Source organism: Diprion similis, chromosome 8 (assembly GCF_021155765.1).
Source record: "Diprion similis isolate iyDipSimi1 chromosome 8, iyDipSimi1.1, whole genome shotgun sequence".
In the NCBI taxonomy this organism is placed as follows: Eukaryota; Metazoa; Arthropoda; class Insecta; order Hymenoptera; family Diprionidae; genus Diprion; species Diprion similis.
This window is the reverse complement of record NC_060112.1, coordinates 5,014,131-5,067,905: the sequence shown is the minus strand read 5'-3', so window position 1 is coordinate 5,067,905 and position 53,775 is coordinate 5,014,131. Positions and strand designations below refer to the sequence as shown.

Sequence of the window (53,775 nt, the reverse complement as noted above, 5' to 3'; positions counted from 1 at the left end):
CCGTACTTATATGTATGTATCCAGGCATACGTAAACGCACACACGCCTACTCGCAGAAATAATTAATTATTACATCATAGATCGTGTCTGATTACATGTGTAATGCATACGCGGCAGTGATTCGTCAGATAGATAGATAGACATTACACGCCTGCGTAGGATACATACACGTACATGCGGTGGAGTGCTGCCAGCTGAAAATAATCAATTTTTATAATTCAAATGGCGACGGGGAAGCCCCCGAAATATCTTTAATGCGCCACTGGTAAGGAATCTCACAATACCTGCTCGTCTCTACAGCAGGAAGGCGTACAATGGCGTTTCAGCGGGGATTCTTCCTTCATTGTATTGTTTCTCCCCCCTATTTTCCAGTAAATCATGAATTCTTTTCATTTGAATTAGCTTTTATTTATCTCTCTGATAAACGTGATTAATTTTTCAAATTACTTTTTAACCCTTTTCCAAAAATTTTTACGTTTTGATCAACATCGTTATCACGATTTGAGGATATTTATACTGATATTATATATTTATATAACACGCACGCATTGAATTCGGTAGGTAAGAAATATATCTCGTTCGCGTGAAAGCGGCAGAGTCGAGGTACGAGAGCGCGTATGAAATCCGTCCCTTATTCTCGCTAAAAATTACGCCAATGGAGAGGAGAGAACGTAAATGAGACGGAGCGTGAGTTGGAGCGAAAAGTGTGAAAGAAAGAGAGGGAAAGAGAGAGAGAGAGAGAAAAAGAGATAGTGGAGGAAGGTCTCGGCGCACAAGGAAGAGACACACAAGGGGCCGCGGGTTCAGAACTGCTAATTATGTAAATTGCCGGTGTTGCAAATTACCCCCCCAGTTTGTGTTCGCTCTACACACAATCCACACACAGTCTCGCGACCCGAAGTCGAATAGCCCATATAACACGATACGTTAACTGTTCGCCATATCCGATCCTCCGCCGCACCTCCATTGAGAGTGAGAGAGTAAGAAGAATGAGAACGGTCAGGATATAAAGCAAATTTTCAGTGTACTTTACACCCATTGTCGGATTATTAATTGATAGACTAGTTCTAACTATGCTAGATACATAATTGTTTTAGGTATGAAATAAAACGTTCAGTTCAAAAACACTAAATACTCTCGTGTTGGAATTGTTGAATCCTGTAAAGGACAATTAAGTCCAGCATCGGTATGAGCCTTCGTGTAACTTCTCGAATCTCACTCTTTCCCAGCATCTAAGAATACTGAAGTTAATCGCCATTGGCTCGACAATATGTGTTGCATAACAAACCGATCGGAATTTGTTTGTTTACTGGGATTGCAAGACATGCTTTGATCGAAAGCCCTAGACAAAGCAGTACTTTAAACATGTGACAGGTGAAGAAGCGCAAGTCCTTCGTGTTTATCAGATTTCGAGATTCCTGAGAAGAGAATTCCAGTCAAGGGATAATCGGGTGGTCAGGAATAGTGTAAAATTTGAGAGGACCGTTTAATCCGTCGCGGTAATGACGGCCATAAACTGTGGAGAACGACACCGGGGTGCGTTGTGTTCGTTCAGGAGGGCAGGAAACAAATTGGGCCTGACAGACGGAATGGGGCCTTATGGCAGCCGGGCCAAACTCCGGGCACACAACCTGCGGGGATGTCGAGATGCCCTCCTGGCAGAACCAGCCTCTTCGTTCCAGGAACAAGGCGTGTAAAACAGCGGTTAAATCGGGCGGTTACTATTCAAATGAAAAGCACCAGCTCCTCGGCCGGTAAAGTGTCTGACAAATGTTCGGGGTGTTCGATTGGTTCGACTGGATGAGGATGAGGACCGCAGATAACGGGGCATTAGGAATAGGCGGCTGCATCGGGTGAAATTTCGTCCAGGCTTTGATCCTAATTACCGATGAGAGGTTCGATCTGCTCAGGCACAGTGCCAACTCTCCACTCTTGATAGCTATACACGATGAATTTAGTTTTTACGACTATCGCCAAGTGCTCGGTTATGGTGGTCCCGACTCTCCTTTGGTCAGGGCACAGATTTATACGGGGGGAAAACACTCGCCTGGTATAAAGGTCCTGTCCTCACCGTGTTATTTAAATCGGACAACGACTAACTTCGCCTCGATCAACCCGCCTGACTTATGTTAACTCAACACCCTCTTCCACCCAATCCGAATTACATATCCAATTTTGCCACGGGGAATCGTAGGAAATACAATTGCCATTGCTGGTAAGAATGCGGTACTAACACCGTTAACGATGTTGCTAATCATTCCATACTCAGCGCACGAGAAAATGAAATGAAACCATCGAGTCGCTGCGGTATTATACAAACATTTATTTTCTGCAATGATTCTTTAGTCATTGGTATTCATGATATAGACATAATAAACACGATTGTACAAATAACTATGTAGCTTGAACTGATCAGACTTAGTAGAATACAGAACTTACCAAAGACGTTCGGTAATTTGTGCGCCAAGTTATCGTGAATTTTGTCCGCACTATTGGTTAGGATACGTTTACTTTTCCCTGGAATCTTTTTCAGTGTATGAAATGCACTGTTCGAAATTGCTGAACAATAAACTATGCGGAACTGCACTGAGAATGATTTGCTGAGTGCAGCGCAACTCGGGTTTACGGTGCTCGATAAAAGGTGATTGTATGGAATCGTAGGAAGGATTGCATTCAGACCCTGACTGCCGAGGGTGAAATTACCTGGCAAAAGACGGAATTCTTGTTTTCACAGTTCGAGAAAAAGAAATCATGACATTTGTAAAAGAGTTTCTATCACTGCAGTGAAATATGCGTGATACTGTAGAGTGAAGCAGGCCTCACTGGAGGAGATGACGTGGTCAGGAAACAACTTTGATCGGTATTAGAACCGATAAATGCGGCGTGTATTGTAACGGGGACAATAATTGTACGAATGCGTTTACAGTACGTGAAAGAAATAATGGTGTAACCACGCTCCGGGTTTTATGCCGAGGTGACGCGGCCACGGTCTGTGTGGGTTATACACGACGGTATCGGGTTACCAATGAAATAGTGGTACCATTTTGTTTACAATAATGTCCCCGTTCGCCGTGTCCGCACTCAACGATCCTCGCTCTACCCTCACCACCGAGGAGTCTGACCGCCTGGTCAGGGTGTGAGAGAAACCACGGCGACGTTGCCGCAGAACGAATCACAGATTAATGCCTTGGTCGATTCGGAAGATGGAAATTTTTTTTATTATTTATCTACTTTTTCTACTTGTTGGGGGAAATTTGAATAGTATCCTTTGGCACACTGTTGTCAGCATTGTGGATAGTGTCATGATTGACAATATCACGTGGTATACCTAGTGCGCGGTAATGAAATATCTTTCTTTCACATTCCGAGACGATGTGTTATATATTATTCCAGACAAAAAGATGCATCCTGCCATGCATCCACACCTTTAATTTGAAATTGTAGAAATGCAAATTCAAACAAACCGTTTGCAGTCCAAGACGCGGCTGCGGCGATGATTCTCTGTGCAAACATGTAGTTAGAGCTGTTAACCAGAGCCAAGGATGGCCCAGGTTATGACGGTATCATGATAGGTTCGCATGCCAGGAGGGCATTAAACGCGAAGAGATCCATTCCGGAATCGCAGAAATCCTCAACTTCCAGAATATGATTCCTAGTTATTAGACCTCGCCGCATCCGACCGTGGAAACTAACCATCAATCCAACCTGTATCTACTGGAATAGGATGTCAATAGTTAGACGGGAAAAAAGCTATCCGGCATCATCATCCCAAGCTCCGACCGAGCAGCAGAACCCCCCTAGAGGCTAAACCACGAATACCTTTGGTCATGGGGTGCGCCATTCTTGCGTCTGAATGAGCCACTCCACCATTCGCGACATTTATACCTACGTGCCAACTGCACCAGGTAGACCGTATGCAATAAAATTCTCCGATGGATCGATCGCCCGAAAGGAACCAGCCGCACCGTAGAAACGCGCTCTCCTCTTGACCCGTGAAATTCACCGTGTTATTGGGCATCTCAATGGAACTCGTGCAAACCCAATCAGTAAACCGAATCCATCAATGATGTATAAAACTTCAACCATTCATGAGCTGAATGCACATTCGATTAGACTGTCACTTGTTTCTTTACACTAAAGAAAAACGAAGAATAATAACAAAAAATCAGCAGATACGAAATAATTTGTCATTGTTGAGTAACATTGCTCACAACTATACATCTTCAGCTAATTTTTGAAGATGGAGTCTCTACTGTTTTGACAACTTTTGTAAGTATTCGAACGTCAGAACAGGATTAGATATTATCCGCAGCATCTGGAAATTCATGGTTGATACTTTGGCCTTTAGCCGACACGGACACTTTTCCTTATGCATATCTGGCCGGTTAGTGCGCACTTGATGGTGTACCGAGGTGTACTTCATGGTAGAAGGTATCCCATAATTACGGTCAGTGAGCATTCATTAAACTGATTACACCTCACCCTTCTTTCTCCCTCAATTTGCTCACTCTCCGGTAGTCTTGGTCAGTCTGCTATCCTTCCACGTCTCATCACCGGTGATCTGTACCTACTAGACTCGACGCCAAATGTGTATAGTTAGACAACGAGTACATACACGCGATAATACACACCTCAAACCCATAAAAATCAATATCTGCCGCATGAATGTAGGGATAAAACTAGTTGATAACATCGTGGAGGATGGTTTGAACTAAGTGAATACAGATGCCGTTACTATTTATATCAACACTTCAAACACCTCACTATTAGGTACCAGGAATATTATGCATTGCTTGAGAAAATCTCTATGCGGTCTATTCATAGACGAAGACTGTTCCTCGTTATGGAATGCTCAACTAGAACAGACTATTGTCAGCGTTTTGCTTAAGAACAGAAATAACCGTTCTCTAACCAGATCTTTATTAGAGGTTACTGAGAGAGAAATACTAAGTGATACACGGTCAATTAACTAACCTAGGCCAGCAGCAGCAAGGAATAATGCAGCCAGGCTGCGTTCTCGGCTGACTCGACACCGGAGCGAGCCTAAGGAGAACAAAGTTGTAGAAGTCGCGGGCAGCTCCTCGCCTTATTCCTGTCATAGACGAGAATCGAGTGGGCACCCTAGGTGTGCGCCTTAGGCCGCGAGTGTTCCATCCTCCTCCAGGAGTCTGAACGGAACGGAACAGCGTAGCAATTATCAGCCATTTCTCGCAAATAGCTGATGGTTAGTGATAATTATCTTCGGCCAGGGACTCTCTGAATTGCTGTGCCAACCACAGCACCGCCTCCCATTGGTATTCCATCCAACGGGTGTCGGAATCGTTATTCATAACCCTTGTCATTGTCGATCCGGCGATCTCAGTTCTGTGGTTTCATAAATCGATTCCTTCCTCACTAGCCCATGATTTTTGGCGGACGATTTATTATCCAACGTTACTTGTAGCTGGAAAATACTCTTGGAAGTTCTTGCCCTTATCGTCGTCACACCGAGTACATAGATAATTGAATAAAACCTGTGAATATACAGCCTGAAGCTCAACTATAAGTCTTGAGCTACACCGCGAACGACAATCGTTATAGGATACCGCGTTGCTTCGACTGATATTTGTCTACGTAATTAAGTAATACTCAGTTGAAGCGGATCTATAACCACGCAACGTTTCACTTCACGTAAGAAATTTTTCTACTCCTTTCAAAGATCCCCGCAGGCAGTTTACTATTCTCTTGAAGTCAGATGACTTGATATACTGGCTTGGAAGTCTGTGTAAACAAGTTGAAGTCGTGTGAACTGACTGGAAATCGTTCAATCACTTGCCGTCACGAGAGTTGGATTGTGGTTGGATTCGCACCTTTTTTTTTCCAAGTTTAGAAATTTTTCTTTAGTTGTTTGTGTCACGCTGAATCGCAAGATACGGGTTAGCCTGAGATGCGAGTTTCAAAGGGATCACACGTAAGAGAACATTTCCAATTATGTTTCCATTGGCGCGAGCGGTTCCCCGGTATAACACCGATCTTGATGGCAAGTCGCAGGGTAAAGTTGAATGTAACAATTTAATGAAACTCCCCAACGCGTTAAATGTATTCATCCTTTCTGCAAATTGATTGGCTCGAGCCGGTGATAATTCAAGATAAACCTTAACGATAGGATTTATTTTATGGCCGATCACGTGGCGAGTGCCAGAGAGAAGAGATCGGTAAGAGTAAGAGAGGGACGGCCTTTGCCGAATCCCGCACATACACCCACGACACCGGCGCAGCAGACAGCGATGCAGGAAACGTTTGACAGGAATGGAAAAACGTCGGTGCAGTTTTATCTTTCTTCTTTCGTCCCGCTTGGAAATATGCCCGAGAAGAAATACGTAAGAATGTCGATTCGCCAACGAGATAAAAGGCGGAGTTCGTTTTGAGTGCTGCACTTTGAAGAAACGCTTTCCTCGTGGCTCCTGCTGCTGCAGATGCACTAATGCATCGAATTATCGTCGCGGGACTCGAGAATTACGGGTTGAAAATTATACGTAGTAATTTTCCATATCTCACGACTGTGGGTACACATGTATAGATAGAAGGAGATACCGAGTTACGAGAGGGGAACCGAATGCTAATAACCCAGGTTCTAATTACAGCTGCTTACCATCGCTGACTAATTGTTTCATCGGGTAAAAATAATAGCTCCCTGTCACGCGCAACGACTGTGCACGCATACTGACCGCCGTGTACTCAATCAGCCTTAGCCTTTGCCAGGCATTGTTGCCTAGGTATTGGTGAGGATGTGAAAATGGGCTATGAATTCTGGTTACAAGTAATCATTGTGAAATCTATCAGCGACCAAACGCTGGTAGGTTAAACCGAAATCACGATGGTCGTGCAGAAGCGATGCAGCGAGTCAATGCCTTCCAAGTTCAAGGTGTAAAAGCGCTGGATGAACGACGACCGTAACTCTGATCCCAGCTCAGCGAAATAAGTGTCGTTAAACGTAGAATCGAAGGCTGGAAGCTGGTGGCGGTGGAAGAAAATAGTAGGAATCAATGGGAGGAGGAAAAACTATAAACTAAGAAATGAGAACCCTTGTACTCTTCAAGAGAATACGGAGTATCGGGTGATGGGAAAGGGAAAACAACACCCACCTACGATAATACTGATGAATTAGCTTCATGCTTCTGCCGCAGCACAAACACGCGAGTTCATTGGTGGTGCATTGGACTGGCTCACACACGCGAAGAAGGCAGGCTTCATCCAGGTTTATTGTTGGCGGCCGCGTAGTTACCTCGTTGAGAATCTCGAGAGGAAAAGCACCTTCTTTGCACTATATATCAAGCCAACTACCCCTGCAGGTCGTCCATGGTGTCTCGGTGGGCAGCCGCAACGTCCGTACGCGCAAGCTGGTCAGCCGGTGAATGATCATTCTTGTCTCCACCCACTAACCCTGACAGCATAATCATCGGGTTACCCTCCACTTAGACTATAGTTAACCGGCCATTGTGGTTCCTCGATCTAAATGTGTACTTAAGACTCACTGGTTTGTTTTGTTCAAGGCGAGGTAACTCCGCTCTATCAGGTGACCGATCTGAGTCCACGGCTCTGATACGCGTCCGCCTTTGCACTCGTTGTAAGGAACTCACAACAATTACCTCATCAACCAGACGACTATGTTTCTAAATACTCGGTGTTATACGATTCCATAGATTATCGTAAATGCAGCTGTTCTATTTCATGTCATCCGTCTCGACGATTGGAATTCTGTAGTAGTAGAGTGAATCCTTTTTATGGATCATTGGATAACACTTTCGAAAATCCACAAGCCATCGTCATCCTAGAATCAACAAATTGAGGTTACAGACTACAGTGTTCCGTACGTCTGGCTGAGAAGAGGGAATAAAGGCTACTGAATATTTATGCGACGATTAGATTAATAAAACAATATTCGTTGCCCGTTAACTTGAGGCTGCAGCGGACGATTCAGCTGTGTTCATAAATAAAACATCGGTTGTTTTACCTCCCGACGCATAAACGCCAATCGAGCGATTATCAGAACTGAATCCAGCCTCATCCCATCGCTTCGGAGTTCCCCGGGTTCTTCAAGTCGTGTCTCCTTGTGCCGCGGGTTCAACGTCAACCCGAAATGTCTGTGCTAAAAACTGCAGCAGGGCGAGGCAGAGGCAACGTATTAACAGGTCCAACTGCTGGAATATCTCAGCTTAGCAATTTTATAACGAAGCACTTTGCGTATGGCGAACGAGATGTACACGAATTGATATTTCGGCAAGAATTTATCCCGGCATCCCGCGTTCCGCGCGCATACCTGCGGATGTGTCGAATGGACCGAAGGCTTGCGCGGTTAATAAGTTTAGGATTTTACTTTGGCGGTGTTTCGGGGCTAATTGGGTCCCGCTCTGCGTGCTCCTCTGATCGCACCTGACAGCCCGAGTAACGATCGATTCGACCCGGATCGCCGGCTAATCGTTAAATCGAATAATTCGATCTAATCGACAATTAGACAGAGATCGAGGAAAGTGGACTTTTCTCAATCAGGCATTAGGCTTTTACGTTAGGTATATATTTCGAAAAATACAATATGCCGAAGAAAAGGACTATTAATTGCAAAGTTTCTGTTTCAATGGGGTAAATGGTAACCAAACTACTCTTGCGATCGTTCACTCTAACGTGATCCTTGACCGATACCTGACGAACCCTGAAAACGATCTTACAATCAAAATAAAATCGCAAGCACATCAACGGCGGCCATGTTAGTACTGTAACGCCATTTGAATCCGTTCCTCAATTATCATATTATGACCACATTTCACATCACTTACAGCCAAAAAGACGATAAACATGAACATGAGATACCTCACCTCTACGTCTTTTCGGAAACTCGGTGATCGCTGGTTTCTGAGTGCAAAATGAAAAGGTCTCGAACTCCGGAAGCGTGAAGACCGCGAAGGGAAGCTGCGAAGTGCGAGCCGAGTATAAAGGAGTAAAAAGCAAAAACGGACGTCTCACTCCGGGCTGAGAGGAACTTGGGAGGGGAAGCACGAGAGGTGAGAGGCCTCCACGGTCCTCCAGAGACTGGGTTCGGTGCAGGTATGATCGTGATAAGCAGGTGATAGATGCCACACCAGGTACCACCGGGTCCCACCAAACCCTCGATGCCGGTCCGCCAGGCACAAGGCACAATGCTATTTGTTTCTGACCAGCGGAGGACGCGTAGACTTTCCCCGGCAAGAGCGACTTCTTGCGCATGGCAGAGTCCCGTGCGGACGATTTTTCTCTGCGTTTAGTTTCTTTTTTTCATCCGGCTTCCCGTCAGCCTCTCCGCTCCTCCGTGTCGGTTAAATCACATCGACAGATAATCACAACTTAATTTGCCCCCCGCTGCGAAGTCATAGTAGCCGGTGCGTTATACCGTCGAGTCACTCCACTCCACTCTCTCACTCGTTCTCTCTCTGTCTCTCCTTCTACCCGCGACGTCGAGAGAGCGGTTAGGCGACTTTAGTTCAAACATGACACGGGAGTCGTTGCCCATTCATTGTATGCAGATGGATTCATCGTTCCCCGTTACCGTGTCAAGGAATTTAATTTTTAAAAGCTTACGAAAGCTGCTTCTGCTCCCCCTTAGTCCGTTTATTCTGCTCCTATCCACTTCCACATATCATAATAACAAAACTATTCACTTTTCCTTACACCATCTTCTATTTTCTCTCTTCTCAGGATTTTTTCTCTTCCGACCAGTTTACTAATTACGATGAATGGATATTATGAAGATCAATCACGACGAGAACTGAATCAATGCACTCCAAATAAAATCACAAATTTTTATCTAATTGTCCACATGCTTAATATGTTTAGTTGATTCAGTACATCCTATTGAGTTATTTCAACCAATGATTCCAGTAACTATTTAGTGATCAGTAGAACAATCTCGAAAAGTCTGTTCGAATCGATTGAAGTGCTTTGGTAGTAGCGGTAGCAGCTTTACGGTTTTGGTCAAAACGAAGGGACAAGCTGTAAAATGAACAGTACCATGAGTACAATTAGTCTTCTCGAGGAGTTTAAAAATCAACAAAATTATGAAGCAGCAACGTGGCTGGTTTGGGAATCGTTGTAATTGCATATTGCATGTAAAATCTTTCCGGTGGTTGTTATTATCGGTTATGCATACACCGAATATAGGTATTATAGGGGATGTAAGGCAAAGTTGAATCGAAACGGGAGCTGCGATACGAGAAGCGCGGGTTATTTTGAATCAGGTATAGCGCGGGTCGTTTTGTGAATCGTGATGTTGTAAGAGGCCATCTATCAAAATTAAGTGATCAAAACTTACGAAACGTTTGCTTTCATCAACTCAGAGCAGAGCCGTAAATGGTCTATACCCGAGCGCCGGACATCAGCGGGTAATATAAAATGATTTACGCGAAGGAATCATCCCATCACGTTACCGATTCTCCTCCAGGGTGATTCGAACGATGCATCAACGTCGATCGATCCCAGCATGCACCAGTCGTTAACTACCTATTACTTGCTCTCAATATTCTCGCATAGTAAGCATGCCAAGAACAAATACATCGGGTGAGGGAAAAGAAGGTGAAGAAGAAGAAGAAGAAGAAGAAATATAAAAAAGACTTTTCGTCGATCGATCATTGGCATAAATGCATACTTGACTCGAGAAATGACTAATACTTTGAGACTTTGTTGCAGATACGAGGCGCTAAGTGGATATTGATGAGAATTTTGAAGGGTGAATATTTCTCAAGCGGAAAAGTTAGTTCGTAAGGGATATCGGCTAGATGCTCGGATAGTCAGGAAGAGATTCAATAACTTTTCACCCGGTATCTTCGGGATCTTGATCAAGACGTTTACACTTGAGCTTCGACGATAAGCCCCACAGTTCAGATATATTTTACAACCCAACCCGGCCCCTAATTTTTCTCCGTTTCGGGTCCAGTACCTTCGTCTCCGTCTTTCCACTCCTCCTTTTCTCCGGTATAACGGTGATGGCGATTGTTGGGCTGTTGTCGTGGATACAGAGATATCGGGTTACTCGCACTGGCGATAAAATAATTGTCTCCTTAAACCCATCACCGTACGGGGCAAGAGCCGGACGATTAATTCGAGAGATTTCCGAGGAAGAAATCTTAAGGACTTTATTAAACGTTGATTGGTGCCCCGAGATATCAGATTCCTTAAGCCGCTTGAGTCAAATAATAAAGAATAAGATTACAGATATGACGCGGTCATAGAATTACGTTATTAATTAAACGGGTTTTGACTATCTTCAGCCTAGTCGCTGCAGTTTTCTCTGATTATCATTTATCGTCATTTAAATTCTCACATTTGTCAATTAAGCAGCGGAGCAATTAAGCCGCGTGGTAACAAGTTTCGTTGTTCCGTAGGATTCACGGAAATGAGATAGGTACGAACGTTGCCTGCATCGGTTCTCGGTCCTCTTTTTCTACTTCTACAAACCCTATGAGGCTCGTTCACATTCTCAACAGTTAATAAAGCCGTATCAGTCAATTAACAATTGGTCACAGTCTTCTGCCGTTTTAATGAGGTTATTAATCTTAATCATCAAATTAACTTTCAATCAGAATCTAGACGTTTTCACGCTGGGCTTACCGCATTCAAATGTATCAATCATCGCGGGGCATTGTGTGGAGAACGGGGAGGTTCTCGGCCGAGCATTCGACGTCATTAAAATTCATTTGCACCCAATATCCTCCTCCTCCTCACCGCGGCCTCTCTCGTATATATATATATATATATATATATATAAACGGCTCAGCAACAACTTGCTAATCATTACACCGGTTTAAGCCTCGTTTAATTTCATCACTTTCAATGAATCCATTCGCACACAGCTGTGTGTGCGTGTTCGGTTCATAGTTCGGTTCCGGGCCTGCGTGTATCCACGTCGCCAACACGCCACAATATTACTCGACCCTGCACGTCCACATGCGCATATATTCCGATGATTAATGATCTACTTTGCCCACCATTAGTCGAGTCCGTTAATGAAGCGGTGACTTGACACGTTCGCTAACTAGCTCTTTCAGCCCAAGGTACTTGCGCCCCTGCAGCAGATCATGATCAGGTCGCAGGAGAGACGCGCACGATTCAATCCTGAGAAAACGCTGGCTTTGCATCAGAATCTCAACAAATTAGATGACGCAAATGGAAAGTGGGGAAAGAATGCAAGCGTAACGTGATCCTGTATAAAGTACGAAGGATATCCTGACCCTGAAAACCAGCAGGATTATTGGGATGGAAGGATGCGGAGCCAGCAGGTTGGCGTTTACAGGTACGAGTGCATATACACGTGGTTACACAGCCTAAGCCTAAGCAAGGTATGCATAAATATACCACTCCCAAGATAAAGATCTCTACAGGCTGCAGGACCGGCCTCCAGACGTAGGACCATTTGTTCCATGCGTCAAACCGCGGCGACCCCATCCGAGGACCGCAGCTCCTTCGTCAATCTTGTGCAATTAAACCATTGGTTAGCGCACCGTGGCTGCGTTACGTACAACGTAACTTGATTTTGGATTCGAAATTATTCGTGCAGTAGTAACCAATTCGTACAATGTCACATATATTTTTAAGAAATTTACATTCTCCACGTCACAACACTAAATGTTTAATTCGAAACGTATTCTCATCGATGACGAACTCAGAAATGAATCTGTCCTTTTCAGTGACAAGAGTTCAAACAACCGAGGATTTTATTGGCTGATGTTTATACACAGAGAAAATGGGTTTCTGTGACTCCACCTGACCAACATCATTTGAGAAATAATTTATTTCTTCGATATCGAAATCCGTAAAACCAGTTCAACTTCCAAGGTGAATTCGATCCAATACCCGTAAAGCCCGCATCAGCAGGATAAACCGGCGTGATGTTGATTTGAATGAAATGAATATTTATCAGGCGTATAAGGAGACAAATTGTTTTCCCACAATCAGTGTAGAATAATTTACCAAAACGTCGAGTAGTATATGTTAAACGAAATTTTTACAGCACACGGTCCTTAACTGTCTAACATATTACGCGCCGCGTAGTCGTTTAACCCGCGTTATATACGACCGTCCTAAAGTCAATTAGACTTTTCAGTTAAAACATTCTGCAGATATTTCGAGAAACTATACCTACACTCAGTCCGGCGCAGCCTAGAGCAGGAATCCAGCTCTCGACGATCGCTTTTGGATGATACGTGGAACGGTGGAAAGAGAGTTACGAGAGAGACTTATGCCATTGCTATCCAGGTGTTTGTGGTCAATCAGATACGCGTTTCCTTGAAAAACCGAGCCGAGTATGCCTGCGGCGAACGGCCACCTCCACACACCCGAGCATTACACGCATTGTACACATTACCGAAAAGTCGCACGCGGGGGTTAACCGAGTTAAAAAATCCAGCTTCGAGGTCGGTTCGTCTGTCTGTCCGTCCCTTGGCTATCCGAGATAGATCTCTGGCCCTGCCTGCGCGCAGCGGTCCCGTTGCGTTGCAACGGAGGCTGAAAACTGAGTCGAGTTTCAGGGTTGCCTTGGTTGTTAGCTACGTGCTCAGGGAACAAATTACCTTTTGTTTCTCAAACTCAGCTGTTATTTAGGGCTAATTTATCGCCACCCTGACCGCAGTTCCGACCATTGACGATATACTACGAACCGAGTTTTACGTGAAACGATCGAGAAGACGATTCCTCTTCGGTCTCTTCGCGAATGCAGGCGTGGGCCTCGGGATCGACGGAGTATAAATTTCACACCTTTTCGATTTCGGCGCAAGGATCGGTGCGAGAGACTATTCGCTTACAGATTAGGTGACAAGTCATTACAAGATCGATGTTCGCAATAATTTCACTCGATGTGTAACGATTTCAAGCGATTCCAGATTATTTCATTTTCTAACATTGGAGTTTTGGCCGATTTCGAACATCTGCTTCAAGTGATTTTAAGTGCTTAAAACTTAAGTTTATGTCGAATTCTGACAGAGACTTTTGCTCGGTCTTAGAACGATTCCAGAAGGTTTTTCAATAGATTTTGTGATTTCAATAATTGAACAGCCCCACGCATCGATGGGCCCAAATTTCATTGCCACGGAGCTTTTGCGACACTCGTTGACGGTTTCGGAGACTTCGAGGCACGGTTAGTGGGCCCGGGCCGCTCCGCAGGGCCCCTTAATTTCGTATTAACATAATGTATAACGCTCGTATACAAGCGATAATTGCGTTTTAATGCCGGTGTGCTTTACGTGTGGATGGCGCTTAATAAGCTCCCTAAGCTGCGGGATAAAATAAATAATGATATTCATTGTGCACAGGCGAGAGCCCGGGCTAACCAGAAAAGCATTTATCTTCACTGACACTCTGTTTATTAAAAATAATGACTGGTGAGCTACACACGCTCTCGAGGTTTCCCCCGGGCCTGGCAGCTAGCAGGGATACGTACACGACGCCTTCGTGGGGCCCGTCCAACAGGTTGCTGGTCTCCGGACGCCGCTCGACGTGTGACAATCTTGTGAAAAAATCTGACGTTCAGCGGCGGGCCCTTCTGCAACGGGGCCTGGAATTATTTGCCGGTACGAATTCCTCTCGCAATTGAGAAAAGCGTCCCGCATTATCGACGGAGGAAGTTTCTGGGAGGGGTCGAGGTATAATCGGAGTTTCCGATAAATCATGACGTTCAGGTGTAAATAGGCCACTCAGCCCTCGAAAACACTTCATCAACCCGAACCGGCGCGCAGAGCGGAGAACGCCCGGCAAATATTCCCCTCGGCGATATTTTAATTTACACCGGCTCCGGCTATCCGGCGCACGCAACTCGCCGGCCCCTGCGCACTGCGCACAAAAGCCCTAACCTCGAAGGGCAGGATGGGTGGTGCACAGGTTCCGAAGCATGTGCAGGCGGCTGCTGCTCGCGCTCCCGCCGGCCAGCAAATCAAACTCGATAAAATACACAACCATATATATATATATACAATATACATACGTATATCTATAGAGTGCCGTTGAAGTCCAACAGACGGCGGACTCACCGTCGACGTACGTATTAAAATTGTCGGGGGCTGGGTGTTCGGGGGATTGTAATTATATTATAAATTCAGAGATTAAATATGCGGCCGTATATATACCGAGCAGTTAAATATATACATGTATACAACCTACCTTTGGGTGATCATAGGTTTATCCACCGGTGCACCGCCTAGTTCGATATCAAATCCGAGTCTCATCTATTCTTTGCATCTAGTGAGACTCCATACCAGGGATGTTTCAATAATTCGTAACAGTCAATAATTGATTTCAAAGCATTTTTTCATACCTTTCAATCTTATTTAGAAGCAACGTGCAGAATTAGCTCCAATTCTACGGGGTAGAAGAAATTTTGTTTCCATGAAGAAACATTTTTCGGAGTCACGTTTTTCAACTAGCTTCTGCTTGTTGTGCAAGAAATTCATGCTTCTTTTTTTTAATCTGCAAAAACGAAACAACATGTCAATTAAAGTTAGAACCCAAAAGTAAAGCCCGATTGATTAGAAATTTGGTTATAGGTATAACGAGTTATTTTCGTGACGAAAAATAATTTTTCTGCTAGCTAATCGATGAAAATGAAGTTTTATGTTCTTTACTTAGACGAGTTATAGCTATTTTATGTTCCTACTGAATAAAAAGAGAATCAAGATGCTCAAACAATCACATTTTTGAAAGTGTCGCGTCACTAAAGCAATAAAATATTTCATTCAATAACTATCAGCACACTTTTATGCAGTACCCTAAGTAGTCACCTGAGTAAGCGAGTCGAGACTATTGTTTCTACTATAATTTTCATCGAAAAATATTAATTTCCCCATTTAGCGTTGACAATGTTGTATGATTAAGACCTGATTTGGCACTATCTACATTCGAATCAAACACAATTGCAAGTTTTGAAATTACAACTGAATTTTCGGAGGTCAAGTGGCACGGAAACGATGTCCGATAACCTTGCCGTTCCAAAACAAATCTTTGTCCCTGCTACTGACATGACTGTTCATAAGCGATCGAGAGTTTGGGTGGGAGCAAACAGTAAAGCGTTGAATTCTCAGCGCGCCTTTGTTGGGCGAAGATATCAGCGATTGAACTGGTCGGAGTGAAACTTTCAGGATGGTGTGGAATGAGCGCGAAAGGTGTAAGGTAGAAAACAAAGGAACATAGCTGGATGATGCACGAGGTGTGTTTAGTCGCACGATAGTGACGCGGAGGTTCGAGTTCAGCGCGACGGGAGCCGATTCGGTACATCGTCCTCTCCTTCTCGGCCCCAAGCCGAGGGCTTGTGGAGGCGTCTTTCTCGGCCCCTAACAAGACTCGAATAGAGCCGTCAAAACCGCGGGGGGTGCGAGACTCCGGAGTCAGGCTGGCCCCCCGCTGGCGACCATTTTGGTTTTTATTAACGAGAGAGGAGCGTCCCATCCACGGGAGGACGACACCGGTCGGCAGGCCTGCCGCAGAGGGAATCTCGCGCTAGTGCGAAGGAATTCATTAGGCATCTCGCGTTAATGACGCTAAGCCTCCATCCACCTTCGGCTACCTACCGAAGACATTTCACTCCGTCTTCTCGGACGGTAGAAGAGAGGCTTAAGTGCTGGGAACACTCGTCTGCTCTCCCCCTCTGACACATCCTCGCGACACTCGTTCCATCGCCTCGAACAACCGTTGGTATTTTATATTCACTTATAGTTTTTTATTCTTTTCTTAGTTTCACATCATTGTTCGGCGGACTCGCTTCGTTACAGAATTAAAACCTTCCGACTCTGAGTTGAGACGGAGGTCCGTTGAATGTTTCTTCGTGTCGATGTCAATGTTAAGTCGTCAGGCATGATCCCGGCTACTGTGGGCTTCTTGGAAGGCGGTAGTCTATGCTGATCTATCGAACGACAACGCCTGTTACACTCCTCGAAACGATAGTGGACAATTTGTTCTTCTCCTCGATACTTCTATAACTTACTGTAAACGCCAGTTACCGTAATTTCGGAAAATGAGTGGTCATTGGTAGTATGTTTTCTATTCTTAAACTAGAAACACTGCAACGTTTCCATCAACAGAATTGACGTTTTTGAAGTAAATCTGACCTCGCTTTACCACACACTAATAAGGCAACGAATTTCTTCAAGTAGACTCAGAGTGTTCACTAAAGTGACCAAAAGAAAAACTAACCAAACGTATCAACACATCTAGTGCGAAGAGCGGAAAAGCACTTCGAGTTGAGATTGCGGCAGCGGTTAGTGAGAGCGGAGTTTGAACGTGAAGAACGTTAAACAAAAAGGATCGTTCCGAGATCAGGGGGACTGCAGGAGACGTCGTTCGTGGAGGTAATTCTTTCGAGGTATGGAGCTTCTACCAACCTAGATGGCAGGCCTCGCGAGGAGCAGGCAGGTCTCCGGTCGCTATCAGAGATGAGATCAGATCTCGGGGCGGGCAGGCGATGTTGGTATAACAAAACACTGTCCGGTGATGAGCGTCATTACCCCTACCCAAGACGGCGAAGCCCCGTCACGACGGCCATCTTGGAGAGCTCTGACTGGTTGTCTACTGGAAAGGTTTTGTCCATCGGGGCCTCGGGGATGCGAAAGGTTATTGCATCGCGCTCCGGCGGGCTCAGCCGTTAATTAATTATCGATTATCGCCCCGTCATATCACGTCTCACCTCGGCCAGTCACGTCGTGGCGACGAGTGCCCTCGGGAGCGTTTCGCGACCACGGTGAAATTCAGCGAGTGTAGGTGTTAAACGCGCCGCCATATTTACTCCGGCGACCTACACATTCCACGTCGTTGGATACACGAATCGCGGGTAATTCAGAAGCCGATACGTGTTTCCGGTCGCAAAATGACGACAAAACTTTCAAGGTCGTGAAACGAGTCGACTCGCACACGATATCCATGGCAACCGGAACATCCTCGCTGCACACACGCTACGTGGTCCCTGATCTCGCTCACACGTGTCCCACCTTTGTGCACACTGCAGTGCCCTGTGTACATTCAGCTTCGCATCAAGCTACTCGCGGTGTCTGCTTTACACCCTGCCTCGTCTCGCCTCTCTCTCTCTCTCCCTCTAGCCCCCACCTTCTCGAGTGCCTCGGCACTCCTCCTCCTCGACCGGCTCGAGAGGCTCCTCCGCCTCTCGGTCTACTCGCGATGCTCCTTTTCTGCATCCTCCGTTTATTATCAGCAATTTGGCGCGCACTCGCGTGAGCGTAATTTCATATTGGTTTTCTCCCACCCGAGAAGAGGCCTTTTCCCCCTTCTCCCGAACCTTTTTTATGTCTCATATTCGCTTTTTACTCCTTCGTGCAGCCGGGGTGAAAGGCTTCGTGCGGCGAAACCTTAACGCGCGAATATAACCAGCACGAGAACGAGCGAGGATTTCATGAGGGGCACTCACAAATTAGAAGATGATACTTTTGAGGGACTAGTTAGGGACTAGACTGACTGACTGGCTGCCGGCTCGACCTGCTCTCACTTATCGCTTCAGGGATCGATGAAATTCTGCAGTAACACTGCATCCTGAAAGTTCAGATCTTACAGTACTCGAAAGAATATTCTATTCGGCATAATCGCAAACTTGTACTTTGAGATGCATCTGAATAAATCGTCTCGTAGATCATAGACCACCTTATAGATTCCCGTTGGGAAGATCTGGGTCATAGAACACGAACAGGTTCTTGCTTCCACTGAGAAACGTTCGTCTAAAAACCAACGCAGAAGAATCGGCATCACGGAAGGCAAAGCTTACATTCTAAGTAACAACTATTGAAATATAACTTATAGAATTTGTGCTAAGTAGCAAGAAGTTCATCCTATTCCTGACATCCGGCAACTTTTTCCCATGGATGTTCAGTGACGAGAAAATCTAGGCGGCAAGAAGTGACAAAGTAAGGAATTCGGTATTTCAGAGAAAACCTCAGCGGTGAGTTGCCAGTACGGATTTAGCTGTATTTGAACTTTGTCCCGGGTTAGAACCTGGGATTAAAATTAACTACCGGTTAGCTGACTTTAGTTACTGACCGAGTACGTAAGCGAGTATTTATCTTTAAGAACAGGGCCGATCCTACAGCGGCTTGGACAACGCCTAAAGGCCCCACAATTTGCATGGTGCATTGCTGCTGCAGTTACGGTGTGGAAAAGTTACCCGATCACTTTTCCATCAACTCACTGGTAGCAGCTCAGCGGCGTGGTACGACCCCCGGTTTTAACCAGCGGCGTTAAGCTGTTTACTAAGTTTCTTCGTCCGGTACATTCCTAAACAGTCTTTTCTCTGCGGTTACGAACAGATTATCACTTCCCCGCCCACGTTTAAGCCCCGTTTAAAGTCTGTTCTTCAGTCCGGGTTCTCTATCCCATTACCTCCGTCACAACTGTTCGCAGAGCCTATCAGGGATGCGATATTCACCTTCCCTCACCATGGCGTGCTGCACCCTGTGAACAAACAATCCCGACAATTGTCGTTCAGGTAGATGAGGGTTTTCGTGTCGCGACTGTTGCGAGCATTCTGCGTTACAATATCACTGCCTTCACCTATGGCGTGCCTACACCATCATCTCACGCTAATTCTGATACTTGAAAATATGAAGAGAGTTTCATTAAGGCTACAATCTTGTGGAGACTGTTTAGTCGAACCTTACGTGAATTGCCATCGTTCCAGGAAATTTTATAATAATGGATACATCATAGTGAATTAATTGGTCGCTTCACCCGACATTTAGTTACAAGCATGAGAAGGTAGAGGAGCCTCCAGGCCGTATAAAGGAGCGCGAACGAAGCACCAGCGCGTCAGGAATTACAAGGAATTAAATGCGGCAGGTGCAAGCAAGTTCGATTGGTGATATAATTTCGTCGGCCAGCACGCTATTTGGTGGTTTAGAGAGCGAGAGATTGATTTCGGTGGATAAGAGAGAGAAAGAGAGAGAGAGAGAGAGAGAGAGAGAGGAGCTACTCAAAAGGGAGAAATGCGCCGGGAGGCTCTCATGAATCAAGGGATCACACCCTTGTTAGCGAAGTGCGCGTGTGCATGGGGCTTCCCTCGCCGGTCATGGTTGCGATCCATCGCCGAGTCGGCGTTAATTCCTGCATCCTCCGAGGAGTAAATATGGTGCCTGAGGATAGAGTGAGAAAAGCGGTTCTTATAGTCACACGAGTCTTTCGCGATCGCTGCACTTGCATAGCTGCAGTGGAACATCGAGCCAGCGTAAAACTTTTCCCGTCTGCAGATATTATGTTTTCTACCTTTTCTGCAACCACGTACCGCGCCTTTTATCATCCAATTAAAGCGTGATTTAGAGTTGTCGCTTAGATGCACGTTTAGCGATCGTAAAAGTCATTACTGTAGGGTAATCAGCTCAACATCAAAATCATCGTACTAACGATAGACCGAAATTCGCCAATCAATCAATTATACCCAGGGTCGTTAAATTAATCCTGATCTCATTCCCCGTTCACCTTTTTAACCGTTCCTCGAGACTCTCGACCACACCACGCCTTAACTCTGCGTCTCAAAAGGAACATTGGGTGATTGTATAAACATATTCCGATTTTTTTGCTAACAAGAAATATATGTGTGCGTGTAATAGTCGGTCTTCAGAAAAACAAATTCATTTGGCAGGGATCGTGATTGAAAAATCACGGCTATACAAACCTGACAAATGGAGACCGGCTAATTATCACCAAAAGTAAATCAATCTTTCAGAGATAGTTGAGCTGTTAATGGGAAGAGCGTTAAACGATGGTTGGGAGTTGTGACAGGCTTAGGGTGTAGGAGAGGATTGATCCCAGCAAAGCCGAGGTCATAAAGCTTTTCTCTCCGTAGACGAAGAGAATACAAGCACAAGGAGACTAACATGGCCGAAGAAGAGTTAAGAGGAAGTCTAGGGGAACACATAGAGCTGCGGGTAGGTAGACGTAGGAAGAAGAAGAGGAGGAAAGATGAGTAATAAGAATAAGAAGAGGGAGATGAGGAATTCTCCTCCTACTTTTTGCTGCTCTCTAATTAGAGGCCAATTATAGTGAGCAGGCGCTTGGCTCCACACAATACCTGCGAGCGTGCAGCGGCAGCAGCAGGAACGGCAGCAGAGGAGTACCTACTCGAGTAGGTTACGGCCGGTATGTGTTGAGGTATCGATGCACCGGGGTGATTAACTCTGATTTTTTTGGTCTTGCAGCCTAGCCAGGCAGGCTAAATACAACGATTAAGGTGTTCGCGCACCGGTACCGCACTTCTTCTCATACACCGGCTCACCTCACGCTGAAAACTGTCTAGTTTGCTGGGTGCAAAGAGCTGTTCCGGGACTCTATGCAGCGGTATGGCATTCCTGAAACCGTCGTACCCTGCCTTGTGCCTACAGTCAACGCGACGATTTCAGGGAACATCTGTTTATTCAGCCAATTATAAAAACGCGGACAATAATTTCGACCCGGCTAATCAGCTTACCTTGGTATATCATAATGCAGGATAGCTGCAGGGGGTAGTCCTCTCGTACCGCATACGTATACTATACTCACGGAGATCTGATAAACCTGATCTTATTTATTACCTTACCTCGATGCCCAAGCATCTGTGTAACACGGCTTATGTATACCCACCAACTTCTTCTCTCCAACACACTCGCATCACTCGACATAATACAGATTTCATATGCTAATTCGTTGATTAACAATACTGAGATGGCGTTTCGTCATCGCGGCTCGAGATCAGCAACACGGTTATACCCTGCCCACCTTAATACACTTTGGATTTACATGTTAATTTTTTGTTAACCCCCAAACCAGCTCTTCCGCTTCGTATTATTATTCTCCCTCTACCTTTTGGTGATAACACTCGGAGCTTCTCGTTATTACTTCCTTTTTTAATTCATCAAGTTATTTCATCTTTTCTCTCTTTCAGTTTACTTCAAATTTTTAAACGGAGTGCAGATTGGGAACGCAATAAATGTAAGAAAGGAACGCGATCTTCGGTCGGATGCTGCATCCACCACATCGCCATACAAGCACGAAAAGCGAACTCAGAGACAACTATATTAAGACGAAGAAAGAGATACGATCTCTGGTGATCCGTGGCCAGAGAGAGAGCGTCATGCTGGGAGAACCTGGTCACACCTCGGAGCCACGGGGAGTCGAAGCCTTGATTCAATTATACCTCGTAGCTTACGTGAAGTTGGGTTTGGTTTAGCTCCGTTACGTTCCATTTCGTTTCGTTCCAGCAAAATTGAGAGGGTGCAGGACGCGTCTTCACATTTCCAAGCTCTCGTCTACCTCGGATCAAACTGATGTCCGGAAAATTGCAATATCCGTGTGTTCGGTAGCTCTCGGGTTTTAATGCGCGGTCAATTCAACCCAGAGAACGAACTACAGGTGTAAGGTAAAAAAAAGTGGTCGAAAGTTGGATTTCCAATGCACGATGGGGTTCAAGATGAATTTCTGGCAGGCGAGAGGCGGTAGTTTATGCCGTGCACATGGTGCGTCGTCTCGCACAGTAAGACGCCGATGGTATCTAAGGCAGCTAATATAGTTGTCGTGAATATCTTAAGCCGTCGAGGCATTCCTCGGGGTCCTCTTCGTGCCCCGCGTTATGAGGCTCGACGGGACGCCCATTCATTCGGGCGAAGCATCTGCTAATTTGAAATCATGGCAGTTTGATTGCACGACCCGACATACTTTCATCCACTTCTGGGATCCCCCGTTCCCCGTTTATATTCCGGAATTCACTTCTTTCTCGGGCAACGTGCGACGCGTTATTAATCGATTGGCAAGTGGTCACCACAATTGCGCACTAATTGGTCTAGGTGTAAGGGATGGTTCAGAGGAGAAAATGTTCGAATACAGGAATTAGAGGCCAATTCTCGTTGCTCTCGACGTTCGGTTTTTCCTCTCGCTTTATCCCGACTGCAGGTGTAATCTCGGTTCGAATCTAGTAGAAGATCACTCAGGCTCAGCGGCAGCGCTCGAATAATCATCTCAATTAATTGTCGGTGCTAATTAAAGCTAAACTATTCGAGTAATTAACAGCTGACCCTATCGCTCAACAAGATCCCACCGATCGATCGACCAGCTTTTCGTATAACAAGGAAACCTCGTGCTGCACACGAACCTGGACACCTCAACTCACTCTCAAACTGCAAGATGCTGTTCCCGAGGGGTAAAACAACGGTTCACACGTAATGGGAAAATTATTTGACAATTTCAATCGCGAACAATTTAATTTACAGGCAGAGAGCCTGTAATTCTGTTCTCACCTTTTTCAAATTTCGTGGATCAAGTCAGAGGTTACGTGTGTCTGAGTAACACCCAGAGTTCTCCGTGTATCCTTCGTTCACGAGAACGCGGAGGACGGGCATCGAGCATCTGATCGGACACCGAGATTCGAAGAAGGAACGAACATTTTTCAGATTTTACAGAACCCGGCCCGACACATGTAGACACGCCTAGCCAGTTTTATTGGAATTTGTAAGATATTCTCGAAAGGGAAAAGAGGGATTAACACACCTCCATCTCATCCGAGTAAAGACATCAGTTAGAAACTTATCTCGAGTCGAAGACAAAGTAATTATGGACCTGCTTAAATCTTATTCATTCAATCAATTATCCATACAGCGGCAATGGCGCGTTTATGCCGAAAACGAAACCTTACAGGATTCGAAATCTGTTTCGTTCTAGTCTCCATAATCCATGTTTTGAAAACAATTTAGGAATACGAATAAGATAGGCAAAAAAAAAAAAAATGTGCTAACATTCGCAGACCATCCTGTGACACGATCAGACTCATGACTAGAGACGTACCACGTCTGGGTATTTTTTTGTTAAAGAGAAAGAAAAAGGACAGTTGAATACATGAAATTATTCAAAGCCATTATCGACTTTCCGTTCCAACAAGCGATACATGCATACGCATGAATACATACACACCCACAGACAATTATGTTTGTTAACGAAGAAGTTGGCGGTGCCGGTAGGTACGGAAAATCAGAAATGCACCAAAGCAGAGGAGTCATAATCGTTTACTGGCGGGAGCATTGCCTGCATTGTTTAAGGGGAGGCCACACAAGCAATGCGTTATGCATACAGAATGTCAACGCCACACAACGCGAACCCTGCGAGTATACGCGGAATATCACCGTGATTGTCGAAGAATTTCTCATACCTATATCCACGGCTTTAGATTCGGCAGACTGTCCAATAGCACGTCTCGAAAACCTTGACCTCCGGATCAGTAAGCGCTTTTATATATATAAAAAAAAAAAAAAAAAAAAAAAAACTAGAAGTCACTTGAACTTTGAAATGAAAGAGTGAAACGAAAACTATGGAAATCTCCGTGAGCGCAGCTATAACTTTGGGATTGAATAAACGGAGTCGCCAGGTGCCTGGAGCCCGATTGGGATGGAGGTGGACTCTGTTAATCGTCGATTCAAGGGGTAATCGTTCCGTGCTCGTACTTCTGAAACGGTGCTTTCGTCGGATGGAGAGACTCAATTATCCTCTAATTGATAGTCAAATGGCATAATATATCGTTGCGGACACGGTACTACGGTGTCACTCAGTGTGTATAAGCCTGTTTGACAGGAAACGATCGAGTCGATAGAATAACTTAGGCCAACAGGCACTCGTCATGCAGGCTATATAAGTTCTCTGTGAAACGAAAGAAAAAAAAGGGAGACTGAAGAGGAAACGAAACAATATCGCAAACCCCATCGCCAGGTGAAGAGATCATTTTAACTGACCGTACTGTCGAAAGTACCAATGCAAAAGAATATTGTAACCTCGACGCCGTTTCTATTTATACTCATGCTAGGAGGAGAGTCAAAAGGTGCGAAAGAATCCGAGCATATCTCACGTTCATCAAATTTAGTTCCATGAAATAGGCGTAGGGGTCTAAGGCTGACGGAAACGTTATGCGTTAGTCCGGCTTCTATGAGCGATTAACAACCCTCTAGGCGACGCCGTATATCGGCGCAAAAATAAGAGCTCCAAGCCGTGATCAGCGGCTGTGAAGAGCACTTCCGGGAAATGGGCGGAAAAAGACTACGTCTTCCAAAGTGGGTCGTGGAATGATCCATATCACATCATTGAAGTTATTTTATAGCACAACATACAGGGTGCACGTGATGCAAATGTTTACAGCGAAGGGTGCTACGTTCGGTGCAAAGCGATGCTACGTCTAGGCGCAGAGCATAAAACATCATCGTTCATCAGTCATTGCATCGGGATATTTTACAACCATCTTACGCGCAGGGCGTGGGGATGGATGGATAATGTATTAACTGCATTGTTTATGACGACCCTAACCTGAGCTGACAATGAGTTACTATGCATATATTTGTTTGATTAATAGACAGGTTCTAGGTAGGCGATGGGTGGCTTCAGGCTTTGGTTCCTCCTTCGACTCCTTCTAGTTAGTTACCTACTATGGATATAGTGTTAACGGTCCGTCCGTAACAGAACGCACGAGATGAACGCTCTCCTACTCCATGATTGATTCTCCACCACTATGCGGGGACGTACACCACGCGACCTGACCACCACGTTTTTACCACCTGAACAGCACAGTGTTTGACATAGTTCTCCGTCCATTACTACTTTCAATGTGTTAGCACTCCTTCAGGCACTTTGCTGTACGGTAAAAGTGTCAATTTTGATGGACAGAACTATTGTTCACCGTGAAATCATCACTGATTAGCCAGTGAGTAAAGAGCAGATGATTTTCCAAGCCTACACTGACTTGGAGTGAATGTTTCCTTACGTGTGAATCGAACGCGGTGCAGGAGAGTCGTCAAGGAAACAGGAGTCATCGGATAACACGCTGTGTGTCTAACACGTATTGCGGTGATGGTAATTGTACCGCGGCAACTGATTACTGCCAGTAATACGAGAACTTATTATGGAACTCAATCCAGATACGTAGTATATTCCCGTGTAGCTAACGAAGCGGAGGAATCTGTGGATCATTTTTTGTCGGCAACGTTATATAGCACGGGAACACGGAGCTTGACAAAGTATTGACTTTCTCCACCTGTTTATACATATCTGTCTAATCCAGGCCATTCTGCAACGCGACGCCACCGTCTGCATCCAAAGGCTCCTGATTGCCGATACAAATCGAAAAACTATGTAGTTTGTTTCTCAGTTTTGCAATCACTTTGATCGACATTGATCTATTGCTCGTTCTGGTTATGAAATAACGCTCAACAAAGTTAGATTATTCTTTAGATCCTGACTTAAACTGTGTTGAAGAAAATTTATAGAATATGATAGAAATTCGTATTGTGAATGTCCAGGTGGTGTTAAATTATTTTTTTTAATTTAATCTCCGAGGTGGAAGTTAATTCTACCGAAGATCAAACTGCTCCACAGAAACCGATTTCACGTTTACACAGACACAATACCGTTTCTGGGTCCGTGTGGCATGGGTAAATCTTGTGATAACGGTCCGATCGGTTGGTCTCTTTCGGTTCTTTCGAGGCATTTGAATGCGTGCAGATGGGTCAGGTTAGGTTCGTGGATTCCGCGTATCTGTAGGGGCGATTCAGCTCTGATTTGAGCAGTGAAAGTTTGCCTGTATGCGTTTTATGTAATTTTGCTTTCCGATCGCGTGTGGGATGGTAATATCCGACAAACGTTGACTGCTAATGAAGCCAGCGCCTCGCTGTCACCCGCTCAGAAATGTTTATAGACTTTACGTGAGTTCTGATCGCGACTCGACGAGCCACGTACATAAACGATTCGGAATACTAGAAAAAAAAAAATAATAAACGAGGTAATATGTAGAAAAAATTACGACCATGATCACACTTATTTTTCTTCCCTCCGAATGAATCACCACAAACCGTGACGGTAACGTCTCGTCGACGTATCAACCATCTCCGAAGTAGGTACAAAAATCACTCTTGTCAGCATCGAGGAGAATGGGCACCGGTACACTTTTCGGTGGTTAAAAATAATTTGGTGAATATAAGAACATTAACTCGTGTCCATAAACCTTCCCGCGGATGAGCGTAGGCCATGGTAAAACCAGAGAGGTCCGAATGATCCATAAATAATGCATGCTCACCGTTGCAGCGTCTGTGTGTCTTTGACCTGTAATTTCATTGCGAAGGCGTTGGTTTAGACTTTGGCGCCTCCGCCCACAGGTTCGAACATCGAACGAATGAGCAGGCTGCACCAGGATCGACTCCGCTCGTCCGGCCAGATGATAGCTGGTGTCGAGCGTGAGCTAGAGGCTTGTTGCACGCACCAACACGCACTCCAGGCACTTTAGGAGGACGAGAGGTGTGTGGGTCTCGAAACGATCGGGCACGGTGCACGGAACATCGTGTCGGGTATATTGTCAGTACTATCACGGAAAACAATCACGCCATTGTTGCCGGCCACGTATAATTAACGATATTATCTCTTGGAATTATTAATTTACAACCGATCGGCGCACGGTGCCGTGCCATGCCATAGGATGGATGCACCCTGGGCACTCCGCTGCATCAGCATCTCCCTCTTTCTTTCTTTCACTCACTCACACTGGCATACTTTATGTGAAAGAGGATGCATCCTCGTCGTTTTTTTTACATCTTCCTTTTGTCGTTAAAAGGAGTTTATGCTACAGGAGTGACAAGCCGCTTCGTCTGCTCTGGACACGCTATTGTTTCCTCGACTCATACTGGAGTGAAACATATTACAGTAATAATCCAATGGCATTATCTGTCGTAAAAGTACACCTTCGCATAACAGCTCGGTGGAAAAATGGAAGTCCCAGCGTGAGCCTAAAATCAATGCTCTGTTCCGAGCTCGGAGTAAAAGATTCGCTGATGAGTATAACCAATCGACACATCATCATCGAGAATCTACGGAACCAGCTGAGGGGTCAAGATAGGATAACGGCTGTACGGGTGGCTTCTGCAACATTCCCATCAGGCATCATCGGTGGTAATAAAACTTAAACATGCCTAAGTGTCTGGACGTGTGTGTTTCAATTCTGCCCAGATTGTTTGTATGCGCATAACGATTCAATGGTGAATAGTCAACGGTTTTGTGATGGGGGTATGATGTAAGACCTCTATCTACAAGTTTATGGAGTCATGTCGTATACCTATATCGTACGAAATATTATCGCTAGCCACCTGAAATGGATATTTGTAATGCGGTCGGATGTGTCGCACTGTTGTTAATGGACCTCACACCGCCACGCTACGCTTTTGGGACGGTAATCAACCGTTTGTGCCACTTCGGTGTCCGAGGCCAAGTACCTGCGCCTCCTCTTCAAACGAGGAAGAATCCACGCAGAATGGCACTTAAATTCTTGTTATTACCAAGTCGTCTCGTTTCTGCTTCCCTGTACCCAAATTACACGTGGTTATCTATAAACATACGAGAAACAATTGAAGGGCACGTGCCAACTACCACGATCAATTGTTCACTCCGGCACATCAGCGAGCACGACGAATACTAAACGTTTTTTTTTAAATTCAGGGGTTTCTAGTCTTTTCACAAGAAAAAATAATAGGGAAAAGAAACATCATATGCGCTACGTAGAAAACGACTAGTTTATTCACTTCAGGCACGTATTCGTAATTCACGTCAAGATTTCTCTATTTTTTGCTCCCACTCTCTAGTGAGGTTTACTCTATAGTTTTGAGAAATGAGTATTATAATAGCAAGAAACAGAAAACAGCGATGTGTTTTGAAACTCTATTTCAACCGTGGGTGCAAAGGGAAAAATCGAGATGAGGTCGATTGTTTTCCGCGAAATTTACTGGTTTCAAGGTTTGTGGAAAGTCGCGTGGAACGGGCGTCCTAATCTGAAATTTTCCCGAACATTTCTGGTTAGAGAATGATAATGAAGCCTGTCAGGATCTAGCATGGAGGGTAATTTTGAGAGTCAACCTGGTGGAAAATAGCAGCGGGGGTCCGGAGCCTGCGAACAAAAAGGTGCTGCCGAGAGGCTGAAGTTATAAGAAGAAGAGGAGAAAAGGGAAAACGGAATAAGAAAGAAAAGGGAAAAAAGCATCAGAAAATGAAATCTACATTGGAAGTCCGTTGTCCCGTGGCTAATCCAGCTTCTCTCGGACTCTTAACTTCAAAAGTCAAACCGCATATATTTTTCTCCACTCACAGTGGGCACAAGGCATAACAACCATTGTCGGAGTTTAACGCGATCATTCGTATACCCAACGATGACCGCTTTTCCCAGATCCGTATATATACCGTTGCAAGACTTCGCCGATATGAACAGGGGGAAAATAAATATTTTGAGAATCCATTGTGGCCCTGTTTTGCCAGCGGCCAAACCGCAGATGCGTCCAAGCGCCGTCACAGTGCTGACTGGCTATTATTCCACCGTTATAGGTAGTGCATGCATGGTGAAAACTGCTTCTCTTTTTCTCATTTTATTGTCAACTTTGACTTTGCCGCTCGCACAAACGCCATTCTCTTCCACATCCACGGATACCGGACGTATAATCAATTGAAACGTCATCTTCAGGTGCCGAAGCGCATCGAGCGGAGATCCTCAGCGGAAGGGATCTTTCGTACCGTTTTTTTAGGACCTGCTGACTCTTCAACAGGATACAAAGTAGATCCCGGGGATCGTCACTCGATACTCGGTCTTTAGATCCGCTTAATTAGGTGCCCATGCAATATCCAAAGAACTGTGAACGGAGTCAAGCGCGCAATCCATATATGCCGCTTTTTTATTCTACGTGGTTAAACCGATACTGCTTTTTTTCATCTCTATAATAGCTTGACGATTCTCCTCGTATACGGTTCAATAGTTACTCGCTTATCGTATTTTGATCCTGACTTACTCGGCATTTAAGCATTGACGATTGCCTGCATATCAATCAGTCTACCGGTCAATTAACCTCCTCATTTCATTTCCACCCACGATTCAGACAGAATTATAGATCACCGTTTAGCTGGCTGTTAGCAGCCACGAGACAGCGTGTGTGCTTTAACAGTGGTTTGGCAGATGTGACGAAGGAATCCGGTGCGGCAACGAGGCGAGGTTTCGAACCTTGCTGGAGCTGGAGGACGGATGTTTGACAAGGGATTGGTTACCATTTTGCCAAGACCTGGTGGTCCACGCCACTCTCGAAGCAACTGATGCGATACGACAAGTCACCGATACACCCATCTTATACATCGACCACAGTTTTGTAAAGGTTAGCTTACCGATTTGACCGTAAGGAAAGAAGAAGGAAACAAAGGAGAGAAAAAAAAATCAACGGATGCCGAGCGCGGGGAAAAAATATGGTAAAAGGAAATAGCCAGCCAACAACGTGTAATGTATCATATCGTCCTTTTTATGTATAATTTATACCGTTGATGAGAGCACTTTGTACTATACCTGTACATATCGGCGTGTTATGGATATTATATAGGTACATATTACGCAAGAATAGGGTATAGTCTTACACATATATACCCATATATCAATTTCTATCAACGTCAAATTCATGCCCACTGAGAAGATTAATCATTACTGGACTGAGCCTGAAAATCAACAACGAGTTCACCTAATTCCGTCAGTCCGTCTACAGAACTTTTCTTAAAGTGTTCTTTTTTTATGCAACGAAAGAACTATAATCATCGATGGCGGGTCATCAACGATCAATTTGGAACCTTACTACAGGACCTTAAACATACATCGACACAAATATCCACGAGTATTAGAGTAAACCAGTCGAATACCGACACAGGCATGTGATACACCGTCGAATTGCTCAATCGGTAACGTAAGAAAGGACGTGGCATCTTGTAAACGGTTTCAATGTAGCGAACGTGACTTTGCGACAGACAAGCGACAGGCTGTGTTGAAAACGCCGGAGGACAGTGTGGAGGAACGGCTCTCAAACGCGTGGAATAAAATTTAAATTTCCTTGAATCTCGGTCAACGCCTAAACTTGACGGCCTAAACCGATCGGTGACAATAGTGCCGATAGAATGTGTATTAGGATGAATCGGATGGGTGGCTCTAAGGTTTTTTATCCATTGCTCCTTTTTCTCTTATCGAACGTGCCTAAAAGCGGACATACGCCTGAAATTTCGGATTCAGAGCTAGTCTCTCTGTACCAAGTATGTAAACAAGAACTTGCCAACGTGATCGAAATCGACAATCAAGCTCTGCACTCCTTCGTCCCTCAATTCCTCAACAATATAACATGTGTACACACTCATCGTTCGAAAGTACGTTTAAACGGTTTCGTAGAATAATGAACAACGGGCCAACATTGTTCAACTCGGCTGGCAAGTCGCAACGCTGCCACGTATTATACTGGTAGATATACACTCGTAGAAGAAACTTTTATGACAGCGAAAATATACCTTTTCAGATTGTTAAAGTCAACGAAAAATGTTGTTACTGTTACGATTATAGACAGTTGATATAAACAAACACGCAAACGAACACTAAACGGTCTACGAACATTTTTGGAGGACAATTATAACGGAGTAGTATGGTGTTCATTTAATGGTGCATTCCGCAAAGTGTGGGCATGATGGTTGTACGATTACCAAGAATAATGAATTTCGACCGATGATGAGCGAAAGTGCTTATGATGCGTTTCAGAAATGTGATAATAACTCTCGATCTACCGAAATTTTATGCTAATGAGTGTAAAACCACACCTGTAATATTTTTCGTGAGTCGATTACAGCTGTAAATTAAGTTACATCGATTTCATTACTGTAGATTTCAAGTACCGATAAGATATATACGCAAACTCGAAAGCGATTCGTGAACTGACTATACTCGTCATGCAACACTCGAACTGCCCCGAAGGCGACAAAAAGAAGGAAAGAAAAAAAAAGATAAAATGAAAAAAACTCTATGGAAGAAGAGACGCTAACCGCCATAAAATTGGCAATGAATGACCAAGTTGTTATATACACCCTGAGGAAATGCCGAAATCCATTGTGTCGCGGGTGCCAAGCCCTAGAAGAGCGTATCCCGTGAAGAATCGGTTGTGAAGAATGAAATCCTCTCGTAAAAGTATAAAGCAAACGCTGACGCGCCCTGTGTATGCCTATACGATATTGTATGCCACTCGACTTTGCGCCTTGTACACCCGGATTTTGAATACAGTGTCGAGAAAAAGAAAGACAGAGAAATAGAATAACGAAAAAAAAAGAAAAAAAAAACGAAATAAGAGGAGAAGAAAAATCCACGTAGCGTTACGCACGGTAAATCATCGGTGATAAATTGTATACTCTATGCGGAATCGTGCGGCAAATTTATTTCTATGTCCTAAGCCTGATGATCACGCATATAATTATTATGCAATTGGATGTAAAACATTTAATATTTTTCAAAACAACTTTTGATAGATGTAATTTCATTAATCGCGTTATGATACTTACAATTTTGTCTGTAAATAAACACGATAAGAAATTGTCAACTGTACGTCATAATCGCTAGGATCTGAGCACATGAGAATCAGAACAAATTTCATTCAGAAGTTGTTTTTGAATTAGATGATTTTCTACAAATTTAATGCTAAATCTGTAGAATTACCTAAATTTCGCGTAAATAATTGACAATTTTTAATACAACTTTGAATTACGTTTGAAACTCGCACCAATTGATATTGTCATTCACTACAAGTAGAATTACTTACTACTTCATCTTACTCAACATGACTCAGAGATTGATTTTCTCTATTATACTATGATTACCGAAACGTCAAAAGACAAGGGAAAATTTTTACACGGAAGTACCGAAGACTCTAACGCAGAGGTGAAAATTAGCATATTTATCCAAACAGTGGCTCAAACGAGAGAGAGAAAAAAAAACAGACGATGAGGTAATATCATCACGGCATTTTTATTACTTATGAAATTTGATACACGCTATTGTGTTATTTATGGTAGCCAACGCTTGTACCCGGAACAAAGGAGACCACTCATTGTCAGAGTGTAAAAATTGTACTTACGAAAAATGTTGATAAAAAACGAATCGATGTGAAAAAGAAAGATTATAATAATCATGTGTGATTTATTTCCAGGCAGTAAATTTGAGTAATTGGCAAATTTAGGTAGCCGGTTCGATGCGATTTGTCACATGCGTGCATGACTTATTAAAAAACGAGTGAGATTAAAAAAAAAAGAATATATATATATATATACATATATCCCGACTCCCACTGAGAGCCTAATTCATTCCAAAGCAAAAGTATACACGTGATTATTAACGCAATTTAAAATTCGTTGACAGTTGAGAAGACGATGCATTCGTTCACTGATTACTTGATTACGCTTATCCGGCTGCATGACCATAATATCTACATCGGCAATAATATATATAATATCACCGTCCTATACAAGGATCGTTTAATAGCCAAGATTTAGTGGGATACCTCGTTACGTAACAGCCAGAGCGGTTCAACGAAACGGATTCGTTTCTAACGACATCGTTTCGGTCACTAACGACTCTTTTATTAGGTAGACTGACTCGAGCCTCGAGTGCTGCCGCCTGCAAGCCTGCACCAGAAACACCGGCAGCAGCGCTCCAATAGCCGGGGCCCGTTTAGGAACTCCTGCGTAACGACTTATTCCAATTTTAATACGCAAACACCGCTGCCATTGTTTGCTTTACCACCCCCGACTTCACCCCGTGAGACAATCGTCGTCTTTAAAAAAATTTCTTAGCATTAGAACTTTTTTTTGTTTTCTGGAATCTAATGTTCCACTTCCAATATTCGAATTAGACAATCGTGTCGAACGGATTTCAGATTTTCCAACTATTATAACTACTGTAATTTAGATATTGATGAGAATCGATCGAAATTTTATTATGGTTTTATTGATGGTTAATCGTGAAAAAAACTGCTAGATATAAGAATTATTCACAATCTGGAGTTCGGGGGGTTGATAAATGAAGAATGACCACTTTCTGAAAATTATAACTGCATGAAATAAGCTGCTCTGATCAAATTGTGAAAGAACCGTATTTTCAAGGATTGAAACTTGACCTGTCGCCGTCTAGTGTACATAAATAAGATTAAAACGAATTACTGGTAAAAAACAGTCTCGACATTGGGTGTAATAATCCGGCTTGCTGTAGAGAGAAGGAAGGAATGCGTGTGTCGGGATTTTGTGGAATGCCAGACGAACTGGCGAGTAACATGGGCATACCTATTCCTGAACATGGTACGAGGCTGCATCATGCGTAGCTGAGGAAATGAAACTATATACCATAAACGCCGTTTATAACCTGTGCACGGGTATAATATTCACCGACGTTGAGGCCACTAAAAGGTTAACGTTTTATAGGTTATAACTCATTTGAGAATTAGGCTGTTTAACAAAGGGCTTTACCTCTCGATAACCATCGGAACAAACCCGCTCAAGGAGTACCCTAAAAAGTGAAAAACCTCGTATCAAGTCCACCATGCTTACCCTTCACCTTCCTCGCATGACGAGGCAGTTAAGGTCCAGTTTCAGAATCGAAAAGACGAAATCTTCAACGTCAATATGCGTACACTATTGTCAAAAATCGTTATTTCGGAGTTTCATAATTGCCACAGAATTTGGAAAACCGTGATTAAGGAGAATATGCATGCATTTTTTCAACTCATCTATTTCAAAATCAGTCTAATGTTGCGCAATAACACTCAGAAAATGGTTTTTGATTCTACCAAATACAAATATAAATTAACATAAAAGTAGTCAGAACAAGTGAGATCCTTTTTTGGGTTCATCATCGACTGTAATCGAATCAAATTTTTTTTTCATATCGAGTTTTAAAAGCACATTGACCACATCTCAAAATTTCTGCCTAAAAATACTACAAACAATTTTTTTACGATTTCGATTTTATAATCTAAAATCAAAGAAGATACGAATATCAAAATGCAATATAGAGACTTTTCACCAAAAACGTCTGTAGCTTCATTTTCAAACACTTTTCAAACGCTGTGACTAACAGTAAACAATTTCCAACATTTATAAAGTGATTTCAAACGGTTTCAATCGGCTTAAAAGTAATTCCAATCTATTCTCTAAGATTCCAACTATTTTCAGGGAGTAAAAAACTCATTTCTCAGTAGTTTCAAGTGATCCCAAGCGTTTTCGAGATTAATAAAAACGGTTTTAAACTAGATTAAAAGAGATTCAAATGATAAAAAAACATAAATTTTTAAATATAGTTTCAAACGATTTGAAAATAATGTCACGGAATTCAGATGCTTCTAAAATAAAAGTTAGTGTTTTTAAAATGATGACGAACGGTCCCAAACGATTTCCAATTAGTTTCGAGCGATCCATGAATGATTTAAAAGAACTTGCCCGATTTCTGACCATTTAAATCTAGACTGCTTTGCGATTCGAGCGGGTGAATAGCCTTTTAATTCTCCTTTAATCCAACTCAAGAATGTAAGGTGACAAGCGAAATCTGTGTGCAGTTTTATCGATCACGAAAATTAATCTTTGAAGCGAGCTGGGAAGGAGCCGCGAGATACGGCGCGACAATAATCTATGGGGTTCCAATCTGATCGGGGAATCAGGCGTGGCACCCCGCCGAGTAAAGGAGGCTTTATTAGCCGTCAATTGTTTGTCCAACATTCCCGAAAAAAAAGAATCCCCGTAAAAGTAGCCTTCGAAGATTTACTGCCTTTGCCGCGCGATGCTGCGGTCAGGCTGCTGTGCCCTCCCATTTTCTCCGCTTACAATCCGGCTCCAAACTGTAAACTCCTTCGTCCACCGGGCGGTGGTGAATATCTCTCACAAAATTCTACGAATATCCTCAGATAAAAACTGTTACTCCCTGAATTACCGAACAAGAAAAAATAAGAATGACTTTTTGGAAAAAAAAAAATGGTTTTTTTGTTTTTTTTTTTTGCCTGCTTCATATTATTGCGAGTTTTCTGTCGTGTTGATTTACATCGAATATTTGATTCTCTAATAAAGAGCCTCTATCTTTGGCCATTTAAACTCCGTACCTAAGCAAATCCGAAAGAAAAAACAAATTCGAAGATTTATTGTATTCAGTTTCAGTCGTTAATTCAGCTTCCTAAGGTGTAATAATTGACTGTTTTGAGTTTACGAAATACAGGTCGCGTAAATTCGCGTTGCTGCGAGATGCTAACAATAATATATCGAAACAATCAGCGACTCGATACATAATCCACTCAGAGAAATCAAATACCTCGATTCGTTCATTTCTACAATGAGTCAAATAATATTAGGCAGAACAATCAGTTGCGGTCTTGACGCGCAAATCGAAACGTATCATATCGTACATTGGTACACATATAATGTAATTAATGCTTCTCGTATCGCGTTTCCCGATCAGGTTATCTCGTAATTATTTTTTGTCGTCATCACGCGTACCTACGACATTATGACACTAGGAGTATAAAGACGCTTACAAACAGTACGTGACCCTCACGGTCTAGGATTTATTTAATATAATTTTTATGCTACTATCTCTATTTTGAAAAAATATATACGAGGCGATATTTTGAGAATTTCTTATTTCGAAAAGTTTTTTCATCCCTGTGATGTTTAATTTCTAAGTTGATTCAAATATTTCACATGAATATATGAAAAAATGATTATATAACTAATACGCGTCAATAGAAAAATTTCATGCACGTAATTTCCTCCACACAAATTATCTCTGAATACTATAAAATTTTCATACTAACTTGTCAGGAAGTATATGATCTGAGGCTCGCGTAGAACGCGAAGTGTTCGAAGCAGGAATACAGACGGTGTCACGTTATAAAATTCAAGACAGGGCTCGTGACCATGGAGATAATTAAAAATCTAACCCAGTACTGCGTCATAATTTATAATTTAATTACAGTTTAAAAGGGCTATAATATTAAACAGCGAATGGTATCCGAAAGACCGGGATATTTATTACTGTGCCAGTCGACGTTGCCAGTTTGAATATACGAACCTCGGGTCTCGGCCAACAGAATGGAAAAAAAAAAAAAATTAAAATAAACGGCAAATGAAGGAAAAGAAAAGCACAAAAAATGATAATAGATAGAAATAAATGGGTAAGAATTAGGAGGAAAAAAGCACAAAACATCGCATAAACTTAAGCAGAAATAACTGTAAAAAAGCACAAAATTAAGGAAGCTAATCTTTTGACTCTTTCTCAATTCTTCCTAATTGTTTGGAAAATTAAATTTTCAATCGGGGCTCGCACTTTCTTTCATTATCATTATATTTTTTTCTTTTCTTCAATTTTTTCTATTTTTCTATACATTTGAAAAAAAAAATTCCAACTTATTGTAATGATAATGAAAGTATCGAAACGGTTACTACTAACAATAACCAAGAATTAGGAGTAAAAACAAAACTAGACTTTGATTTACGTTCAGTTTTCCACTGTTTCTAGATTTTCTTGACAGTTTTTGGTTTTTCAAGCCCCCTCAATTCTTGTACTAATTTATTTCTATCCATAATAATTGTCTTTGCACGGTACTTTTTTGTACCAAGGAAATCGGAGAATAACAATATTGAAGTAGGAAGAGTGAAGGGGAGACGGCGAAACGATTGGGGAGTAAAAAGAGAGAGGAATTAACGGCGTGAGAGAAAGAGAGAACGAAATGAGGGAGATGAGTTACGACACCACGTAAATCTCTGGCTAATGGCTGCCTAAACGCAAAACCTTCTGAGACCGACGGTGCAATCCTGCCTACAACCGAGAAATTTAATAATACGGCTAATAGGCTTGTGTTAGCCTATTACCATCTCCTAACAGATCGGAATCCTCCAGCCTTCCATGAATGCAGCTTCAGGAGCTCAAGAATCGTTCCTTCAGCCTATTCTAATTTAATTTCAAATAATTAATTCCATTTTGGATACACATTTTTATTAGGAGAAGTTACGTACCGAAGCATCCATGCTTACGATTGATTTTCATCTGTATAAACGTCGATGTTATAGTAAATAATTATCCGTTAAAAATATATAGAGGTTTTAGCTATATTATGAAGGTAAAATAAGTATTTTCAGTAATTATTTACTCACAATGAGCGTACAATATAGAATATAGAGTAAAAAATACTTTTTAATATTTTTAATCAATAGATTGCAAGTTTCCATAGTTAATTCATTTTTCAAACAATCGAAATTATTCTTACCTTCGTTGTGTTGAATAAATTTTTTGTCAATTTTTTTTATGTTTTAACACATCCCAATTCAAATATCGATTTACATTAGAATATTTTCATCTTTGCTTTTCATGCATGACAAAAAAAACTCGATTCATCTATTTTATCGACGACTGTAGAGCTTCCATAAAATAGGTAATAAAAAAAATTGTTTGGACATGCCGGCACTGCGAGATATAATATATCGCGATATTTACGCAGGATGAAAGATCGAACGATTCCGTTCGAAAACAGGACACGATGCAATCCTGCAGTCTGAGTTTGGTGTTAAGAAATTATACTGCAAGGCTGCAATGGTTATAATAATACAAGGAATCGTGGGCCGATCGGTTATATGTATACGCATACATATATACATGAGGTTATAATTTTATTGCGAGAAAATAGTGAACGTTTATTGCTTTAAAAAAGGGCCATTCACAGCTCGGGAATGAAATTATAGTCGAACACGGCCATAAAGATTATTACCAGACAGTTTTCACGCTCAACTATATTCGAGTGACGATCCTCTCCCGTGAGTAGGGTCGGGTTATGATAATTAGATGTCCGAAAGGTTATTTAATTAAGTCTACACTCAGCTGTAGTAAATCAGAATATACTCTAATACGAAAAACGCGGAGAGATTGTGAAAAATTTTACGATAACGAGGAAAATTATTTCCCTGTATAAAAAAAAAAAAAAATTACTAATAAGCGTAAGAACTTCGCACATCATCATTCGCAAAAGATTATAGCGAAGCGAATTTTACTCGTTTTTTACTATAATCCAAGGGCCACGCGATTCGTTTCAAGATTTGTGGCGAAAAGGTGCACGTACGTATGAACTAAAGGAAAAAAATGCTGGGAGAGCAGGTGAGAGCGATACGTTCAGGCAGATAATAAAATTGAATTAACGAGGACGAGTAATGTGGCTGAAAACTTACCGCAGCTAGTTTCAAAGATATTATTATACGAATATACATACTTACGGTTCCTCGTTCCACGAGATGTCTAAGTTTATGTATTTTACGCGCAGGCGTGTAATATCAGCTGTCTAGATTATTATAAATTATCGCCAATTCCGATGTAAAATTTATTACAAATTACTCTAATCGGTTATGGGCAAAAAAAAAAAAATCAATAAATCATTACAAATATTTTATTGATATTCACTTTCTTCTTCGATAATAATCGATCCAGTCTAACTAACATTTGTCTAACTTCAATTCTAAAATTATGCTCTCGGAGTGTTTTGAAATACAGTTTAAAAAAAAAACATTTATTCATTATTCAACTCTTCTTGCCTCGGTAAAAATTTTTGTAATTCGATACAATCGATGAATATATAATTAACATTCCGGGTTTATGATAATAATGATCAACATTTTATTGACTGAAAGAGCATAAAAGGTACTTATTATGTATACTTTACGAAGAGTTCAAAACACCTGCGCGCGTGAAGCCACATATCGTTTAAAACTTTAAGGATGAAATTTATTAATTCGATAAATTCGACGGCGCTGTATTCGACAATTTTTAGTGCACAGGTTAACCTGGATGATTGAATGACTCGGAGCCATCGGTCGTATTAAAATTAGCTTGCCATCACGTTTTATAAAACTGTACGAGATTGTAATCTGATATTTAACGACGATAACGAATTACACGGTTCGATAACAATTTAATATTCCAACTGAACTATAAAAAGATCGCCAACTGACCCGTAGCAGTGGCTTATTTGCATGCTAATTAATTTTGACTGCAATAGAAACGAACTAGCCAGTGGAGAAGACATTTTTTAGAAGGTGAAATTTACACAAAACGATAATTAAAAGAAAAAGAAAGGAAAAAAAAATTACACATACTAGACTTTCTGTTTAGAGCCACAAAACTGATTTTAATTTTTTGCACTGAACCATACTTTTTCAGTCAATTATTGGAAGAAATGAAAATATTATTAAAAGTCTGCATGGTATCGACGACGAGTGGAAGATTTCTCTCTGTAAACAGACAGGCTCGAATTACAATGGCTGACAATAAAAGAGCGAAGCTGAGCTGCCGAGCGGCGTATTGTGCGCGAATTTTTCGTTTGCGAATTTGACGGATGATGCATAATGAGAGGAGTACAGTGCAGCTCGAGTTTCGTAGGCGTTGAACAGCGACTGGAAATGATCGTTGATCGTGAGTGAGAAAATATCACCCGTAGGTATCGTCCGTAATGGCGTGTGCCATTACGGTTATTTATTGCGACGCTGACGTTCTCAGCATCGTTCGAAAATAAATAACCTCTGTAATTGACCGTGCTGCATATATTTCGCGGACGAATATAGGCGGCTACAGTTGGCTTGAGTGTATATTAAATATACACACATCCTGCAACAGAGATTCACCCTGAATGGCGAATGATTATTGCGATTTTTTACCAACCCTCGATTCGCAACCCGAGAAAACAATTTCTCATCACCGTAAAGAAAAGACATTATCTGCGAAGGCTGCACTGCCGGTGCATAAAAAAAAAGAAAAATTAATTTTGAGAAGAAAGTTGGTTTCGTGATTTCATCGAAAAAGCCCCGCAGCAGAGCGAACGTTCGGCTTTACAACGACGAAGAGGAATGGCTTTTTCAAACTGCATCGCGCGCAGTTTCGAGTTCTTCTTTGAGTCGACGCCATGACCACGTGACTAATAACAGGTAACATTGGAAAGGCGTGTCTGAGGGCTCTAAAAGTCTCTCCAAGGTAATAACTCCATCTTTCGTGTGGCTTGTTATACCAACATACATACATATGTACATATATATGTATATATATGTATATGAATATGTGTACGTAAATGTTGCTTTTACCCTGTCACAACGACGTGCAGGGTAACTAACTCCGCAACAACAACTAAAATTGCTGTACGCTTCGTTATAAAACATGGCGATCGGGTTAAACAATTGCTGAGACAGGGCAGGAAATACGAGCAATTTGTTGGTAATATAAAACATGTTTGAGAATATTTCTTGCTTTCGGTTATTTTCTAAGAATGCCACGCGTGGGATCATCAACCGTTTTAGCTGCATGGTTCAAAAACTGTGGGAGTTGATACAGTAAAATACCATCTCGATACGTGTACACATAAAATGAATGAAAACTAATAATCATAATACTTGTGGAAAATCTTGAAGTGTGTTAAAAATAAGAAAACGACATCCTTACTATGAAAAAAACATTAAACTAAGTAAATTCGAAGACACAAGCTATAATTTTAACAGTTCGAGAAAAGATTTTGTAACTAGAACTTTCAAAACGGGAAAATAACTTTTAAAACATGCCTTCGATATCATTCATCATCTACATACCACAAAATGAAGATTTTAGTAAAAATTATATACATATTTCGGAATTGCGATTAACATATGAATACGAATAAGCAAGGGAATGAGAATATTTCGGGAAGGTGCAGAGTTAAGCTGTATACAAAATGCAGTCGAGTGTGCAAGAGAGCTGCGCAAATGGCAATAGATTCGGCGAATACATAAGTGTGAAAATAAGAAGTTAACGAGAGGAAGATTGACTCGGACAATGAACTAGCCACTCGAGAATGCTGAAAGGATGTAGGGTGCCGGTTTTGAAAGGATCAGGAGGGGAGGGAGGGGAGTCCTTTAGAGAACTAAAAAGGTCTTTAGAGTCAACAATGGGAGTGAAATCTACACGAGGGATCAGTCACAGAGTGTAAGAGATCGGTTGTTAAGGGCGGAGCAGAAAACAGCCCTCGCCATTTTTCCCGCTTCCCTCAGCCGGCGAACATAATGCGGGCGTCAACGAGAAATGAGCTTAACCTCGAAGCCGCGTGGAGAAAAATTTTCCGCAGGTTGTTGGCCGGACTTTTTGTACCGAAAAATGCAGTTCCTCCCGTGTTTGAATGCAAACAAATTTTCTATAGCTGAGGTACAATGTGCAGAAAAGTCGACAGGAGAGGATAGGACAGATACATTGGCGATATCTAATTTTCGAGAAACGGTCATCGAACGAAGACGTCAAAAACTGCTTCTTGACCGCAGCTCATTTGGAAAATCTCCGGCATTGAAACGCCTCGGCGAGAAAGCTGCCAGCGGTTCTATTATACAGTAGAAAAGGCGCAACGCTTGTTCACTCAGTGAAAAACAAATTTTTCTATTATGAATAGTGTGAGTGTGAATAATGGCCACGCGACTCTGCAGGCGATATCTATATCGAAAAAAGAAGAAAAATATCATGTATCCACTGCAGAGAAAACCGTTTTCCAGCAATTCATTTGCTAGTGTGCAGTCGTACTTCAAGGTGCGAATCTCCTCCTTTTTTTTCCCTTCTTCTTCTACGACAAGAAATAACTTCATAAATCTTTTTCGTCTTTATCATCGTCAGCTTGTCTATGTGCTTTGTCGTACATTATATGCATCATGAGCTTGCGTTCAGAGTCCTTGCGAAGCTCAAACGGAAAGACACAGGGGAGGGCAGGGCGCAGTTTTTCAGTTTGTTCGAGATTTTCTGCCTAATAAAGTACGTACGATTCTGTATACCGTCATGGAGTGGTTCCACTGATCTATTCACGCGTTAAAACGCCTCTATGGTTGTATATGAATTTTGTAAGGTATTGTAGCGGGGACGTTTTATGTAGTATGTATACACGCGTGCAGTGTTATGCGTCGACGTGACAAACGATTGTGTTTCCATTTATATTATATCGTACAAATTTCACACTAAATTCAATCCGAACAAACGGCCATCTATCCTCTGAAACGTGTTTTGTTGCTTCTCCTTTCCTCCGTCGTTTTTTGCTGTTTCTTTTTTCTGGTTGTACGTTGAGGACGCGACACGGTGGATCCCGATGCCTGCGACGAAATCTTATAAGCAATCGTTAAAATTCAACCCAGCGAGTCGTATTTCAGACTCTTTTTTCTTTCCTAAGTATAAACGAAATCGTTCCACACTTTGGCGAATTATACACTTTGTGGTTGTCGTTGAACGATCGCCAAGAAAAGTTTTAAAAATGTACTCGCAACTGATTCTCACTCGTTTTGAGGTTATACCAAGCTTCTGTACGTTTTAACTCCGCATTCTCTGCAATTTTCTAAACTATATTCCAAATTTCTACACAACCACATTAACAAACGTTACGACTTCCAAACATTTCAAACGATTTCATCTTTCGGGAAAATAAGAAAACGTAAAATTATACGATTGAATAATTTCTGACCGTTCAACTTGAGAACGACGTGACCTGTTGTGGAATAAAATTGATTTCAGAAAAATAAAGATCACCGCTTAACACAGGTCTCCAAAATGATCATTGGAATCTCCTTCGAGACGCAAGCTGAACTTTATTTTCGACCGTTAAACTTCAAATCACCCAATAAATTTCTAGTACCCAGAGAAAATGGCGACACTTAGTAGATCGGTCGTCCGACTGCGCATGCGCGAGTTATGGCGTCTTTTGACGCAGGCTGGCCATCTCAAACTTCAGCTGTCAAACGCAGCTTATTGAGGTTATGTAGGTGATGCGAATTTTTCTAGAATAAACAGATTTTACTGCATGACTACAGATGACTGCTACCAGCAATCATAACAACATAATTTCGATTCGCCATTCAATACGTGAGAGTTTGAGATCTCATCCCCGTTTCAAGTATAAGTTGGTCCCCCTGACTTCTTTATGGAAATATTTCCAAAAGACCCATCCGCTGACCAATACAGTTCAATCATTTCGCGCATGCGCGATGCAGTTGGTAATTCAGCCTGTCAAGTTTCACAGTTTCCTCTCAATGAGCGATTACGTACACGAATTGAGAGAGCGATGTAAACCACAACCGCAGTAAATATTCGGCCACACGATGCTCTCATTATTACGAATCGTGCGGCGCATATTACTCAGTCGGTTTATATAAGAGGCAGAGAAAAATATCGACTAATTCAGCCATCATTCATCTCGTTTCCAGGAACGGGGGTCGGTTTCCCCCGGGGTACATGTTAATAGATGCCACCCCCCACCCCCCCTCCTCCAGCCCCTTGCTCCCTCTCTCTCTCTCTCTCTCTCTCGCTCTCCGCGGCACGCACGAGTATCATCTGATCGTGAGTTAGTGCCGGTTAAACGCGGGAACAATGCCTCTACGGGTATTTTGCTACTCAGGGGGTCGTTTTCGGTCATACCCTGTCTATCCCCAACGTCTTAGTCCCCGTCTCAGCGGGGAGCGACGCTTCAGCCTCGCCTCCAAGCCTCGATCTTCCTCCCTCCATCCCCTACAGCCTCCTCCTCGGGGACTTCGAGGTGTGAACTGTGACACTCGTCGGACACCGCGAGGCTCAAACTTCCCCCTTTTCCACCCCTGAAGGAGGGCCGATTATTCGGCTGTAACCTCCGACTGCACAATGGGCATGCAGCGTTCATGGTCTGGTTTTACGGCAGAACTTTAGGATTGCGTTTTGAATGGTTTCAGGATTCAAAATTCAAACGGTTAGATTTTGTACTTTCCGTTTGAAATATTTTGATTTCGTGACCAGAAAAATGAAGTGGCGCAAAGGGAAAAAATTAATTTTCTTGGTGTGCTACAAATTTTTGAATAGTAATTATAGGATTTCAATCGATTTTCGAATGAACTTTTTGTTACAGAAAAATCATACTAAATTTAGTAAATAAAACGTATAAAATAAACTTCACTGATCCCAAATAAACATTGACGTATAGGAGATTAAATTTCTAGTAGATTTATAATACAACTGAAATTTATTTGCTTTTAGTTAGCACATCATTTTTTAGGGGAATATTTCTGAAATATGAAACGTAAACTTTTTACAATTTCAGATTATTATTGAATGGCAAATCATGTGCAGGTAATCATTTCTCATTGTCAGCCTTACATCAATAAATTATGGATTCTGTCACCATTGAATTGATCGATTAGGAAAAGTTTCATTCAGAAATACTAAAACCCTTAACGTGATCCATCGAAAGAGCGTCGCGCAAGCCGCGCATCTAGTTGTTCAAGTGACCCCCTCCAAATCTCCGTCACACTTATAGCCGGAGCGCGTTGGGGTTCGGACTATATTTCGATGGATTCGGGAGCCAAGGCGCAGAGATTCGGTAATAAGTTCAGGAGGGAAACGAAAGCAAAGTTAAATAAAAGTTCATCGGAGAGAGAGAGAGAGAGAGAGATGAATATGACGAGGAGTAAGAGGTGGTGGACCTGCGAAGAAACCGCGGGTGTTTAACCCGCAGAACCCGAGCCAGCCGTGGAATGGATCCACTAATATGCCTACCTCGGGTCCATAAACAATCATCGTAAATATTTTCCTCAACACATTAGCCAACCGGTCTGCCAACACGATACCACGGTCGGCGAGAAGGTAGGCAGGCAGTTATATATCCACCCTGGCGATGTTTAGCCACAACGAAAACGAAGCCGAGCCAAGCGACGACTAACTAAAACGCTATTAATGGGGTTACGGGCTGAGGAATAATCCCTGACATAAATCAGTCCGTGAGTATAATTTGTGAGTATAGAGGTATGTTTTTTGCTAGTCAAAGTCGGTCTTTTTTTTTCACCACCCGAAACCGTGAAACCCGGGTTATTTAACACGCGTACGATATTTTCCTCGCTATTTTTTCCTCGTAAAGAAAAATTTCTCCCCGCGATGAGAGAACTGGAGCTTTATTATTTACGCGAGAGAGGCTGGATGCTGAAGCGACCGGGTATCTAATGATATTGAAATGGGTGCTAGTTATGCACCAATCGCTCGGCTCACCGCTGAGATCACCGCTGAGGCCTCAGCTGGGTTACCTTGTTAATCCTACGGACTGCCCCTGCCGACTGAACGAAGATCATCAGGTATCGTCTGGGGAGAAAATAGAGAAAAGAAATCCTTCTCTTCGTTGTAAATATCGCCGAACGCATTCTTTCGTAAACACAAAAGACATATTTACAAGATGCTCGATCCGTGCACACACTGCAGTTGCAGGCCCTCGAGAGGCAAGGAATACCTTCGTCTTAGACTGCATGGTGCGATATTCAGGGGATTACAAAACAGATAGGCATCGCCGAGTCAAGGTCTTCTTCTTTTCTATTTAATCTGACTTCCAGTAATCAATTTGATACTCCTTTTGTACGACAGATGATTGTTTTCAAATTCGAAAAATATGTTTCTGTTCAACATCGATTTATTCTCTTCTGAATCACTTGATCTAAGACAGTTGAATATCATGAACACAAAGGCCTGAAGACACCGAGAACTTAGTCTCGAAATGACCGTTTCAATGGTTTGAAAGTATCGCAAGAAAGAAAAGACGGTGGTTGGGCCAAAAAATCGGCTGCGCGATGAGTGAAAATATAAAATGAAGAGGGTAACTAATTTGGAAGCTCATTAAATTAGCGAGTAATTTTCAAGCTCCTTGACTACAACGCTTGGCGCATACCACTCAAATGACGGTGGTGGGCATGTGCAAGGGACCTTATACATATCCACCGTTATTAGCCGTGCAAAATTCAAGCCAAATTTGTAGCCACTAAAACAGCGTATTTACGAGGCAAAATTTACACCGTTTTCATGGCAAAGTTACAATGTAGCATCCCATTGAGCTGGCAGAACGACCTGCAGCAGCAGCAGCAGCCGCAGCAGCCGCATGTTACACGAGAGACAAGCCTACATCCCGAAAGACGACTCGCTGTGTGCCCATTCTCCAGTCACTTCATCCTTCATCCTCATAATACGCGGCGTGTCAAATTTACCGCTTCTATGTTACAGACACGCGTTTTTCGCACTTGATTTATTCACGTTTCATTATCAATAGGGCACGGATTGACCATTGGGTCTTTTGAGAACTGTTACTACATGATGGAGCTGAGTGTCAATTACACAGCTCAAACAGAAAACAAATTTTTACTACTGGTCACATGCCATGTCCCACGACGAATGAGTTACACTCATCACCGACTATTGAGGTGAAAGTTGAGAATCCTTTGACTTTGAAGAATGGATATGAGAATGAAACTAACGCGAAAAAAGAAATCCAGGAGGTAAGTATCAATACTAATCGTAACAAGCAGGCCACAAACAAGTAAATTGGGGTGTGATAATCGACTACATGTTTCCCGTCACTAATAACAATTAATACGATGATTTATCGAACTAGAAACATTTTTGCGAAGTGGAAGGGGAAGAAGAAATGTCACATAAACTGAACGTCGAGGTGCTGGGAAGAGGAACACGACACGTTGCATAACTAATATATACATACGTGAAAGGTATGAAGATGAGGAAGAAAAAAACAAGAGAAAGAGAGCCATTTGCATAAGTAAAAATAAGATTAATAAATATTGTGCACTGCATGTATGCACAATATACGAGTTGCGACAACATCATTGGTGCAACAAAGACGAAGAGGATGTAAATAAGGAATGCAAATACGCGAGAAGCTCAGAATCCAATGCCTAGCTAATGCTTTTATAATGAATTGCAAATTATTTGCTCCGAGTACTGTACCGCAGAGTCAGGCTAACAACCTGAACTTATTAAGCTTTTCTCACGCGCAAGTATAATCCTCATGCAGATTGATCATTAACGCATACACTAAAAATTTCTTCGCGCGCTTGTAAAGCAACAAGTATCACTGGAGCAATAATTATTCTCGTGGATAAAAACGTGGCTGGATATTTTTGGGAAATCCGTCAAAAATTCATTTCCTCGTTCTATTTGTGTTTATTATATTTGAGAAGTGCATAGCTTTGCTGTCGCTCTGACGTCAAACGGCAGCAGCCAATCAGCGACATGGATTTGAAAAATATGCTGAAACGTATCAGGAACATTAGCATTGAATATTAGCCTTGCAAGAAATAGTTTCCGTACTTCAACGCTCGAAGGAATTGACCGGACCAAACTTCAAGACTGCGGATTGAGGAATGAATTCAGCAAACCAGCACGATTAGGTTAGTTTTGGCGGCGCTGTGATCGCGCTGCGCGCGCAGCGTTTCGGAGCCGTTTTAGCGCCGCAGGGCGAGAAGAGGGGGGAATAACCGGATAGTGCAAGACCCTTAAAGTACAGAAGTGATAATTTAATGATTGAATATATTGAGGAGGCACCACGCTGAGTCCGACTCGTTCCAAAGCTGGAGGGATCGGGGTTCCCGATGGTTATAGACACGGGTGCGACACGCACGCATGCGTATACGGATACACACACGGCAAAGGGCTCGCTCCCGGGGCCCTGCGTGCGGGCATATGGGAATTTAAAACGAGCCCGATTGGCGCGATGGTAAAACTTACATACATTATAACGCCATTAAAATACTCCTCGCACCGAGTCGGCCGAACGACGCGCGACCTGCCCACCTTTACTTAACATATAAATATGCCCGATGGTATATTAATAGAGAGAGAGAGAGAGAAAGAGGGAGAGAAGGATCCACCCCGAGTAGCCCAGGGGCTCAGGTATGCCGCCGTTGCAGGTATTCAATAACTTTTCGTCAATACCCACACCCCGCCCTGTCTTGACCAATGACTGATTGATCCTTCCAATTCTTCTTCACTGGCTTTCGCCAGGCTCGCTTCTGGAATACCTGCACGCGGCAAACACTCACGTTCCACGCTACGATCTCTTAAGCCATTAGGAAATTTATGAAAATTTCATCTTCGCTAGTGAAGACAAAGTCTCCGATATAATCGAGTTACTCTTATAGATCCTCGAAAGATTTCTGGAATCAGGCTGTTTGAATGTTTAGCCTTAATCATCTAAACTTCACGATTTGCTTCCGAAGAAGTTCAACCAATTCCAATGGATACACTGCATCGTAAAAATCGCATTTGCTACCGACTACTGCAGTCTTGATATTGATTCATGAAATTTCTGTGTGGACTATGCTGATTTTGATTATCAGGGATCATCACACTGGGAATTGTAATTCATTAAGACTGAACTGAGCAGCCCAGTGAAGCGTAACGAGTAGTTGACTCGAAATAGACATACCGCTACGTCAATGAACCGTGACGGTTTCTTTTATCGAAATAACCTGAAGAGTGTTTTCATACAGAACCGCAGCGTAAAGTTTATCATAAATATTAACCTTCTACATACCGTGTAATTTGAACGCCTGATACAGATGAAAGCGTCGAAAGATGCGATTGCCGGGGTGGTTTGTGGACACTAGGTTAGGTGAAATGTTTGACGTGAATGGTGAACGTCGTTTGGTCGGCAGGCCCCCGTTCCCTAAACCATAAAAATCATCCTCATTAATATCACAGGATTTCACAAATCTTGAATAATACGTTCCATACCCATTGGTTATAGCGTATAATGGCAGCTTAATTGAGGACCCCAGTATCCTCTCTCGCACGGCAGAGCAAAGATCATAAATACATAAATACCATCACGAGAGGAAACCGAGAGAGATCGGACCATCGTGACGATAGCGAGTGGGAGTGAGAGAGCAGGGAGCGAAGGGCCCGGGCCCCTGACCCCTCGCGCGTATATACCAAGCACATGAATACATGAATGCGTAAATATAACCTCCCCAGAAGTAAGATGGTGTGCGTGGACGGAGAGGCAGGCAGCCGAACGCATGTTTTATGGTAATATTCCATGGTGTTAGCAGCGCCTTAGCGATTATTTGTCTGTATTATATCGAGTAAGTAATCACTTGGAATATGGGATTGAACCAGGGTGCTCACTCCGTTCAAAAGGAGGGAGGCGATCCCAGCGTCCGATTCCGAATCGGTCCCATGAATCGTTAGACGCACACCGGAATACAGGGATAGAGAAGCACCAGGATGCAACGGAAGCCAACCCCAGTTACCTCGTTATGGCCACGAGCTCTAAAAGCTCAGAGACGACGAATTTATCGGAAAAAGATGAGCGTCGCTGGTCTTGAATTTTGTTTCCGAGGAGGTGGAGATGTGGACCCCTCTTCTCGAGGTGTGCGCTTTGCCGGCCCGGTGTCTGGCAGACAATTACCCGGGGCGACCCCCCGTGGCCGGGATGGATGTCTCTCTTGGCGAGAGCCGGGTGCCCGACGCAACGTTGCCTGCACCGACGATTATAGAGCCTCCAGCAGCCCGAAGTTCGAGAAGTCAGCGTGGCTTTTCGGTTGAGGGTCGAGAGTCGCACTCGAAGCCCCAGATGCAAATGCAGTTCTCGTGTTTCATGTCTCGCTAGTTGAAAACGAACAGTCGTCGCGTTTAAATCCATCTTCGAAACAGCGAGCTAAACGCAAGAGCCGACCGATAAGCTCCGGTCGAATTGGGTCGAGTGCCTCATCGGCACTAGCTACTAGGCACGCAGTACGAGTAAACTCTGAAGGCTAATCTTGATTCGGGTTGTCATCTGGTGCCACAAGTGCTACAGTTCAAACTTATTCGCTTGCGGCACACTCTGTGGCTGCTCCTTCGTTTGCACCTTGCGATGGTCTTGAATGGCTTCGGAGGCATGATGCTTCAGGCTTAAGATCGAAGAATAAAGGTTTCGAACAGGATAGGCTAAGGAAAAGTTCATCCTTGTGGAGAAACGTCTTCTAACGTTGAACCAATGATTGACTTGCGAAAATGTCAGATTAAAAGATTTCCCAAGATCGAAGCTGTTTCAGGAAACTTCGGATCTTACCTGTACACCAATTAAGTCTAGAGAAGGTCTAGTGTGAAGAGTGTGAGAATTTTTAGCATCGAAATTCAAACCCTGCTGGTACCCAAATTTGAGTTAGGCGTAGATATAATATAATTAACTTGTGTAAAGAAAAGCCGTGAAGAAGTTTTCAATCGTGGCTTAAACAGGCAAGTCTGCAAATCCTCGGACCTCAGTGGCTTGACATCGACTTCAACTTTTGTAGGCAAATCGAATTTCTTAGCAACAATTAGAGACTAGTCGAATCCGGCTTATGGTTTGGCTTAAGAAATCCCGTTTGTCGTTTTTCGTACAGCCCTTTCTCTCTATGCTCAATTCGTCCGTTTATGACACGCGGTTTGTACCGATCGGGGACAATGAGATAAGATTATCAGCACTCATCTATTTCCATTCAAGCCTCACTTGTCAATCGTTTGATTTATACCCGTCTATAATAATACCGCAGGTACAGTATTATTCGCACAGCGGTAAAAACCCTGTTTTGCATGTATTTTGCTGGATTTGAATTCTGGTTCGATTGTGCAGTGGAAGCCGGAGCACAATCATAACTTCGGACTTACGTGACTAGATTTGAATTGAAACTGACGTCTAGTGAGAAGAAGAAAACGGATTAAGTTTGGATTGAATTTAGATTTTCGAATCCCAATATTTTTCAACGACTCTCGGGTCAGGATTTCTTTTTTTTTATTACAGCTTCGTACGAGGACTCGTTGATTTCTTATGTTTGACTGAAGAAAAAAACCTTTTCAATCATCGATTAAAAAGCAGCGTCATTAGTTTAAGAAATAAGTGAACGTCCAAGGTTCGCCCGGACATGTTACAAATGCGAAGAGTTGAAACCGAGAGGAAAAAACTTGGGCTTATTAGACGCGAGTGTAACTCGGAGTAATTAGATATCGGCGCTGTTTAATTGACAGGTAGGCGTAAGCAAGGTGCAATTACCGAAACACCAGGAGTCCCCGGTAGCCGAAACGGTGATTGACACTTGGCTAACTCCGCGTGACGTAATCTGACAAATCCAATTTACCAATATGATGATCATGTGCACGAGGACCGAGAAGCCAATGCTTCAAAACGTTGACGCCAATGGCGTTGCTGAAAACAACTATAACAAGTTGCTGATTTACTTCTGTCAAAATGCGACCCGTTATGCAAACATTATAATTGCATTATACGTAATCGCCAGCTACTTACTCCTTTTGATTCCTGAATTCAGCACTCGAGATATTACGTTTTTGTACTCGAAACGAAATATTTTCCGCTTTTTTTGGTATTTAGAATCGCAGAGTGAATTGAAATTCGGAAATTTAGTTTTCTAACTTGGGCATAAAAATTCTGTTTCGAAAATGTTTTCGTTTTGAAAAAAATTGTGAGACTTTTTTTGTACCGAGTAAAAAAGAAAGGCGAGAAGTTCGATGTAGAAAGGCTGATTGACCCAAGAGACGTGTAATAATTTTGTAATAGACCAGAGAATTAAGATTGGCCGGATAATCGTGTGCGAGCAGGAGTATTATCGTTGAGATTGCACGTGAAGCTGGAACTCAACGAGTCAATTTCGTTGGACAACCGGTCTTGGCTAATAACCACACCAACTGACTACAGCGACGAAAAACAGTTAAAACAAGAGCAAAAACAAGGTAGTAAGAGAAAAAGAAGAGAAATAAAGAGAAAAGGACATGAGGAAACAAGGAGATCGAGAAAGAGAGGTGAAAAAGAAGATCGAGCTTCTAAATTACGACTGACCAATTATATTCCGTTTAAAATTAATTACTAGATTAACAGAAGATAAATTGACGGCTCTCGTTCGGAAGATCGACGGATTCGATGAGTGAGTGACGCCCTTTCGGGATCTGAATCTGGATCGAAGAACGGGATAGGAAACGTGGTGTGTTCAAGATGTCGAATGCAAGGGCGGTTCGACACGTACAACCAAAGAAATAAAAGAACGGACACCGAGAGGTATCGACAGCCCGTTATCTCTACGAACAATCGACGCGGGAAAGGAAGTTGTCAATCGCCAATTATAAGAGTGTATGCATGCCCATCAATCCGTCCATCCCTCTCCCTCTTATTTTTAATTAGCCGAAAATCCGAGAGACACGCTTTTGAAATTACCGCTTCTCCGATATAGCTCCATGTAATTTTACAAGAAGATTCCGTTAATTGTAATTCCTGCATAACCAGGAGCCGAAGATATTAAAGTACTGAAAATTTCGAACCTCTGAACCTTATCGTTTACAAGAAACACCGTGAAATATTTTTTTTCCCACAGAAAAAATATAACTCAATTTGTTTTTGTGTAAGAAAAAGTTTTATTTTTTGAAATATGAAATTCATTTTTGGATAGACCTTCAGCAACTATAATAATAATAATAATAAAAAAAAAAAAACACTGTTCGCATTAAAACCGTGTTTCCGAGCTTTTGCAAATAGAATAATTATTTTCGACTTTGTGTAGAACTTGCTTGTGCGTGAAATCATATGATGCTTAAATTCGACAGAAAGATGAAACGTGTTTTCCGTATCCAGTAAGGCCTGGAAGTCTTATATACGACAAAATTTCAAATCTGTAGATAAATTTGAATTCCTGTATATAGTTGCAGATCGCTTGCCTATAAAAATTCAGGAGACTGCTCTAACACCATATTTTGCAGGTAGGAGTTTTTCTACAGAGAGACAAAAGGCGAAAAAGAGAGAAAATGATTGGACAAGAATTGAGTAAAAAAAAAAAAAAAAAAAGGTCGGCACGAGCAAAATCAGTTTGGCGTTCGATCGTATAAACTGGTGGCCCCCCGAATATGGTCGTCCATCAGGGAAACCTCAGTCCATTGATGTTATACGTGGCCCGAGAGTGAGGCGAGATGACCAAACGAAGCTAGGGAAGGAAGGACTGGTCAGACAGACAGACAGGCAGGCAGGCAGGCAAACATCTCTAAAGTGTCAGGCGCATCACAATTCGTGATCCGGAGTTGCTTGTTAGCGGATGGTTTTCAGGCGGGATCAGTCGTAGAAATGCGAGTAAAAAGTACGTCGTGAAGTGAGCCGAAAAATA

At 42.7% G+C, this 53,775-nt stretch overlaps 1 long non-coding RNA gene across 1 annotated transcript; it reads right to left on the bottom strand.

Moving 5' to 3' along the window:
- Positions 1–15,324: 15,324 nt before the first annotated feature.
- LOC124409232 lies at positions 15,325–49,312 on the bottom strand. Its single transcript, XR_006929504.1, has 3 exons — positions 49,181–49,312; positions 43,339–43,343; positions 15,325–15,462 (listed from the first exon to the last, which is right to left on the bottom strand). It is a non-coding gene; the product is annotated as an uncharacterized LOC124409232 (long non-coding RNA).
- Between the last annotated feature and the right edge of the window lie 4,463 nt (positions 49,313–53,775).